Source organism: Fringilla coelebs (genome assembly GCF_963513975.1).
Source record: "Fringilla coelebs genome assembly, chromosome: Z".
Classification (NCBI taxonomy): Eukaryota; Metazoa; Chordata; class Aves; order Passeriformes; family Fringillidae; genus Fringilla; species Fringilla coelebs.
In genome coordinates, this window is record NC_140031.1 from 46304366 (window position 1) to 46376454 (window position 72089).

Genomic DNA, 72089 nt, shown 5'->3' on the forward strand with positions numbered 1-72089 from the left:
GCAAAAATACATCTTTTCAGGAAAAGAAGAAAAAAATTCGAGCATTAGCACCAGCACCTGGGAGGACAAAAAGTGATGATGGTCTGGTTACCTGAAAAAGCCAATAAAAACAATAAAAAATATTTTAAAAATTATCCAAAACCACAACAATTTCTTGCTTCCATATTTATCTGTGTATAAGGCTTTTGTCTTGCAAAATAGAAGTAAAGTTAGAATTATACAAGTTATCAATGTGGTAATGGTCTCCTGGACCTGATTCACTGCCCTCTCTCCCTAACCCTCCCTTACTTTTACATATTCTCCAAGGTAATAAGCCTGCCACCACTAATGTTATAAAGTAGTAATTGTGCCTAATTGGTAGGGAGGTGACAGACCATTCTGGTAATGTTGTGAAACTGTAAGAAAGGAGGAGTGAGAACATTCACAGACCCAGCAGTAATTATCCACTAATTTGGCCTGTTTGTGTGGGGACAGCTCATTATAGCCCTTAAGAAACCTCAGAATAAAGAGAGAAAGTAGGTAGGAGGTAAGGTTAAATAATTAGTGTTCAGCAGATTTTTCTTTCTCTTCTTTCTTCTTCTCTTTAATTCAAAGAAGAGGATTAGGGAGGGAGAAATGTGATGCGTGTAACAATTGGGAATGGTGTAACATCGTCTTTTAAGTGAATTTTACATATTTGAAAGCAAACGCAAATAGCTTACAGGGCATTGTGGGAAAAGTTATAAATTTCAGTAATCCTTAAGTAGTACAATACTTAATGATTTTATTTTTATGGCATTAATCTTAACCGCTTCAATTAATCTTACACACTTCACTATTTTATAAAACCTAATTTTAGATTGAAAATGATTTTTTAATTCTTGATTTCTAGTGGTTTTTTTAATTGACTATCCAAAAGCGTACTTCAATTTAAAGTGTAAATTTTAAAATTTCTGTAAAGAATATAATCCAGATTTTTCTAATCTCTATTATTTCTTCAATACAAACTAGCTAATGAACTGTGCTTGAGAGGCCTCTCTTTAAACCTTCAGGTTCCTTTTCCTCAATTCCTTCATGCTTGAATTCCTGATCTAGTTGACATTGAATAGATTTAGTTTTATTTACAAAAATTAATGAAATTAGATCTACAGAGGTAGAGTTTGCTTCATTTAGCAACTATTAAAATTTTTTTCTTCTTTAAACATTCTTATCATGGGTTAATTCCTTTAGTATTTAAATAGCACCATACATTTCAAGGGTAAGTATATTACATTTAATTCTAAAGTTTCTATTTAGTGTCTGAAATTCATACTAAGTATTCAGTTTCATGTAATGGGGCTTTTTCCTCCATCCCCTCTGCCTTGTCCATCCAACCCAGGGTTTCAAAAATCCTGTAGCCTGGATATCCTAGTTTTCATCTTCATGAAAGAGGTAAATTTGTACAATCAGTCCAAACCTTGGCTTTTTCTTTTAAAACACTAGTTAGTACAGCAGTTAGTGCTCTGTCTGAGTTTTTGTCATTTTCTTAAAACACAGGCACCTGCTATTCCAAACTGAGTTGCTACCTCCTTCTGTATAGGTGACCAAACAGCCAAGAGATGGTGATAATGTTCATTTTCTGTGCATAATATAACGTCCTTCAGGAAAGGGTCGAAGAGAAAGGGGGATCAGACAAGAATGTCCTTAACTATGGCCAAAATATTATTTCCACAAATGGTATGGTAGAGTTTAAATGCAGAACATATTGTGTTCCTCCTATTGCCAAAGAAATTGACTTCTTTGGGGACATTGAAGGGTCCTTTACAGTAGAACTTTACTTGTGTGGTGTTCTTTTCATCTTATATTTATAAATTATATATAAATTATATCTACCCAATGATCTATTCACTATCTTACGTGTGTTGCATAAGAATGTCTCAGATGTCATACACCTATAAAAGAGATTACATCTATTATAATGGAAATACATAACTGATGTTCTTATAGATATGAGTGAGCACTGATAGGGCATTCTCCTTATCCAGTTTAAGTATGGGAAAATCAGAAATTTGGGAATTAATAGCAATAAGAGACTGACAGGGAAGGAAATCTGAAATTTGAAATAGAAAAAATGTAAAATGCATTGCCATCGTTTATTTTAATACAGCTTTTGGCTTTTAATGCTTTACAACTGCCTTGAAAATTTTTCACTCTCTATAGGTATCTGTCGTAACAATTGAAACCTACTTAATCATAAAAAGTTTGTTGTAGAAACACATTGAAAGATATTTACAAATAAAGAAAGCTTGGGGGGATGAATTCATAGAAGAAAGATCATAATGCGCTTCCTAGTATCAGTCCACTATTCTGGCTTGGTGTGTCTTGGTGTACATGATGGATCTATTTTCTATCAAATGGGACAGAAAGGATGTAATGCTGCCATTACAGTTTCACAGATTTTCTTCGACAGTTTAGGGAAGAAAAAGAAAGAAGAATTCAAAATACTGCACTTAAAAATAAAGCTTTCTTAAGTAAAACTTAGGAAAATTCAGAATTAATAAAAATATGGACTTCATTTATTTTGTGAAAATTGGAAGAAGATTTTGTGTCTTTTGCAATTCTGACATCTTTGTTCTATTTTCATTGATTTGCTAAGTTTGAGTTTACTGATCATATTACAGGCATTGCTGAAGAATAAGCAATGTGTAACTGTTTAGGCCAGAAATCAGGGCTCTGAGTATTCCCTGAAGGATCATGAGTAAATAGCTGTCAGTAATTTACCTCTACCATAAATTAATGCCAACATGTCTACCCATACTGTTTGGACATCCCTTCCTAACTTTTATCACATTGTGAAATTCTCATCAAAGCTGTCTGTGTTGAGTTCCCTGATTGAAAAGAAGATTTATTTTTTCCTCCAAGTAGTTTGCAAGTCTCTTTTACTTTCTTTATGGCTTTTACTAAAAACAGCTTAGTGGAGAGGAATGCCCAGAAACAGAAGAGTCAAAAATCTGCAGCAGTAAACCATAGCGTTCTTTCTGGAGGTCCTCATTGTAAATGTCCTGAAAGTCTCAAATACGCAACAGAAAGAAAAGTGTTCATAAGTATTAATACAGTAATATTTTAGTCTTCTAGTCCTCCATATTCCCTTGCAAAAGAAGATTCTGTTGCACTAATAAATGTAGTCAATATCATGGAGGTTTCAGTTGCCAAAACCATGGATGCATGATAAATCTGCTTGCATTAAAGCTTGAGTAGTCATAGATGGTCAGAAATACTGAAAAAATGAGAAGATACCTGTACCTTTCTGGGAACCTGCTACTTTAACTCTTTGGTGTATGAAACTGATATTTTATCTGAATAACACTGCAAGACTTTTTCAGAAAGGCATAGCATTACATACATGTCATATTCTAATTTTTATCACTTTCATGTTTATTAAGGTTTTAAGAGATGAAGTTTTTTAGTTTGTCCAGTCGAATTTATTTGACTATCCTGTATAACCTTAATGTCTTATGAACCCATGGTCGGAATTCCCATGGTCTTGAATGTCTTATCAACCCATGGTCTTGAATTCTCCAAACTACATTGCACTAATGTAAACTGTAATATTAACAGGCTGGTTTATAAAGCTGAATGATTATGATCCATCGCAGCAAATGTATTTCACTTGGCAGATCAGAACATTGGCCTGAAAGAAGATATTAAACTCACACAAAAAAGTCAGCTCACTGATATTTCTGCATTTTGAATTTCTTCAATAACTGGGTGAGAAAAATTTAGCTTACAATAAAATATTTTTATTAAAAAATAGTTTCCAAAATGTATTGATAGATTTTTTTCTTTCAAAAACCCCAAACCTTACAAAACACAATAATCTTTTCTAAAAGAAATTCAAACAAAACAGAATTTATATATTTTGTTATTTTTCAGCAGAAACAACCTGATGAGTAAAGGTTTTTAAAAATCTATTATTGACACAAGCAATGCTACTTCATGTAAGCAACCACAGCGATAGGTTAATTACAAGATCCAGAAAATTTCTGAAGAAAATATGCACACCTGTAGTCTCCAGGGAAATTAACTTCATCCAAATAGGAGACACATTTGTTGGGAAGAGTCTTGCAAGGTAAAGGGAGAAAAATATTCCTTTAAGTCAGTTGAAGAATGTGCTTATGAAATGTGAGTTGTAAAGCATTTCGAAAGCACTGAGTTAGAAAACAGGGAGGTGCGACAGGCTGAAGGAGGTAATGAGCACAAGTACAGAATTTAGTGATAGCAAGTATTTATTAGGTTTTTAGTAGTTTAGGAAATAGCAAGCAAATACATAGCCCTTGTCTATACCAGATGAAACTGATACATTTACTTAAAAATTACAGAAATAACCAATAAATGTTTCTGGTTTATATTAGCAGGAAAACCTAAATACTGTATTCCTATCATATGGCAACTAATTTAATTTTCCTTTCAAGAATAATGGAGCATGAGAAAGCAGATACCAAACAATATATTTTAATAGAAAGACAATCTAACTTGAATTCAGTTTTATAAGTCTTAAAAAATCAGGAAAAAAGAAGAATATGGAAAGAAACCTAACATTGCACTAACATTTGAGGAAGGATAAACCTTTTGATTTAAACACCCCTAAACCTTTTGAGCTCATATTATTCCTAAAGAAAAAAAAATTGAACGCCTACCATGAGACAAGGACAAAATTAATGAGATATTGAAAGAGAGTAGTATGTCAACCAACATGGGTTTATGAAGAGTAGATCTTGTCAAACTAATATTCTTACAATGTTTCATATTTCTAGGGTTTAAAAAAAAAATATACTTAATAATCTTTGGGCCTGTTACAGAGTAATCCTCTGGACTACAGGAATAAAATATTATGAATCAAACACAGAATATAATTGCGGTTCACTGATCACAACTTGATTGATTTACTGCTGAATATAAAAAAGTAACTGTGAATACAACTTTTTTCCAAATACATTTCATTGGAGCTCAGATATTAGTAATTGGTCCAATGCTATTTAATATTGTATTGATGAAAATATGAAATCATTAATCACAGACTTTACTGATGACACAAAGCCTGGGAAACTGGTAAACAGTGAAGACAACAGATGACGGTGACAAAATAATTCTTTATGTATTGGTACACTACACAGAAGTAAATAATATTTTTCAATGCAGCCAAACACAGGGGCTGCAGCATTCATGGTCACAATTAAAGAAAGAGAGGTCATTCCTGGGAAGACGATTCAAAACATACAAAAGAAGGTGTGACCTGTCGACTGAACAAAGCCTGTGAAATCATAGAAGGGTTTCAAGAGCTGGTCTTCCAAATGCCTCTGTGGGGGCGGACATGCTAAGTAGTAATAATGAAGAGATCATTTTGTGATGTTGCTCATATAATCCTAAATTATTGACACCTAAATAATTTGCTTGCTCTATCCTGTGAGAGTTTAACAGCACCATCACTGATAGCTATAAATTATTAGCCTCTCAAAAGAAAAACAAAGTTTGCATCGCTCTAAGCCTCTCCAGGGTTTAATTCATATAGAGAAAATTGTTACAGGTGTTTGTCCACGCTGGACTTGCCTTAGGCCCAAGACATATATGTCTAATGAACTAGTTAATGGCAATATCTTCAGTCACTTATCCACTTATGAAATGGAAATAAGGGTTAAAGAGAGAAAAAAATAAAACAAACAAATAAAAAATCCCTTGTAATTAAAATTAAATTAAAATTAAAACCCACTTGCCAAAAGCAGTAGAAAAACTTATTTTTGCATGTGTTTTTTTTCTCTTCTTTCCAACAATTAAAAGTGTCTGAATCTTATTCATAAGTCATTTGGCAAAAAGAATTTACATTCAGGCTAAAAGTTTGGAAATACTCTTTCATATCAGAAATAGTAACTGTAAAATAAATATGAGAACAAAATTACAGCCAATAATGTAGAGCAGTACTTTTTTTTTTCCAGTTTTCAGAATTTCCAGGGTCAAATTAATGGACAATCATTCAAGGACTTAAAACCCTGTGTGGATTTTTGCATGTGGAATAAACAATTCATGTATTATTCACAGCTTGAAAGTACAAATTAAAACTGGATTAGTCAAATAAACATACTGGGTGTGTATAATGATGATAGGACTTGGCCTGAAATCTTTAAAAGAAGACTGCCACAAATTATTAAGAAAAACCAAAAGAAAATGTGTGATGTTTTCTCAGCTTGATTACAAGTATTCTTGTGAAAAAGAGAAAAAAATTGCTTATCTTAAAAGAATAACATCAGATATATTTTTTAAATTTTGGCAAATCTTTGAATGAGGTGCCACTATTTAAAATAAATACCCTTCCAATTTAAATTTTAAAAAACCCACAAAACAACAGACAAACAAAAACATAAAAACACCAAACAATCCTTAAAAACTCTTGAATATATATACTAAATATTATTTTACTATTTTCTTGGAATTTTCTCTTAAATGATACATGAATTAACTAGCCACATATGTTTGGTTCTTGCTAGCAGTACCACAGCTGAATCCTTTAGTTAGCATTTAACTACTTTCCTACCTACATTCTACCAAAAAGGTTTGAAAATGTCATCCCACACAGACAGATGCCTATTACATAAACATGTAGCAAGTGTATTACATTTACTAATCTGTAATAATCTCTATCTCACCACACCACCATTTGACATGTAAGAAGTGTGATTGTGGACAAGTACAGCTTTAAAGGGTGTGGCTGAGTTACGTTCTGCCTCATTTAATCATCTGTTGTCATAAGAATAAAAACTTAATATTCATGACCTGGGCCATTAAAAGCTTCAGTCCAAGCCCTGAGGCTGAGATATGCATGACTAAATATTCATATGAAAATTTCCCTGTACAAGACAATATTTTTTCTACTTTCTAACATTGAATTTCTAGTAGATAACATTTGGGAAAGGATTTTGTGAGGTTTATGTACAAATATTTTTCCACAAATTTATGACCACAAGATAAAATGCAGCAACCTTAAAAACTATGGTAGCACTATGCCAGAGAGCTTTGGAGAATTCTCTATAGAGAAATGGAAAATAATTTCAATTTGATAAAATATTTTGTGGAAAAAGCTCCTCTTTCGAGATACTAGGCAAAGAAAATGACAGGTCACGAACTGGCAAATTTAAATCATTAAAGGAAAATAGAAACAGTTGGGCAAACCCATATGCTGGGCAAACCCCAGAGAATTTTTTTCTATGATTCTATCTCAAAAACAATCATGTTCAGAGGTACCAAACGAACAGCCCTCTGAGCAGATCTCTGTGCTCCACTGAAATCAGTAGTAGTACAAGTACTGTTGACGTTCCAGGAGCCAATATAACATGGGACCTCCTTGTTATCTTAAGTTTATTATGTTGCTTCATACTGCTTTAATCCCAAATGTGCTCACTGGAGCACTCTCCACCTGAGAAATGGACATGTGGGCTCACAAATCAGGTTCTGCTTCACAGAAGAAAGAAACTTACCATGTTTGTTTTCAGAATCTGATCCCTTGGACCTGCCGGTTCAAGCACAATTTTCTAAAATCATAATTTTTATCTGTTTTTAAAGTAGTGCTGAAATGGTTTACAATGAAATATTTTACATGCTGGTGTTTCATTGATTTTTTTTTCCATTCAATTAAAATAACCAAACATGCAAGGAACAGTGGTTTAAGTAGAAATTGAGTTCCACTGAATTACATAGCAGATGACCAGAGAGTGCCAAGTTCTTTGCTAAAGAAGACAAGAAGACTGAAAAAAACTCGTTCCCCAAATATATAAACTATTGGATGTCAGACCTGCAACATTCAAAAAAAAAAAAAAACCAACAAAACCAACAATCTTCAGAGTCCAGAAAAGACTCACCCAATTTGTAGTACAGAAAAAGTTGCAGAAATGGATACACAACCAGTGTGTTTATGTTTGAAGCCAGAATTCCTCTCTATCAGGTAAATTAAAATGCCCCTGTCAAGAGCTGAAATAACAGGAGAGAGAACAGAGGAGAGAGAACAGATAACTAGAAAATGGTCAATTTCACTTGTTGATTATTTGCACAAAATGTTAATAAAATTGAGAACCGTATGTTAATCCATTCTAGTAATATCTCTAGTCAGTGCATATAAAAGATACATGGTTTATAATAAATTTAACATATTATTTCATATACATGCTTATATACGCCCCTAAAAAAAAAGAATCAGTCTACTCTTTTATCAATGTGGGAATAGGTACTGGAATCTTTTTCTGGGTTTTACATATCGTCTTATATTCAGTTTTGTAAACTGTTTATATGGGGCTTCTTTCATCTTTATTCTTGCTCTGATCAACAGATCACTTCTTGTATAGGAAAATACAGTTTTTCAGAAAAAATTCTATTTTTTCTGGATATTTTTTTTGGTATCTAATATTTCTGGGTATCTTCTGGGTCCCAAGCCACTAACTGCACCGGTATTATCACTTTCAGAAAAAGTTAAAGGGTAGAGATAAGGAAAAAAGACAGATCCTCAGGATTTCATGTGCAATCTTTTCACATAAGGGTCTTTTTCCTGTAAGTCTTTGCCAGTTTTTCGTAGTAAATTTCTGATTATAAGAACTGCTCTTCTTATAGATTAAAGTAGGTGCCCATCTCTGTGATGCCTTCAATTAGATATTTTAATTTTATATTCCATTACCGTCCACACTCATATTCGCAACACAGAGAATGTACATGTCTTGTTGGAGTGTCTCCTGGCTATGAAATATGAAATTGTGCTATTTGAAAGTATTTAAGAGTTTTTGAAGAGTTCTTCTAAAATTTGTTACAACAATATTTAGTCTTGTTAGAATATTCTTGCTACTTCAATATCTATTGCAAGAACTAAATTACAGAAGTGTTTTATACCAGTATAACTTTTTTTTAATTAAAGTGAAATTACAAGAGAATGGCCAGAAGAAAAGCTCTATTTAAGCAGAAATACAGAGAGAGACACTAAATAATCCTTCACATTTATTATTCATGTTGAATTTTAAATTATTCTATTATCAATTTGTGTTCAATTTATATTCTAAAAGGCCAATGATGGGAGTAAAAGAACAGTTACAGGAAGTAGATCCTACCATTTCCTGTGGTCTTTTCTTTACCCACAGGGCTAATTTAATTCTGAAGGAAAATCAAGTCAGTTATTATATTAAATCATAAATGAAATTATATTTTTTTTTTGTCCCAGATACAGACTTGTCTAATTCCAGTGAATCAATTAACAAAGATTTTGTCTGACTTAAATAAAGGCAGGAGGACATGCTGCTGAAAGGGTAAACTTGTTGGAGTCTGTTTATCCCATTTTACCTTTAGAAGACAGCCAAAATAAGATGTTGCAATTGGTAGGCTATAAAGCAGAACTGTAATAGACTTGTCTAGACCCAAACACTGAAGGCCCTTCTCTTTACATGGGAAGGCCACCTGTGTAATTTCAGATAGATGTTGGTCTCTAAGTCTGTCCCTAGGCTTGGATATGGCCCATGGCTTACGGATTTAAAATTAGGTTAGTGCATCAAAATACCTATCACATCCTCAAGAACTTATCTGAGGCAGGCTACATGTCAAAGGGTACTTCAAGGCCACATTGAAATAAACTTTCTGAAACTCTAAATTTCATAGAGGAACTGAATGCTGCATTGTAGAGATGACATTTCTCTCTTGCTGTCAAGATACTGCCATACAAGATACTGCTATAAATTCTGAGTCAGAGGCACATCTTCCAACCGGTAGCATGTGAAAAATCGAAGCGGAAATAATTACAATAAATCCATCTCCAAGTGGCACAAATATTTAAGTGCCTTGATTAATCAGATGTTGGTTTGCTGGTTTTCCTTTCTCAAGATGGAAAAACAGGACCCAACTAAAACTCTAATGATAATGTGAAATTTTTATCTTTACTTCACTGGAATTTGAACTGAGATTCAACACAATAGAACACTGATTATGAAATTTACCTTTTTGCAATCTTAATATAAGCACCTGGGATATATGTGATGTAGGATTTAGGAAGGATCAGCAAAAAAAGATAGACATATTTTTTCTGTATTTTCAATATGTATTGGTACTTGATAAAAGTCACCCAGCAAGGGGAATAAAACTACATTGTTCCAGTTCTATCTTTTAGTTTTTTGCTTAACTTTTAAACTTTAATAATAATGGCACACATTTAAATCAGGCATTAGCAGAGTACATAGCACTTCAGATCCATCTCAATTAATTCTAAATGTCTAACTAGGACACTGAAATTAAGTGGTAAGAGTCTTAAGTTGTTTCTACAACCCAAGGGCTGAAACATTCAATACTTAGGTGAATTTAATCTGGAAGTTTTCACTTTTATATGTTGACTATATAAGGGACTGAGGTCAATAAAACTCCGTTGTAGTCTTTTCACTTGTAACCTGAGGCTAGGTAGGATGAGTCTGGACTGATTTATTGTACTCTCTTGCTGGAGTGACATGCACAAGGGTAACAGGAAAGCTGTAAAATATTCACTTATAGGTATAATGCAAACACAATTTGAATTCTTGTGTTAAGAAAATGATGGCATGAAATACCCAGGATCTCTCAGCACTCTTTGTTGCCTTATCAATGCTTCTTACCTCATCCAGCTTTGCCTTGCTCTGCCCACCTCATCCCTAAGTCCCACAGAGCTACAGCTTAGTACCTTATTCTTCTGCCTGGAAGACTGTGCACAGTGGAAGTGTTCACAAATTAGTAGAAACACGACAAATTGATTTCTAAAAAACTTATAGACATGTATATTAGAGTCATTCAGACCACTGTTTCTGAGAAGATTTTCCCTCACCCTCCTTCACCCTCTCTAAGGATGCAAATCAAATATTCATCCGGCTTATTCTGTGGGGATCTTCAGGTGTCTCTGTATCAGTTAGAGACATCTGTTTTAAATAAATACATAGATATATGACTATAATTATAACAGAATTTGTAATCAAAATAATCATAATAATTATAACAATAAAACTCAAAGCCTTCCAATAGGACAGCAAAAGACAATGTTTTTAACACTGCTATTTAGGAAGCAACTTGAGAACACAAAAGCTTCAGCACAAAATTTCTCAAAGTTCAGGTACTTTACTAGATTACATGACAGTAGTTTAGGAACTCTCTTTGTGGCAGGCATTGCTTCACAGACCTGACAGAACGGATAGAGAATGGCCCTTGTGCCTGATCCATAACAGTCATTGCCTGTTACACACATTTCAAGATTCATTCGAGCTATGAAGATAATCGAGGCAGCCGACAGTTACCCTGCAGCTGCATGGATTTATGATGGCACTGTCAAGAAAATGAGCCAAAATGATACAGTAGCTGGCTTTAGCTGCAAATAACGTGATAGGCTGTACAGTAGTAGTGTAGCAGCTGCTGTCATTGCAGGTAATAGGCTATAAAGAAGGCTGATAGCAATACCTGTCATTTCTTAATGGCTGACTTCACTGAAGAGCTTTTGTGGCCTTTAACATGGAGATAATAGAAGATACAACAAATTTTACAGCTTTCACGTTGCATCCATAATTTATCTTAAGAGTACTGCCCCAACAAGGACAACAGTTGTCAGACAGAGAAAGTACAGAACTGGCTTTGACTAGTGGGAGACTGTGTATTATCAAGAACAGAATTCAAGTACAGAAAATGTTTCCATAGTGTTAAACTCGGAATTCCCTAGCAAACATTCTTCAGTTTGCTGCAGATCTGTTCCAGGATACATTGTGGACGGGGGCTTCTTATGTAGAGATTTGATTTTTCAATCAAAGGAAAAATGTAGAAAAGCAAACACCTTGACCCATTTTGCATTTCAGTACGAAATCTGGTCTTGTGCCAGACAAGGTATAAACCTACAAAAATGGCTTTGCATGTATCTAAATCTGTATTATAGCATAATGATAATTATGCTGTTATGACAAGAATCAGGCCCATTTTTTTAAATTAAAGCGGGAAGCATCTATTAACTACTTAAGTTATAAATTGGGTCAAAGATGAGACTGACCAGCAAAGTGAATAGGATGTATTTAAATATGTGATCAAACACTAGTCAAAGTCTCATAAATTATGTCTTTAGCTTTGTATTGCTTAGGTATTCAACTTTATCTCCTATTATTTTTAAAAACTTTTTTACTTCAAATTCTCTACATCATGACCCAGTAGGCCAGAAGTTGGCTTCTGTTATAGTTTGTTAACACTGCTAGACCTTGATACATCAATCTTCATAATTTTTCATGCAATTTTCCATTGAAATGCATTTAAGCCTCTAGTTAGCAGTGTAGTATTCAAAAATTATGAGCTTTTCTCACAGAGATACCTTCAATACTTGGAGACTCTAGCTAAATGGGGATGGCTGTTAACATCTCATTTCAAAAATAATTCAGACCTATTGTGGAAATACTAAATTTTAGACTCCCTTTTTCTATCTGTCCTTAATGATTTTTTTTAACTAATTGGTGAGGAGCAAGCCCTTGCATCAGTGCTGGAAGCTATAAAATTTGCATCAAGGTCCTAAGAGTCTCTAAGTTGTTCAGATTGGAAGGTCAGCCCAAAAGCTGGGACACATGTAGTCTTGGGTGTGAATAAATACCAAATAAAATCTTTGGCCTTGTTATAAAAGAAAATTAACTATAGATATCTTTGAATGTTTTTATTGCTAAAATTTTAATTATTTTATCCTTTAGGTTTATTACATTCTGTGTGAAGGTAAGAATTGCATGCATTTGCTTGGTGCCTTGAAGAAACCATTGAAAACATACTCACACCTAAATAGCAATTTTGTAGGTAGGGTATTTTTTTTCATGATTTCAGACCCCTTTCAATCATACATGGACTGAAGGATTTTCAGCAGGCCTATGAGTCTCTATATCTGTAGGCAGCATATTATTGTGTATCTGGTATATGTCTGACAAAGATATTAGATATGTTGCAATATATTAATAATTTTTCTTTCTGGACCTGTTGGTAAATATTTCTACAATTTCAGAAAAAGGATATAAATGCTCTCAAGTGCACAGGTACATATTAGAAATAACTTAAACTCAAACACACACCTACTGATATGTCAAGCATTTGGCTCATAAGAAAACATAACATTACCTGAAATCCACTTTCTTTCACTATCCTCTTCTGAGCTTGCACCAAACAAAGCTTGTTGGATCTCAGGATCTCAGCTGAACAATTTAATCTCACAATATTTAATACAGTAGTTGAGTATGCAATGCACTTTTTTAAATGCATGTGAATTTTTAGGAGCATTCTGTACATAAATTAAAATATTCTATGTTTTTTTGTCAGTAGATTTCAAAGTTCTAAAAATATCACATAAAATACTGCATATTCTCTGTCTTCATTAGCCACTTACACTGCCAAGACTTTTTAAAAATTGTAGGTCAAATAGATTTAGATTTACAAACAGAAATATAAAGATGAGAGTTTGAAGGGAGAAGCCCAAATTTGTATCTGTAAATATCAGTTTTGCAAAATCTGCTGTCCCATGCTCTCATGCATATTTTTTTAATAATTCAGGTAAGTGAAAGTAGAAAAAAAATGTTTGTAGACATGTAATAAAGAATTCTACTTTGGTTCTAGGAGATATAAAAGCATCCTCTTTCATAGATGTATTTGTTTTTTATCTTGTGCTGAAACGGTGAGGTGTCTCTTTCTGTGAATTTTTTTTGGTTGGTTGGTTGGTTGGTTGGTTGGTTGGGTTTTGTTCTTTTGGCTTTTGGGGGGTTTTAGTATAAACAAAGGATAGTTGTGTTTCAAAATAAATCCTTAAGGACTTTTTGGTTTTTAGTTAAGCATAGATATGATTCTGTTATAATGCAGAGGATTTCACATTTTGTCAGTGAAGAACTTCTCTGATCATTGAGAAAAGCAAGTTAGCTTGTGCCAAAAGGGTTTGTCCTGAACTGGTTTGTACAGTTTGTGCCACGTAGTAGTCAAAATGCTATTATGCCATTGTTTAACAGATAATTTCATCAGCTGGGCTGTCACCTGTCACCTTCAGATCAGCAACCAGACGAGGTTCTCTTGACCCATGCTTTGCTTCTGTGTTTTTTCTCCCTCCCGAACATCTAGCTGACAAGCACAAACACTTGTGCACAATTTAAAAAAAAAAAAAAAGTTACATATTTTTAAGCTGCAAATGCACAGCTGTGAAATTCAAGAAAAAGCTGTACAATTTTCACTTGCAAATTTATGGATTCATGAAGTAACATCACTATGGTTGGTGTATGATATGATTCCTGGCTCTTTTCCTACTCACCCTGCATTTTCCTACCTTTCCACCATCCTTGGGAACAAAGCCACTATCTTTGGTTTATTTATCACAACTTAGTCTTTAATGCTCATATAAAAATTACAGTGTAGAGGATAATATTTTTGATAAATTATTTTATTCTCCTCTTGCATCCAATATTACAATTAAAATATTTGCAACTTGTTTTTTAAAATATACTAACTCACATTTTGCTTTTGATAGGGTGACAGGCAAATCTATTTTCTTCCAAGATTTATTTTCTCTCTCAAGATGAATGTTATAGGATTTGAAAGTTATTGTGGTTCATCTTTGTATCTCCTCATTTGTTTTCTGTGACAGTAGTATATTTTATATGACATCTGAGATTTTTTTAATTTAACTTAAAAATTAATCATGCTATTACAAAAGGTCTTAGAGCAGTGCCAATTCTTGCTTATATCTAGTGTGTGAATGCTAAATGTTCTTTAAAATTTGACGATGCCTGGAACTGTCAGAACCAGCACTTCTGAGGCACTTCATTTGTGGCCAACTGTACTTAATTCAGTGCCACTGTCTCAATTTTGACTGGTTCAGACTCTCTCTCACAGTTAAGTCTACTTGCAAAAAGTCTAGTTGGAAAAGTTCAGAGAGGTCCTGAAAATGCCTGTAATTGGTAGAACCTCAGAGTCAGGGCAATACCGCTGTGAAAATCATGGGCAGTGACATTCAGCCCTTGACCTGAATAGTGTTTCTCTTATAGTTATCCCTTTACCCTTATAGCTTCCTGCAGCAGAAATAGATAAAATTCACAAATATTAAGGATGATGTGGTAATTGACATTCATGCTGTGACTTACCATATTCATCTTTTTTTCACTGTTGAACACTGTGGTGCTTTTTCTTAAGAACTGTGGACTATGTCGCCAGCGCAGGGAGGGCTTTGGGTGCCAGGGTGGAGCATTGACCAGAACACCATTCCTGCCACAAAATCTTTAGCATGACATTGGTATTTGGCATAAATCCTCATACCATGACAAACCATATGCAAAACAAAATATTTCTATTCAACAAAATAAGTCACCTAGACACTATTAAAACAGAGACTGTAAAAATAAGGTGTGTAAGCTTAACAGCAAACCCTGATATTTTTCCTTACAGGCAGAAGTAAAACACATTTTAGCAGGGCCAGTGTCAGAGAAAGGGTCTCTTTTAGTGAAGTACAGTTGAATATTTATTTTATATAGCTCTTTATCTAATCTGACCTGTGCATGCTAAAGGTCGCAGTTAATTTAGCAATTCTGGTTGTTTTCTATGGACAGTTACATAGCATAAAAGATATGCTACATAAAAAGATTACCTTAGGTTTCTTAACTACTGGATATAAATGTACGTTGTAATGCACTGAAGAGGCTAATTAGAAATTAAACATTCCTTTAAAATCATTTTAAACTCAAATTATGCTGACAACCAAATTTTTTTTATCTCTTTCTCTAATAGTTGTTAGACATTGAAGAGCTGTGCTCCAAGTCTTGACACATTGTTCTGACTTATGCTCAATTGCAAAGCATGGCTCTAGGGAATAGTTTTGAACCAAAGTACCTGCTTATGACAGGTGAACTCCAGTTCTCCTCTTTTTAACTACAAGACCAGTATTCTTTTCCAGAATTTTAGAACCCTTCTCCCACCCTTTCCCCTGTAAAATCTGCAGAACACCCGGTCCCCACACCCCCCCCAGGAGCTCTGAGTAGTAACACAAAAGGTGACAACCTAACATCTGGCTTTTTTTTGCACTTTGCTAGATGTGAATTAACTGACAAAATTATGAAAAGAAATTTGAGCAGTGGTGCTCAGTGAATGTCAGATGAAAAGCCAAAGTTAAAAACTGATTTCAGGACCATCTCCAGTAATCAGATATATAATATTTCAGATGAAGACTAAAAGCACGAGCTAAAGAGAAAGCATCTTCAGTATCAGTGAATTTAAAACATGTCAGCAGTGTTTTCTTCTGTGTATATTGTCTTATATGCAGTAAAGAATGAATTGAATTCATATCTGAAACAAGCCAAGATTTTTCTACCTGACTTCATTATGTGTTTCTCCAGAGTGCATCCCCTATTTTCTGCTTGAACTAAAATGTGTGGAGACAAGCAGATACATAGCAGCTCTGCACTGCTGTTACCAAATCATTTTAATAAGACAAAGGTATTTTTTGTTGTGCCATAGTCATATCTTAATTTTAAGAGTCATTAACACACACTAGATCCCTTTGTTAAAGCAATTCTTGTAAGCGGAGGCGTGAACTAATGAGGGGCTTTATGTGTCCCAGTGCAGCTGGCAGCAGAGATGAAGTAGCATTACAGTATATCAGAGAGATTTATACTGAGGATTCTCAATAGAAAGATTTTTGGGCACTTGGCTGTCATCTCCTTATAAATAATTAAAATTAACAAATTATCATTGTTATAATTCAGGGAGTTTTGCTTTCTGTCAGCATCCACAGAGTAGTCAAGATTATATTTCCTTTATTGTAATTTGCAGGATTTTCTATCGTGTCAAAATATTTGCCCTGTGAAGCTGCAGCCTCTGCAGAGGTCAAACTCCATTGTAGATGCTGCTCTTGAGGTGACAGAACTTTTAAAGACTTGAACCCATTCCAGCTTTCTATGATGGAATGTCATAGATTTAATTTTTTTTTTCAAATTCATGCTTTAGGGTAGCACAGAATAATACTTTCTGCTACTGCTACTTTGATACCAGATTAATGTTCCTTTACCTTTACTTCACAGAACATAAACAAAATGTTGAAAACTGTGCATGTCTTCATCTATCTTTATATATTAAAATTACATTTTAAACCTGTGTAATTTTGATTGCCTCAAATGTCCTAGACTGCTACAATTAACATCAGATAATAAAGGATTCATCAAATGGTAATTCTTCAGCTATCACAGTGCACTGCAACTTACTCACTTACTTATGAACTTTATTTTTTCTGACTAATTCATATTACCAAGTGCAATTAAAAATTGGTGAGAGACTTTTCAAAGCCACTTGGCTGATTTGTGAGACCCCACTGTTCTGAAAAATATAGACCATGAGCGGAATATGTTTTTCTCGTATGTGAGAAGATAGCATCAATAAGATACATTCTAATCTCATCCTACACCTAGCTGAGGTTTCAACTGGTGTAGTTAGCTCTGTTAAAAACCAACATTATCTATAATTAAATAGTTCTGCTTGAATCCAAGGCACCTTCAGTTGTCTTAGGAGTCTGGGTCTCAATGACTTACAGTGGATTTAGCTTCTCTGTTAATTTTTACAATTTTAAAACTGTAGTCATATTAAAAGGTAATTAGTGAATATTATATTACTGATAGTAATACCCAATGCCAAGCTACAGCAAGCAAATAAATTAACAAAGGAAAATATGGAAATAAATTTCAGAGGGAGGCAGAGAAGTTTCTCCCTGGCAAATGAGACTGTCAAGTAAAGACCTATATGTGGCCTTACTGGAAGATACTCAACAAAATATCAACAAGAATTTCTAGGCTTCAGATACGGGAGATAGGGAAGATCATTTTAATCTGAAAATTATCCAAATATTTAAGAATTTGGAAAAGGATAAAAATATGCTTTTTAAAATAAATAACAATTTTTCCATAACAATTGAGGGACAAATAGTCATAAACCAAACCATAACCATACTGGGTGTAGGAAGAGTGTATTTCAATCTTTGATTATGAGTTGAGAACAGACTATTTTGCAACTGTGAAGTTGTTCTTTAGAATAATATTTTATTGCTTTTCAGAATAATGTTATCTTTTCTCATAATGTTTCTTTTCCTTCTTACATTAGGCACAAGAGCAACAATTATCAGAAAACTGAGGAAAATAAATTTTCTTGCTTCTCCACATTTCTTCTTTAAAAATATAATATTATTGAGCAATTTTGCTGCTGCTTTCCTAAAAAGGCATGTTTTTGAGAAGAGGAACTTCACAATATAGTTTTGAATAAGTGTGAAAGCACCTAGGCTACCTAATGGAGCCATGTAAAAGGAAAGGGTCAGAAATCTCATTCTTGGCCATCAAGGTCCAGCTAACCTAGGTCCCATGTGCACAGTTGCTAGAGAGTTTACCATATTTATCATATTAACTTAGTTTTAAGTGCTGGAGAGGTATTAAAGCATTTATTATATGAACCAATAAAAGTGTATATTCAGTAATCAGAAATTCTCTTTGTTTTGGTATAATTTCCACTTAACAGGGTTAAAACATGCGAAAATATGCGAGATTCACTTTGCTGTTCTGAATTTGACAATTCTGAGGTAAAGATAAACTTGAATCATTTCTTGATCAGAGCATTTCCAAAGTCAAGGGTCTTTTACCTTTAGATAATATTAGGGGTTTATTTTCAGTGTTCAAAAAGAATCGCAAACCACTGTCTAACACTTTCTTCTATTGAAGACTGTTAGGATTAGGTTTTTAACTTCTGTTTTACAACTTCATCTCACACAAATGACTAAACTCCTGGCACATAAATCGTTTTTGAATTAGCATTCCTGTGTCTGATAAAAAAATGACAGAGAAGAGATTAATCAATATTGATAAGTAAGCAAATGTGATGTTTTCTTCCACACCTTCAGTTGCAGCTGAAGCACAAGGTGTTAAATCAGTGGTTTTTTTCATCCTGAATGCATAAAATAATCATTTTATGAAAGTAGTCATAGTAATCAGTTCAGTAATTCAGCAGTATGTAGAATCATCCCTAATGCTAAGGGTCTGTTCAGCACTTAAGCTCCTTTTTCTTTTTCTATCCACAGATTGTATAACCTCATAACTTAAAAATGCCCCTATGGAAAAAATCATGATGGAGAAAACAAAAAGAAAAAAACGGCTTTTCAAAGACAATTTTATTTTGCTTGCTCATATGATTGCTTATATCTCTCACCAGTACTTATCCTATCCTGTGTGCTACAGTCTCAGTAGGTGTAGGTAAGGTGAGACAGAGAAATATACCTATATTTAAAATATTCCTTCCTATTTTTTCCACTTAAATTATAGCTTTGATTTTCCTTGATTTTACAGCAGCATTTTTTTGTTAACCATGTGCTCATTTGGTACTCTATGAATAACCTTTTTCTCACTTTTATTAGGGGGAAGTAGGTTAAATCAGATAGATCAAGATGCATTGCTACTCTACTCAGAGGAGGTTAGTGCACAAAACAATAGTGCAAGGGGAGTGAATGCTTATCAAGAGAAAGTTTACTTTTGGCATTAAGAATTAATTTAGCTGAATTGGTGCAATGAAAGTGGTAAACACAATCCCCCTCACTATTGTTTGTCAGGGTGTATTATATCATCCTGGATTGCTTTGTCAATAATCTGCCTGGCCTGCAAGCTAGAAATCTAAGATTGCCAGGATGAGTGACAGGCTGAAGATAGCTGATAATTCTAAGGAATTGGAGGTGTAAAATCTTCAAGGACTATGTCTACAGTATAAATGCAAGGGTATCTCCACATCACTCTGTACTTACAAAGGCAACAGCATTGTTAATGGCAGCCTGTCTGTCCATCAAGTGTGCTTCAGAAGGATTTATCCCTCTTTCACTCCTTATCTTCCATGGCTGTGTTTATTTCTAAACCAGCTGCAGAATAAATTGTCTCTTGTCTTCACCTCCTACACTGAGTACAATGATATGTTCTGAAACTGTGGTGTTTTTCAGGCATTTCTTTTTCAGAACAGAAACTTCAAATTCTGTTTGTATATGGGTACACTCAGGTTTTTCCATTTTAGACATGGTAAACACAGTTTGTTTGCTTTTTTGTTCTTTTTTTTTATGGTACTTCTCTCAATGTTCATAAATCTGTGCTGTATTGCTAAGGTGTTTGAAATACAGAAGGGAAGACATACTGAAACTGGTTTAGGTGATTAATATGATGTGGATGTAATATGGCAAAAATTATTCTTTTGTACAACACAGAATATATTTTGAGAAAAGTGACAGTAAAAATATCCTGACATTTTATGTTTGTGAGTCTTTCTCACAGATAGGTCCTTTGTAAATAAAACTATTTTTTCCCAGCTGCGAGCTTTGAGAATAGAATCTGAAAGTCAAGTTACGTAGCTGGTGGCCATGTAAAAGTGCCAGATTTGGTTAATTAATCTATTGATGATGGCACAAAGGACAGTTAACATGTTATCTCTTCTTTCTGAGTGCTGGTAAGTGTTTTATAATCATAAGACTGTTGAGATCACAGGGGTTTTTTAAAGTAAGATGTCATTTGCAAAATCACTTTTATAATAGCAGCTAGTGTGCATACTGACTTAGAGTTCAGATAGCCTTAACACCTGTTTAGAATTTAAAAAAAAATAAAAGTAACTAATGGGGAATGCTTGGTTACATTACTTTTTTATTGCCAAATATACAAGGTTTTCTATTTACTGGTTCTAGGTCAGATCCAAATGTGAAATTGAACTATCAAAACATAGAGGAGGATATTGTAAAAAAATACTTAGTCTAATCAACAGTATAGACTATATAATGAAAATTTTTATTACCAGATATCACCAAAATTCAGCAACTTAGAGTTGTTGGCTTACTTTTTACTTAAAAGCTTTAAAAGGATTCTCAAAAAAAAAAAAACATTTAAGCTTTCAGTGTATTTTAGCATCAATATGAAATTATACCCATTTGTTAAATTTCTTTGATAAATTGTGTGCTAATCAATCATGATTGATATCTCTGTTTTATCTTTATACTCATACTTTTATGAACACCTGTATATGTATTCCTCTGTATTTTTTGTCAAATGAAAACCAGAATCTCTCAATAAGTTCCCTATTTACAGTTTCCAGAATGAGAATCAAAAAATTACTTGATAATTGCTGAATGTTGGTGCCAAAATCCTATTAGCCAGGCACCCACACAGACGTGAATCTTTTATTTCTACTAAACTCCATGGTCAGAATTTATTTCTGAAAAAAATAGTCATTTATTTACAAGATATAGAGGTTACAGTTAGGTGAAACCTTTGAGACAGTGTAAGCTGCCACCTACAAGCAGCCAGAAAAAGCAACACTGTCCTCCCATTGCTCCTGATTTCCATCTTCATAGCATGTTGGCTCTTTCAGAGATGTTTTGCAGTCTCATAGTGAACTGGATTGAGGAATTACGTGAATTGACATGGCAGTGGCACTTGATGCTCTTCAGTTTTTTAGTGTAATACTATAATATTGCATATAATTAGCAATAAAGATAATTATAATTGTAATAATGATGGTGAATATGATTGTAATAATAGTAATAGTAATAGTAATAGTAATAGTAATAGTAATAGTAATAGTAATAGTAATAATAATAACCTTTTAGAGAATTTTTACTCATTTTTTGTTTTGCTTTCACATAGAATAATTTACTGACCTAGTTCAGCAAGTGGTCATAAAAAACCATGTACCTGTCAAAAGGAATACAATATGAAAGGGTGATAGTTCAGCCAGAAACAGGACCAAAGGCAAAGTTGTTTCTTTTGATGTGGTCTTAGTTTGGTTTAAATTGCTTATTGAATTGTATTCTAAAATACTCTTCTCTTACCTATTTATTCTAATTATAGTATTTGATGTTACCAATAGCTAGAGTGGGAATAGTGATCTTTTATTCCTATATTTCATGGAAAACAGAAGGCATTTATCTCAGAGACTTGAAGTCCTGTATCAGAAACACATTGAACACCAGGGTTTGATTTCATACCAATCATTTAATCAGTGGCTATGGTATGATATATTGATGACATTGTCATTGATGACATCAGGAAAACCACAGCAATAACAAGTACCACTATTGAGTTAAACATTATTGAGAAGCCTTTTCAAAGGTAAGGTTCTGTATCTGTAAATTACACCTGAAGTGTAATAGATGCCAACTCAGAAAAAGGTTTATTTATCCCAGGTCAGTTACTCATATAGAATAGCAGCATAACCATTGCTTTGTAAGAGTACATCTCTTTCATAATTCATGATGGAATAAAACATAGCAGTAATCTCATTAAAAGAGGATGTATTTATAGATAGGATATATTTATACCTATTGTCTCAAAGTTGTATGCTTGTGAGATTATACAGGCCTATATACAAAATTAACACAATATCTGAGGCATTTAGCATCCTTCTATTTATAGTTGTATATAGAGTTGGGAAGGAAAAACCTTTTTCTCTAGATCTGATTTTTGTTTGGACTGTCTTTGAAGAGCCATTAGCCAATTTGTTGATACCCTCAATAATTTTATTCAGGAATTTTTCTTCCTTTATTTATTTTTGTGGAGGGGGGTGGTGTTGGGGAGAAGGGGGTTGGTTTTTTTTTTTTTTGGTAACAGATATTGGTCTTCTTTTTACACTGAGTTTCCCATTCCAGTGCAACTGTAGTGACTTCCTAGTGAGCTGAGCTTGGTCTCAGAAAGCCATTCAGCAGTGTTAGTTGCTTGCAATTCTTTATTATAACTTTTTATAGTTATTTCCTCTGCTCAGCTATTGCGTTTGACCTCCATCTGTCTCTCTGCAGAGGTTTGTGCATTGTTCAGCATCTGATACTCCTTTTCTTCTGAGGATTTTTTTGTTATCTCTGCTGTGTGCCAGGACCTCCTCTTGACACTGTGACAATGGCTGTAAGTCACATTCTCAAATGCAAAGATGTCTTGTCTTCAGAACACATCTCCTACCTCTTCCACTCATGATGCACTGTGTAAAGACAGTAGGTGAACTGTTCACAGCAGTCATTGCAGTTAAACATTAGAGCAAAACTTCATAAAGCCGTGATTCTAAATGTAGAATGCATAACCTACAAATAATACTGTTTAGGGTTTTATTGAAAACATTTCCTGATACCATAACAATTAAATAATACTGTTATTAGTTCAAAATGTTACTTGTATCTCATCTAATTTCTGATTAATATTATGACTATTCATTGTATTTTGTAAGATCTACCCTACAAAAGGATGTCTTGAAAGTTCTTGACGAGACTTTTAAGACCAGTCCCTCTCATAGGTGCTTAGGGTAATACTAGGGATACATGGTTTAATCCCATTAAAATGCTGGTGAAAAAGACCAGAGTCAAACAGGATTGAATGTGTGTATGTGTGCAGACATCATAAATTTCCCAACATCCAGAACTGACTTCAGATATACTGTGCTTCTAGGGCAAAGTATGGATTATTTTTCCCCTTTATGTCCAGAAATACAGTGTTCACACAGAGTTTTCACAGACCTTGAACTATGTGCACAAGTCTCCCAAGTCAGATGATGGCTCAGAGGACATATTATTCACATCATTTTCCCTGCAGATGTGGATCCATAGAAAATGCTTTTGACATATGTTTTCACTTCAGCCAAAATGTAACAAATGACAGTGTTCAAGAAAAACTGTAAAAATGGCAACTCTATGATTTATAGGAAGAAAAATCATAGTCATTGAGATTAAACATCGTTATAACTGTTTTTATGTGAAACAAATTCCAGCAGCCTAGGAAGTCTTTAGCGAGACATTTGACTCCAAAGCAGAACAAGCATCATCAGTCTAAGCAGGGGTTGCTCCAGATGGCAGTATTCATATGTATCTGAGATGCAGATACAAGATGGATTTGAAGTGACATGTCTTTGAGCAGGAAAGCTATTAAACAAGATTGTTCTTCATCAAGGACATCCTATAACCAGATCACCTATAAGAAGATAATCTCATGTGAGAGATAAACTCAACATTTGTTCCATGTGATGAAACAGTACAGAAACGTAATAAAATACTGAGGAAACACTGTGAACTGATCAGTTTGGGAGCACTTGATAAAAACAAATTCCAACCTCCTTTATACCTGAGCATTTGTGCTTTTCATTTCTTTCCATGCTCTTTGCTCAGAAATACCTTCAGAGGGTGGTAGCTTTGGAGAGGATCCTATTATTAAAGAGAAAATTGAGACAGAATTTTAGGTTTGCAAGATGCTAATGTTTGGAGAGTGTACCGAGAACCTTACTGGTCAAATATGTGCATTTGCTATAAATTTTGCATGTACTTCCAAACAATATATATTTTTTTTAATTTTCTTTTATCAAAACAATGGGTTTAGGATGTAACTAATTATGTATCAGATTCTGATACAGCATTAATTTTGAGAGCTAAATGTCTATTGTATTTTTATCACAAGAGTTCCTATAGTAGAAGTTATCTTGCAAATGGTGGGGGAACGTGGAATCTGAAAACTGCATTATAGATTAATATTCTGTGACTTTATATTAAAAAAAAGTTATTACAATGTCAAATGATGTTCAGCCTGTGATGTTTTAGCAAGAAATAAGGAAATAAAACCTCTGATATTGTTATGATACTGTGGATTTTTAAGTGTTTGGATTTCATTAGCAAAGCACTTTAAAAACATTAAGAGAATCGATCGTTTAAAGAGCCAAAAGAGGTAGTTAATACTTCTGACAGAGAGAGAACTCAAGTGCCCGGCCCACGGCTGTGGAAGGAGACAGTGTCAGAACCAGAGTTACAGGAATCATAATTTTCTATTTCTCAAGTTGGTTTGGTTTTTTTCCTATCAGAAACTTCCTATTCTCCTTCTCAGCAAGCAGTCAGTTTGTCACAGATATGAATTCTCTTTAAATTTTATTCTAATAACAATCTTCTTTCAAATAATCCTTTAGAAATCAGTATTTGCCACAATATTCTGTAGCAGAGTATGCCACAGATGAATGATGTCTTTATGTAAGACAATATGAGAGTAATGAGGAGCTATTTCTTCTTTATTTCAGGAAACATTACTTTATTTTACTGCAACTGCAACTACTACACAGCAATATTTTTCTCATCCTGGCAAACCCCACATTATTAGTTTAATCTGAGTTTTGGCTTTTTTTTTTTTTATTTTGCATCTTTTGCTATGACTAAAAACAACTAACATGGTTCTGGTCAATCATATGGCAGAAATCACCATTGTTAAAGCAGCAAGTATGTGTTGAGCAATATTCATTATGTGATTATTTCAGGAATAGCTGGACGCAGTAACTGAATTTTTTATACTATTGGCCTTGTGTTGGGTGCCAACATGCACATGCAAATTTAGGATTTATATATGGTGCTTGAGAAGGGTGACTTGTGAGGTGAGGAGGAGGGAGTATCCTTCCTTCAGCTCAGCACGTAGGAGTGGATGCTTCCTCACCGTCCCCTGTGCAGACCATGCCTCACAGCAGTGTGGGGGATGGGGACATATGGGGGCATGTGGGGGGGGGGGGGGGCAATCCCCAAAAAAATACAAGCATGATGATACCAACAAATGGAGACAAAAATTTTGTGGTGAAAAGATTACTGTGCTGCAAAATGCTGCATTGACAAAATTTAAGTGTTCTTTGGAAACATTCAGTTTTTCTCATATTTTCTGATAGAAACTCAGCAGAGTTGCTGCCATTCACCCACCTCCCCAACAGCTTGCTTGGCAGGCCTGAGGGACCCAGCTTATGTCAGGGCTCCCAGCACTTCCAGGCTCTCTGTTGCAGGTGTGAAAGGCTTGCAGGGACCCTGACTGTTGCTACTGCCAAGTACCAGGTTGAATGCTACAGAGGCTGGAAGCAGGTTATCAGGTCTCTGGAGCAGTATAGGGTGCTTCATTCTTTCTGCTGAAGTACAACATTGATGGGTTTGGCTTTGGTCTGGGCGCTTTTGTTTATTTTCTTGTTTGGTGATTTTTTTCCTGATCTGTCATCCACAGCTGAGATCCTTTTCAGTGCCAAAGTTTTTTACTCTTCTTTAGAGCATCAGACTTTCCTGCAGAGCTAGAAATCTAGGTTTTGATCCACCCTGAACCACCTCACTTGTCCATAGGAAAGCATTCAGTATTTTTCTCAGAAAAATCAAACTCCTACAAAAGTGAGAAATGGCTGCATCTCAACACGAATTACTGAAGAATATTGGAGGGGCAGAGCGACAGCGTTGCTAGCAGACAAAGATGCTTTTTGGGATTGCAGTACCTAAGGATGAGAAAGCTACATTGGTTTACCAAGAGTAAATATTTCTGCCATATTTTGGTTTTATATGGGTTTGGAGGTGGAAAGAAACAGCTCAACTGTTTTATTGCTGCCATATTCTCTATTTTATATTTAGCATTGTTTAAAACCTTGGCATTGAGTTCAGAAGCCATTATGGGTAGACTGCCAGCAGCAAGAGGTTCAGTATGTTGATCATTTCATGTTGCTTTTGTTCTTTGCTCTGCTGCTGCTGAGTTGGTCAGAAGGAGGATGGGTTACAAGCTGCTGGAATGAGTTACAAAATTTTTACCTGTAAAAGTCATGACTTCATTTTCAGTTGTAAACTCTGAATAAATGAGAGACAGGTGTTTCGTCTTTGATTTGGCTATGGCTCAGGGCTTTTTGCCTTTAATTTAGTGGTACAATAGCAAGGTTGACTTGGCCATGGAGTTTGTACCCATGGCCAAGTCTATATTGTGTTCCATACTGTCTTGTTCTATACCTCAATCATTAATAAATTCAAGAAATATGGGGAAATATATAAAGAGCTGCCAAGTATAAGGCAGAAAGAAAGAATTTCATTGAACACACTTACTCTAGTTTCAATGTCTTTCTTTCACATTGTTTCTCCTGTTTCATTATTTTTCCCCACGTTACCGGCCATCTGATTCTCCTACCCATAATATTTCATTGTAGCTGATTCAATGCTCTAATGATCCCAACTGAAGTGATTAAGTATTTATAATGGGACTATACTAGTCTCAGATGCCTGATGCTTGTCACCCAGCGGAGATTCCCAAAGCTGTGCAGGATTTTTACCAATGAGTTTCTGTCGCATATGAAACGAGATCTAGCGCCTCGCTGTAGATATGGAGATGAAGAAGACTAGACAATCTTAATAGTCCTCTATACTTTGTTCCCAGCTGAATCAGTCTTAGTAACCAGCATTCCATGCAGAAACAATTAGGTGCTACCAGAAACATGCAGGAGCTCGGCTGAAATGATCTTTTTCAGGCTATAGGTATGGTCTCTAGAGGTTTAGGAATTTTGGCTGTTATTAGAGAACTGTTCAAGCCTTGATTTATTCTTGTCATCTCCCAGTCTTTGAGGGAGGTCTGAGAAGGTAGCTGTCCTCGAGAGATGCACAGAGATTTATTGAGAAGCAAGAAGCTGCAGCTGCAGAATATTTTGGGAAGCAGAAAGACAGCCACTTACTTTTTTCCAGATATGTTCACTTTTCCTAGGTACATAGGGACTGGCACAGCCAGACCCTATGGTATGAGAGACCACTGATATGAGGAGACCCATGCTCAAACATCCTCCAGCATATTTGCCTGGCATGAAGCATGGTATTTGCATGTCAGTGAATTCCTTTTATTTTAATTTACGCATTTTGTGAGATGAGTCCAACTTTTCTCACATCTACAAAACAAAGAGCCTGTGCTTGGAAAATTATTAAGAGTGTTAAAGATTTAGTTGCTTTGGCACAGCCTTTGGAAAATCTTGCACAGTGCCTACCTAAGCTTTGTCTGGCTCTAGCTAATGTTATTAGTCTCCCACATACAAGAGCATTAAATTAATTTGTGAGTATTTAAAATTATTTGTCATCTACACAATTTGTCATTAATCAAATAATAGATCAGGAAGGAAAAGATAAAAGAGCAAGAGAATGTTGCCAGATTTTTTTTTTCCTGTTTTGTTCCACTGACAAATTTCAAAACTTGCTGAGTGTGTCCTCCTCAGGCACCCCTCAGCTTCTCTGTTAAACCATTTTTCCATGGTTTAATCCCAGCCAGCAATCAAGCTTGCCTACTTCCCCACCAGCAGGATGGATCAGGGAGAGAATTGGAAGATATTAGAAAATCTATGGGGCGAGATAAAAACAGGTTAATAAGGAAATCAAAAACCATGCACACATGCAAAGCAAAACCAGGAACTAATTCACTGCTTCCCATGGGAAGCCAGGTGTTCAGCCATCTCCAGGAGAGCAGGCCCAATTGCATATAATGGTTACTAGGGAAGACAAACACCATCACTCCAAATGTCCACCCCTTTCTTTCTTCTTCCCTCTCTTTACGTACTGCAACACTTAAACTTCCAGGCTTAGATGTATTGAGTCATTTCCTCGGAACCATGCAATGTGATTTGGCACTGTGCAAATTAGAGAAACTTTTAACTAAGACTATATGCTCATGTGTGACACCACATTTCAGATGTTCACCAAATACAGCAAGGTGCCACACTTCAGTGGCAAATCTTATATTCGTGGCCAAACAGAGTCACCAGACATAGTGCATCAGAAGCTGTTGGTGACTGTGTACAGAGTATGCACTGTTTTGTCTGCTTTGGGTTCCCTCTTCAACCTCTCTTTGGGCACCAATATTTTGTATTCACACTGTGAAAAGTACTTCTGGTTAGATATTTGAATTGGTTAGTTTGAAAGAGCCTTTCTCTGAAGTAAGGCGCCACTGAAGATCCTCTCCATTTATTGTCAGGAGGGTCTGTACATAGAATGCTTTCATTTTAATAACTCTTCAGCTTTTTTTGATTAATGTGTTTCTGTAGCAATCTGGAAATGAGGGGTGAAAGGGAAATTCTCACCTGTACACTTTGAATGGCTTCACAAATTAATATTTGTTTAGTTATGAAAAGGAGAAAGAATGGAAGTATGAAAGAATGAAAATATATTTTAACAAATTGGAACCATAAAACTGTTCACATATTAATATTTACACCATTAAAATATTGAGACAACAGCAACATATTCTTTCTACCAAGGCATACAAAACCATAACTTGGATTCAAAGAGATCTCTGTGGGTCAGCTGGTGCAACCTCCTTCTCAAATGAGAGCCAGCTTAGATCAGGTTGCTCAGGGACTGGTCGAATGAAGTTTTGATTAGTGCAAAGGATGGATATTCACTTTTATATCTGGACAGCCTTATGTCTAGATTAGCACTTCATTTGACGTTCAGTAGTGTGCTTTTGGAATGTTACACAGTTAATAATCACAAATCTCTTTGCTCAGGTTTGTTTCATGAAGTGGTGTGGGGACACAGATGGGATTCCTGTTCCCTGGAAATGAAATGGAAAACAGGCTCCAGAAGATCATCTAACCCACTCACATCATTAACATTGTCAATACACAAGTACAAGCTAGAGGTAGTCCAGATTGCTAGTCATAACTAGAGCCCTCAAAACACACCTCACGAGCACCTTGGATACCCAGGAGTTTGACATTATAGATTCTTCCCTGTGGCACCACTTTACTACTTCTAACAATATAGACTGTAGTAAATTTGGGAGGAAAAAATTGTTGTTGGTCAAGTCCCACTACCCAGTTTGGTTCTACAGTTGCTCCAAATCCTGGATTCATAGTTACACTGATAAATCTGTCTCTTTTTAAATCACATAATTATTATGCCATTGATTTTCTTAGCTAGAAATTAAGATACATGCAAAATTATGTAACAAGTCACATACAGTATAGGAATTTTATCATCCAGGTTCCTTTATCCCCACATTTATCCCTTCTGTGCAATGGATGCAAAACACATTTTTGTATTTGAGTTTTCTCATACACCTAAAGAAAAATAATGTCATGTACATGACTAGTATTTTTATATCTGTTGATATTTTCTGGTTCATTGAGGGTTTTTTTAAAATTTTCGTTCTGCTAATGAAATTTTGTTGTCTCCAAAGTCCCCGAAATCTCAACACTGGTTGCTCCATAATGTTTTCAACTTCCTGCATAGCAGATTAAAGTGTATGTGAACAGCCATTATTGAAGAAAGCAATGCCGTCATTGGTAGATTGAATCATGAAAGCTGTTTTTTCAGAGAGTCAGATCTTTTTGGATGGGGATGAGATATTTTCTGGCAGAAGGACAACTCACACTATGCTACTGAGAGCTAAGGGAGTCTCCTGTAAGGGAGTCTCCTGCCTAAGGGAGTCTTAAGCAGGAGAATCATAGAATGCTTTGAAATGGAAGGGGACCTTGAAGATCATCTCATTGCAACCCCCTGCCATGGGCAGAGACATCTTGAACTGGACCAGGTTGTTCAGAGCTCCATCAAACCTTGTCTTGAACACCTCCAAGGATGGGGTATGCACGACTTCTCTGGGCAACCAGTGCCAGTGCCTCACCACCCTCACAGGAAAGAATTTCTTCTAATACCCAAGAAAAATTCACTTCTTTCAATTTGAGCCCATTCCCCCTTGTCCTGTCTTGCCCATCCTTCCTTTAAGTTGCCTTCAGATACTGGAAGGCTGCAATTAGGCTAGCCTGAAACCTTCTCCCATCCAGGCTGAACAATCCCAATTCTCCCAGCGTTTCCTCAGAGCAGAAGTGCTCCATCCCTCTGATCAACTGAGTGGCCTCCTCTGGTCTTGCTCCAGCAGCTCCATGTCCTTCCTGTGCTGAGCACCCCAGAGCTGGAGGCAGCTCTGCAGGCAGGGTCTCACCAGAGCGGGGCAGAGGGGCAGAATCTCCTCCCTCCAAAGCTGCCCACAGGGCTTTGGATGCAGCCCAGGATGCATTTGGCTTTCTGGGCTGCAAGTGCCCCTGGCTGGCTCACGTCCAGCCCCTCACCAGCACCCCCTGACCTGCGGGGCAGGGCAGCTCTCGATCCGTTCATCCCGCAGCCCACACTGGGGGTTGCTTTGTCTCTGGTGACTCTGCTGCCAGGCTGAGCAGGATATCCACCTGGTCACATCTGATGCAGTGGCCATCGCTTAGACACTCCTTCCTTCTGGAAACCTGGGTGACCAAATTCTTTTTTGCATGTTTTTCATGGGGTTTTGGGAGCTCTATCTGGCTCACCTCACCTTTTTTTGTAAGTTTGGAAGACTTGGTCCCCTCTGGGTGGACACCTCTGGGTGACACTCCCAGCAGGTGTAATGACTTGTGCTGCAGCACCTCAGTGCCCTTCAAAATCTCCCTGTCTGTACAATCTGCCCCACAACTGCCACACCTGTCCTTTCATGCACCACATCCTGCCCTGTTCTCTCTGCTCCTGGTCGCTCATACTCCATGGAACCATTGAAATTTGCCACTCTGTTCCTGGCAATGCTCCCTCCATGCCTGATCCATTTGCAAGGGATTCTGGGTCCTGATGGAGCTCAGCGCTGAGTCCATGGAAAGACTGTACATGGTCCCACAGCCTGCAGGGTACTAGACAAAACTGTGTGTCATGAAAAATAAATTGAAAGAGAAAAAATACTCCATAAAATTATATGGCATGTCTCATTCCTGTATTGTGTTGCGTGAACACTTTTTTGAAACTGCATTTCAAAGGGCTGCTTGGATCAATGGGTGTATTTGCTTCAACACTTCTTAGATGCTGCCTTAGAAACACTGACAAAATCCCTCCTTTCAATAATCTCTGACTTTGGTAAAAATGTGATTGTGATAGATAATAGCAAAGAGCAAAGCTACATCAGTGTTAGCCTGAAAGTCTAAGTTCTGTACAAGAGAGAAAGATCAAGTGACTCACCTTCAGTAGAGCTGCATGTTTTCAAGAATGCTACTGTGCCAAAAAGTATTGAATCAGTAAACTGAAGGGAGCATAAGGCAGCAGGAAAGATAAAACAGAAAGGAAGAAACAAAGTAAACTAAAAATAAAATGGTGGTGGCACTAGTGATAATTAATCTGAACAGACAAAGTGGATAAGAGGACAATGACAGTTAAAATAGAAGTCAAAAAATAAACAGACAAGTTTTCTTTTCAACAAAAAACTTTAAGTGCTTTTAATGTTAAAGGAAGATACACAATGAGAGAAAATACTTCTTTGTAAAGCAGGGCAATTTCAGTATTAATATAATCTCTAAAACTGTTAGTAAAAGGGAAGTAGGAAACCCTATATATATGAAGAGTGGCCCTGTAAAAGAGCCAAATCCTTGATAATGGTGGAAAATTATAACTAGGATTTTAAGGGGTTGGGGGCAGGTATTATGGACTGAAGAGGCAAGTTCTGAGAGGTTCCCTTTTCCAAATAGCATTAATTTTCCTGGGTTTAGCTTTAGCCAGCTGCTTTTCATCCAGGTGCTGATTTTGGCTGGAGTATTGGGAGGATAAACGCTATATCCTGTAAGCATGGAGCACAATATTTGCATACCCTTTTATATTTCCCAGAGAATTCAAAATATATGGTGGAAAATAATGACAGTGTCATGCCAATCAACACACTAAGTGTCAGAAAATCTGCAGCATCACTGACTTTCTTTGTCAAGAGAAGAACTCTTAACATTATGATCCAGTGGGTTCTTTGTTTGTCTGAATTATTTAGAAATGTCGTTTTGTATCTAAATACCAACAGTAATGAACCTCACTATACTTCCTGATCATCAGATATAGATTGTGGTCTTCCCAAAGAGCCTATCAAAAATCAAATATTACCTGAGGATTATCATCTGACACCCCAGAAAAAGGGTCAGTCATTAAAAAAATTTCAGGAGAAATGCATTGCTGCAGTTTATAGTTCAGCCAGTTCTCTGTTCCTCACTTCTGCATTCTTTATTGAATTATATTATTTTCTAAAATACATACAAAATCTCTTATCAAGAGTTAATTATCTGGTTCTCACTGAATCCATATTTGAGCTTAAGACTGTCACTGCTACCATGAGACAATGTGTTTTCCCATAGGAAAAGTTGCTGACATAATTGTTTACAAGACTTTTTCCTGGGGAATGCATCAATGCTACAAAGAAAAAATAACAGACTCTGAATCTTTTATTGAATAGCCATTTTTGCTGTAACAGATCCATTTTAAGAACCATAAGTCTACCAAGAGACAGAGTAGCATGCAAAACACACAGAGGGTAAGTAAACTGGTACATTTCTATAGAGAATTGAGACAGTGGTAGATCAGTCTGGACATGCACTTATCCTCTAATGCTACAGATTTAGCTAAGAAAAATAAAATTTTACATGAGAGGTATCATCAGGATTTTTTTTTTTTTTAAGATTTCTGTATTTTCTAGGAGTCTGTCTTTAACCTCCTAAGGGCAGGTTCTATGAGGGTTCTATGACTGTATTTCCACACTTTTCTTTAATATTTCCACTTTATAACGAACATTTTCTTAGAATTAAAAAGTTCCCGAAAAATAAAACAGTACTTGCAAAAAAATTTCTTCTCATAATCCACAGGTTTGAAGGTAATGATGGTAAAGGAATAAAATTTCTGTAAATCTTCTAGTGAAGTTGTGTGTCTTCTATACACTTAATAAAATATCTTGTCAATCTTTGTTACAAACTCCAATGTTCAAGACCAGTTTTATTCTGAACTGTAGAGGGATTATCCATTTGAAATTGAAAAGTCAGTCTGCAGACTCTAAATTAAATAATTTTCCATGCTAAGAACAGGGAAATTGGATGAGCAAGTAATTGAGTAGCCATGATGGAATAAGAACTCCAAAGAAGGGGAGTTTCTGCTGACTTGATGTCAGCAGAAAGATTCTCTACTTAAAATCCAATGTTATAGAAGCAATATTTTGAAGATATATAGCATGGTCACATATGCTTATTATCCCAATAGCCTTTATATGGTAATCTCCAGACACTGCTGCTCCATGAAAAAGAAATCATGAATAAAATGCTCTGGACTTCCCTATTTGAAAATCTAAGTCAGTAATATTCTTGAAAGATATTCATTATTAGCTAGGGGCAACATAGAGTACTAGATTCCTACTGACAAGCAGATATTATAATTTTGGGCACAAAATTCAGTACAAGCTTCCGACTGCAGTACAGTTGAAATCAGTAACAGCAACATTACCACTAATAGTCATAAATTCAGCCATAGAATTTTATAAAATTATTTTTTTTAGCAAATGCAAGAAAGATTCTGCAAGTTTATCCATTCACTCATAAAATTATCTTGCATAAAATTTCTCACATGTTCCCTACAGTGAATCCAGCTGACACATTTGTTCATTTTTAGCAGTAATCTATTTACATGTCTATATAGACTCATCTTCCAGCAGCCATTCTTTAACAATATCTACACAGTTTCTGCTGTGGAGAAGTCAAATAAATCAAATAAATAAGAGTATAAAATATACAGGAAAAGAGCACAAAACCCTCATGAGTACTGAATAATATTTCTAAAGCTAAGAAAGTAGAAGGTGAGGGGCTTAACCTAGAAAAGTGAAATAAATGTCTGGCTAATGAGTCAAAATCAAACATACTAAATAGAAATTGTGGTATAAAGACTACCAAAGGATTTAACATAGATTGTGCAAATAATTATAATAAATCTCTTTGTCTATGGTTGAACAATGAGTTGGTAAAAGCAGTTCTGAGAGGTGTCACCAACAGAGGATTCAGGACAGATCCGTAACAGCTATAGGTTTTAGCATCTTTCTACCTTACCTTAAAGAGGCTGCTTTAGGGGACAACTGAATTGATTTCTTGCTTTAAGAATATTGTGACAAGTTTGTGAAAGGCTTATCATGAGAAACATGTTCTTCTCAGTGAAGATAAAATGCTGAGAAGATAACATGGAGCGGGGAGAGAAATGAAGGCATTTCTTTAGGTGAGAAAAGCAGTGGCATCCAGTTTTTTACAATAGAGGTGGATAAAGAAGACCCAGGATAACACACTGGAAATTTTGTGGTAAATGTTGGGAATTCAGGGAGAATTTTTTCATGTCGGAGTTGCAATATATGAAGTGAGTTGCCAAATTGTATCATGACAGCAAGTATTATAAATAAATGCAAGAGGTATCTTGACATTTTTATGAAAAGAGAGGACACTGAAGGGTGCAGTGACAATGCAGCAAACAGGCTTTTTGAGAAAAGCAGTTTCTTCCTGTCCAGCAAATCTGTGTGTCTTTTAGCATTCATTTTAAGTACATTTCAGAGGCATTACTACCTTCACTTTTCACCGTCTGTTAAAGCTAGATGAATTTACTTCATTGTATTACCTACATACAGTGTCTCTGAGTGTAATTCTTAATATTTACATAAAAGCACTATCAACCACTTCTGAGGGCCAAAATCATAGTTCCTCTCAAAGAAAATGTCTTAAATTATGCCCCTGGAAGACTCTTCTATACTCTTGTAAAAAAGCCCTTGATAAACTGTCACATTTAAAAATATGCATATTTTTATTTATTAGTGTCTTAATTTTGTTTTGTTTGTTTGTACAAAATAAACATGTTGACAGGTTTTCAGTAGATGCTGCTGACCTTCCATTGGGTCAGAAACTTCTGGTGACAAATCCTGCTCCTGCAGACTCCTCCTTTTTTATAGAAAAGGGGGAGATCATAGTAGGTTTTACAAATGCTGATTTCTATGTGGTTTGGGGATATTCGTAAATCCTTTAAGACCTCACAACTTTCGATGTCAACATGCAATGTTCTCAGATAAAGGGAAATATTTTTTCTCTCTCTGCAGATCATGACAGAAGTGTTTCAAAATGCATTCAGTATTTAAAATCTGAAAATCTGGAATTTTAACAACCAGCCTTACTACAAGTACCATCAAAAGGGCTTCTGATAGGCCAGGTAGTTTTAAGGTTGTTTGCAAATTTAATTTGTCACCTCTGCTTTTACCAGGCTGTGCTTGTCAAAAATACATAAAAACAGTCACCAAATTCCTACTTTCAATGATTTCCAGTATAATTTAGGCACTTGGAAATAAATAGTTCCTTTTAAGTAATGTATATAACTAACTGGATTATGTAAAGCTTCCTGCTTTTGTGAAAGGTTTCATCTATTAACATCTAACTATGGCAGGTTAAAGAACTCAATGGCTAATCACTTCTAGAAGCTATTTTCTTTTTTCCTTTGTCAGATCACTACTTACATCCATTGATATAATTTTTGAGTAATAGACTAGGATGTGGTTGGTGATATCAGTAAAGGAAGATTTCTGATAGACTCCAGCGATGGTATTATAAGGACACCAATGCATCTAACACAGTCTAATGAAAAACGTCTCCTTTCTCCTATTTCTGTGAGCAAGTACAATTAAAACTACTATTCATGTCATATTACCAACTTTGTGTTCTTCTTATTAGGACCTTGTGTAAATCATGAGGAAAGATGACAGATTTCACACATTAGTCATGGCAAAATGGCAAATTTCACAATTAGTCATAGGCTATTAGAAAATGATCTAGAAATCTAGTTGAAGTCATTTTTATCATTAAGAAGTTATTTAATATTGTCTTCATAGCAAACTTGAATGTTAGCATGGCATTTCACATTATAACTAACTGTTAGGTTTCTAGTTTCAATATCAAACACAAAGTACATATTTTTCTAACACCTCAGATTCATATTTCTGAAAACAAATTTTTTTGCTATATACATGCCAGTTTGCAACAGTGAGAGAAGTCAAATATCTGTATTTAAATCTAGGCACTTCCCTCTTGTAACAAAATATATAATATTAAATTTAGATACTTTCTGCAATTTTGTTTCTTAACTTTAAAAACTCCTGAATTTTGCACTTATAACTACTTTTGAAGTGTTCCCAGAAAATTTTATTTATTAATGGGTATACAGAAACAGTGTTTTCCTACAGTTTGGGTTATGGGATCATTTATTATCTAACCTGTAATTTAGAAGGATGAAGATCTGCTGACCTTCAGCGTCTTCTCCTAATGCATTGACTATGTAAAAATGGCATACACTGAAAGTTGTAACAAGATCTTCAGCCTCCTTCTTTACCTTGGATCATGATGCTAAGTTTTCCAGCTCATCTTTCATGACAGTTTGGGTCAATGCCATCCATTTATGACAACTTTGGTTAGTATCATTATGGGTATTTACATATAATTTTAAGAAACACAATGCAATTTTGGTTGGCTTATTTTTCAGACATTGAGGACCTACAGGGACCCAAAGAGTAAACAGACTTTTTCATTTCAGCTGCACAGAGTTTCAGAGGTTGATATAAAGAGGAGAGTAAAGCAAGTGTATGTTACTTAGATTACCCTACTGTGAAAAACTAAAACTACCCATCATCAAGTAATTTTTTCTAGCATACTTCTAAATATTTACAGCAGCCACACACTGTCATGTGCTGTTGTATTTCCCAAGGGCTCTTTTTCTTTTTGAAATTATCCTTAGTTTAGTTTGAAAGTATGATATCTAAACAATATTGGAACTGGCTGGATAGAAAGTTTCCAACATAGTTTTGAGTATTAGAAAGCAGATATTCTTTATTACAGTGCACATGTCACCCAGAGGATCCTTCTTCTAATTGTATGCCCCAAGCATTGGGTAGAGTTTTTATCATACACACTGATTACCTATTCATCGGCTATCCCTGGTTACAAATTTATATTTGTTACTTTACTTGACATACCACACACTTTCTCAAAATCCTTATATGGTCCTCCTCAGGTCTTCTTTGGTGTTCTTCAATGTCCAGTGCCCTTTGTAAGTGGCTTTTCCTCAACCCCAGCTTTTAAGTTAGCACAAGATTGTTGTTTTGTATAACTTCTGCTTTGTCAGCCTTGCAGAGCTGCTTGCATTTTGCACAACTTCTGTTTGCCTAAGTTACATCCTTTTCTCCAATGTTGTGCTGTTCTGTTTGACTGTACTTATGAGAGTAAAATTCTGTTCTGTTTCACTGTTCTTATCAAGTCTCCCCTTCTCTTGAGATTAAATTCCTTAAGGGAGCTGGTCTAATATCTGCATTTCATTTTATGGTGTAAGACATTGCAACAGCTGGATCACAATGCAAACTAAAACACACAGAGCAATTATTATGGTGACAATTACAAACATGTTTTAAAGTCCAGCTGGGTAACCAAGAAGTAAGTTTGATCCATGTTTCTTCAGATCCCCAAGAGGTGTTATCTTGAGCTGTGCATTGTCAAATCTGTGTTTGTTTCCAGATTTCCTGGACATCTGTAGACACTCTACCCCCTTGATACAAAAAACAAGACTTAAGCATCTTGGGCTTTTCTCAGACAGCTGTTTGATTACTCAAGTGGCTTCAGACCTTGTCTTGGTTTGGAAAGACAGGTGCCTGCTAAAGGAGACAGGAGCCTCCCCTGAAATGGAGAATGCAAACCCTCCCCACCCCTCTGAATTGCTGTGAATTTTAAATAAGTGGCTCTCAGGCAAAAATATGGGAGCAGGAAATAATAATTCTTTAATAGGGAAGGGAAAAAATAAAAGGATAAAATAAACCAATGCAATACCCTAGAACAACACTGACGGAGTCAGAACACAACCTGACACCCTGTGGGTCAGGGTGTTGGTAGCAGTCCAGTTGGAAAAGGGGCTGCAGTCCCCCTGGAGTGTCAGGGGTGGTTCTGTTGGAGCAAGGGAGTCCTGTAGGAAAGGGGTGTATTCTTCCTCCGTAGATCTGTGGAAGTAGCAGCAGCTGTTTCTCTGGGGAGTCCAGTGGAGAAAAAGCTGTGCTGGTGTGTCAGAATCTTCCAGGTTATAGCTGGGTAGGAATGCTTGTCTCCTCCCTCTGGGCGGAGCATCTCACAATGGGATGCTATAGTTCGTATCAGTCATGGGGTGACATTCAATAGCTTCTTATCAGCAGATGTTCCTTGCTGAGGGACCTTGATTATGATCAGTCAGGGAGAGAGATAAGGAGAATTGCCCACTTGACACCAGACAACTGCCAAAGAGATGGCAATAGAATATATCTTGCCTTGCAATCTGGAACAGACCTTTTAATTCTGGGATAATGTATCCATGGTTTTACTCCATTCAGTTTCAATGCAGTAAAAGTTGTCAATAGTACTTGGTACAGTACAAATACACTTTGGCTGAAGCAAAGCAGTTTCCCAGGCTTTCAAGTAGACCCAATCTCCTGGTAAGAACTCGTGCACTGACACGTCCAGTCCCCTAAGACTGCTCGCAAAGCACCACTGCACAGAAAATTCTGTAAAATTGTGCTAAGAGAAATGAGGCAATTATTCAAATTTACTCCTTCTTTTATATGTCTGTTTCCTGGAATGTGAGGTGCTTGGTAGGACTGACCATACAGCAGTTCACAGTTTTCCTGGTTCCTGGCAGCTGAACTGGAATTCAAAGTAGAGCAACAGGCACAGCTTGTACCCATGTTAAGGAGGCTTCCTGTATTTTTCACAATGCAATTCCATTATGTAATTCATCTCTCTAATCTGCCACTAGTTTAGGGCCTATGAGTATGAAGATCCCAAGCTATTTCCAATGCTTTCCTAGTGCCACTTCTACAATAAATGGGAATCTCTGTCTGAGAGACGCCCTTTTTAGGACAATTCAGTAATCAATTTGCCTCTATTCATTTGAACATTTCCAGATTTTATGGCTCCTAGAACTACTTTGCTAGCTATGTTAGGGTTGTTCCTTTCACAAACTACCAATTTTTGGATTCTTCATTTTATAATCTGAGTACTTTTAGATCCACTTTTAGATAGATTTTGCACATGTTTCAAAAGTTTTTCAGTACTCTTATAAGTGGCTTTGAGTTCACAATCTACTATTTCATGAACAATCTGTTCAGGGACTACTATTTGACCAGTTAAGGCAACTGCCCAGCATTGTGGATCAAATTTTGCTCCTAAGGCTTAAATTAATTTACAGTCTTTAGCACCCTACTTTGGTTTTTCTATTGGGAAGTATCTCTGGCAAGGGCATTAAAGAAAAACCTTTGTTTTCTAATGTGCCTTTTTCTGCAGCCTCTTTGGCAGCCTTATCAGCTAAATGATTCCTCAATTCTGGTTTCTTCTTACTGCTTCAACTGCTTTGTAATGCATGACAGTTACATCTGCTGGTTTCTAGATACCTTCAAGTAAATCCAAGGACTATTTTTCATTTTTGATCAATGTGCCTTGAGATGTCAAAAGGACTCTTTCTTTCTAGATGGCTCGATGTGTATGTACCATTCCAAAAGAGTACTTTGAATCAGTCCAAATGTTACCATGTTTTCCTTTATTCAATTCCAAAACTAGAATGAGCGCAATTAGTTCTACTTTCTGAGCCAAAACACCAGAGGGGCATGTGCCCAAAAAGAATATCTCATGGGTTGTAGTCACTTCATATCCAGGTAGCTGTTTTCCATCTTGTCCAAAGCTCCCATCAGTGAACAATTCCCAATCAGGTCTTCCAAGGGGCTGTCTCCTAAGTTAGGTCTGCAGGAATTCACTTCTTTTATAATCTGTAAGCAATCATTCTCTGTGGTTCCTTCTACTTGTTGGGCAGAAAAGAACAGGGAAGGCTTAAAGGTCGAAGTTGTTTTGAGTGCCACATCATCTTGCTCCAGCAAGACTACCTGGTATTTTAGCATCAGTCTAGCATCAGTCAGTAATACCCTTTTTGCTTGAGTAACAACTGCCCCATACATTGTACATAAATAAGCACTAGAAAGTATTACAAAAATTTTCACAGATCCTGAAAAGTGGCAATATTGGAAGCCCATCTCAGTTTCAACTGATACGTATTTTGAAGCATATACATTTATAACTGCAAATAAAAGTAGTGTCTCATATAAATGGGTTAGGAAAGAGCATAGAAATAGTTAGAGAATTATTGATGGAGTAAATGCCATTACTGATGCTTCCCATTCAAGGTGTGAATCTCACTGGTAAAAATTTTTACAGAGATCTGAATATTCCACTGTTATTTGGGTAGCACACTTGTGCCTTATGAACTGTTGTCACTTCAATACTTCCAGGAAACATTGTATATGTTTACAAAGACAAGGTTTTCACTACAGTGTACCGTGATTACACTTTATTGTGATTATATGTACAGTGCTTGTAGCATCAAAATTCAGTGCTGCCTAGACAAAAGCAGACTGGCTGTGCCAGTACTGAACAGTTCACCTGATCACATACTGCCAAAATGACTCTCATGTGTCTGACAGCCCATAACTGCAAGGAAGATATCACGTATCTGGAAGTCCACAATACATACAGCTTTCCCAAATGGAAAATTTCGCACTAAAAAATGGGTTTTCTTCATGAAGGCATGGTGTTAGTTACAGCTACACGGATAAAAGAAAATCTGGGTTGACTCAGTTTGTGACACTTTCTGATTTAAGAATCTAAATTGCGACATAAAATATCTTCTTTCACCTGTTAGTGCATTCAGTGATAAAATTTTCAATGATAACAGCATATTTTCCATAGGACCTCCATTTCTATCTTCAAACTGTTATTTTCTAGAGTAAAAGTTTGTCCACAGGAGGGGAGGAGCCCAACAAAGTAAGTATAACTTGCATATAGCAATCCATACAAACATTGAAGAAATGCTTTACAGATATTGATTTTACTTTTTCTTTTTTTTTTTTTTTTGCATTGGTCTATGTTAGAGGGAGAGAAACAGGACGCTTAGTTTCTAGTAGTCAATACTATTATTGACTATTAGTAGTCGATACCACTATACTATATTACGATCATGTTTTAGGAATGGTAGTCCTCAATCCAGTGCCCCCACTGAGACCCTCTAAACCATACACCACTCTCTCTCTCTCACCCCCTTCTTCTCCCCTTCTTTTCCCTGAAGTGGGCTACAGAGAATTGGAGGCACAAAAGGTAAATATCATGGGTTGAGATAAAAGCAACTTACTGCAAAGAGCAATGTGATAAGAAAATGAACAATAACAACAATACTAAAGACAGAGGGTAGAAGAAAATAAATGATTCACACAGAAAATCCCCAGCCGTGGCAGATGGCTGCCTCCACCACATTTTCTTGGTACACCACATTTTCTTGACCAGAAGAAGCCCCTTCTCCCAAGAAGATAATCCCTTCCCCCTGCTCCCAGCAATGATGGAGGTGGTATAAAAGAACCTCTGGGTCCCAGCCATGGCACCTTCTGGAAGAACCCTGTCCTGACCAGAACAGGACAATTCCATACCCTTCTATAAACCTAGATTAAATGTTAAAAACAAATGCACGTTTTCATCAGGGTTCAAAGTAATAGTTCACTGGAGCTGTTCACCTTCCTGTTATTGAACATGTAAACAAACAAGAAAGTATTTTGCATTATGTTTACAGTACAGCTTTTCTCTTTTATCTAGAGCCTCACAAGTTTCTCACTTGTACTGCAATTGATGTTGCAATAAGAACTTCTGGTATAAAGTGAGTTAGGATCATGTGAGAATGATACCGCAGGTTTAAATTGTTTTTAAAGTTGCATAAGGATCTGAATAAAATAACATTTTCTACAGTGCTGAGGAAAAAAAAAAAAAGAAAATTAATTGAATGTAAATGGGTGTAATATAATTTGAGACACTGTAATTCCTGGACACCACTTTTCCCATATAATAGAATTTAATTTGCTACATCTGTATTGCCAGTGCAGTGGCATTCTCTGATCAATTGCAGATGATAAATCTGCAATTTGAAGAAACAAAAACACCCCGAACAACCAAAGATTTCTTTGCGCTTTAAGAATGAAGTTATCATGACTATGTCTGAGAGAGATGTACAGTACAGTAGTCTTTGTATCTGTAAAAGCTTTTCTTTTATAATCAAGGGTCATTACTATACAGTACTTTTTAATATATATCTCATGTCTAGTACAACCTTTCAAGATTCTGTTTTTTCTTCATGTGATATAAATACACTTAGCAATTTAAAACATGCATTTTATGCTGTTGCTTGTTCAAGAGCTTCTTGTGTATTAAGCTTTCAAAGCAGAAAAAATCCTAAAGTTTTCAATTTGGGAATTGAATTTAACATTTTGTGTAGCAATTCCATTTCCCATCCAAACATTTTTTTTACTTTTCCCAGGACATCTACTTTTCCTTGCTCTTTACCAGCATTTTATTAGTAAACACTTGATGAGGGAAGCAGAGAAAAATAGTTTATGAAACATTTATTTTGCCTTGGAGAGAGAACTGTTTTATTTTAACTGGAGGAACCAAGCCCAGCACGGGGTAAAGTAACAGAATTGTTTAAAAAAATAAAATAAACAAAGCAAAAAATGCAATCAATTAAAACATCCTTAGATGATGGAACTTGATCCTAACACAAAACAACTTGCTCCTCACCTGCCCCTAAAGATCAGGGTAGAGGTGGGAGTAAGTTTTCATTTCTGCTCTCTAGGCTCTGCCTGGTCTCTGGATAAATATTCTTTCCAGAGCTGTCAATCAGGAATTTTTCATGCATTTTGAATTCACTCAAAAACAGCCTAGCAGTTCTGAAGCACACAGGAGAAAAGATGCTTTGCTCAGGTGCACTACATTCAAATGCATTGCCTAAGATGATGAAAACATCAGGTATAGTGGATTATTAGACCAGATTCATTCAGATGTTCCATTTTCTCTGTAGATTATTACACAGAGTGTGTTTTTATAGTGGTTTTTTTTCTCTTTTTTTGCAACAAAAATGGCCTCAGTGTTCACCATGTAAATGGCAAACAGGGTAAAAAATTGACCTGGTATTTTCCATCTCGGGCTTTCTACTTGCAAGAGTCACAATGTGCTATAGTAGCCCACTGACCGAACTTCCCCTGTTTTTCACTTCTTTTTTTTTGCACACTAATGGGAAGAGAAACATCCCAGTGGTTGTTTGAACAACTTGAGCTTTGTTGACCTGGGATCTATTTTTGGTTATCCAAACATTACCTTGGGGTTTTAACATTTCTGAAGTTTCAGAATCAACAGCCATTATATATTTCCAAGGCCTTGTTTTCATCAGTTAGACCAGACCCTTGGCTGTTGAAAGTGTTTTTGAGTTTTTTTCTGATTACAGTAAAAATAAAAATGGGAAGAAAGAATTAATGTTAGTGAATTGTACTCCACAATGGCATCTGGAAATACAAGCTACACATTCTACCCACAATGTCTAGTAATGTTTCTACTACAAATGTTATGCCAAATAGAGACAATTTTTTTCATTGGTATTTGGGGTTATTGGTATTGGTTGTTTGTTGAGTTGTTTTGTTCCTTTGTATTAAATTTGATATCCTCAGAGTAGCAAATATTCCTGTTTTGTCATCAATTTATACAAAGCAAGGTTTGTGAAAAAGGAAAATTAGTGGCAGGACTAACAAATACTGCTAAAGTATTGATTATCGCATGGTGACACGGCTAATAAATTAGCATGAATTCAGAGTTTCTACATACAGTGTAATTCAAATCACCTGCTCCTTGCCAAGTACCTGCCAAGACCAACAACTCAAACAAAACCTTTATGAATAGATATCAGTTGGTCACTGGGAATCTGGTAAAATTTTAAGCTGCATGCTATCTAAAATATTAAATTTAGAAACCAGGTTTACATCCTCTTGGTAGTTCAAAAATGTTCTTTTACTTTTTTTCATTTCTTCCTTTTTTTTTTTTTTTTGAGATGTGAGTCTCTTGCTCAGCCAAGACTACCTTGTTTTCCCTTCGTTGATTCCTACAGGGTTGATTCAACAGAGACTGGAAGGTGCTATAATCAGAACCAGGACTAGAAACTTCTGTTTTACAGCTTATTTTTAATTCTTATTTGATTTGTGTGCAACAAAGTTCAAGGAGTTGTAGATGTCTTTTTCCTAAATGCAAATGGAAGAAGACCAGTCAGCTTTTCTGCCTTTACCTGACAAAAATCTGATGTCATTAAGGAGCAATAAAAGCAGAAAATTACTCTTTGGGATCAGACATAGCAGCAAAGCTACGAGACAGAAAACTCTTTAGAGGAATGATTAGCAAATATATAATTTTTGTGGCCTTCTGTGGCAAATCTGGTGTATGATCTTGTCACTCCATTGCCATTCATATATATTCCTCTGCCATAGGGAATGACATGGATGGCCTCGTATTAGAAATCACATCATTTAAATGAGCCAGGTAAAACAAAATAAATATTTTTGGAGGGATAATTTGGGGTCATTTAATCACTGTGATTTACTGAGAGGTCTCACACCACTGTATCAGGATGGTCCAGGAGCCAAGGCATGAAAGAGAACCAAAGCTTGGCCTGGAAGCAGCTGGGTTTGTGTTCGCTGCTGAAATTCTCATGTTTTCTGGCCAAGTATTTCCTTTCAAAGGGAAAGCTACCTGAGCATGGTCATGACAGGCTCAGTTAATCCAACTGCACACTGAAGGAGTTCAAGGAAAACAGGAGTTTATGCAAGGATGAAAGCAAGGCTTGGAAATCTGAGTTCTGCTCACAATTCTGCTGTGGTTTTTGCACATGAGCTTTAGAAAATCAGTTGTAATTAAGCTTCTACTGTGTAAAATGGCACAGTAGGGGAAAAGAATGAGGCAGATGCTTTCTTTGTTCAATATGGCTAGTTAAACGGGAGTAGAGCTTCATGCTGACTGTGAGTGGCGTGTAAAAAAAAGAAAAGCAAGGAAAGATTTAAAATGGGTCAAAGTTGTCATCATTTTTCATAAGAAAGGTTCAAGGGCTTGCCACACTAACAGCAAATTAGTCTGACCAATATGCACCTGCACCTTAACTTTTGCATATCAAGAGTTTTTGCCTCAGAAATTTAGTGGCTTTTCCATTACTAAATGAGATTAGAACAATTTTTCCTTTTATTATTTTGTTGGATTGTGACAAAGCTTGAGAGAGGTTGGAGGACAAGGGAGCTCAGTTTAATAATGAACAAATATAGATTATTTTTGATGCCATATCCAAACCTACACATTCTCTCTTTGATGTATTTTTTAATAAACATAATGTTGATAAAGAATTATCAACGTGGGGTCTGAATGTCTCTTAAGACTAAAAACAAGACATAAAATGAAAAGGAAAAAACCTACATATGCTATAAAATGCAGAGTGGGTGAACAAAGAAACAGTTTAAGCTTGTGGCAAAAGCAATCAGGCAGAAAGGAGAGATAAACACTCCAATGAAAATGTAGATAGTATACATATGTATGCCACCTAGTTGTGCCAGTTTAGATTTGGTGGGTGTGTTGTTTCTTCTGGTCTTAACAGATATTATGGACTTCCTTTACACTAGAAAAATCTGGGTTTAATTAAACCTGCCTCAGGCAACAAATAACTAAAATAGTTTTAATTAGGATAAAAAAGGGCAAAAAACAGGCAAGGCCAAAAAACAGTGGAGAAGTTCTAAAGCCTACAATCTCTGTAGCATGGTAGAAGGAGAATACAGTTTAAATGTATGTACTAATTTATTATGATTTACAATTAATGATTTTTTAAATTTTCCTATTAACAAGAGGAGAATCAGGGTACTGAGACTGTAGACATTATTGTATATTATAACTTGTACTTATACAACAATCATACCTTAAAATGCTCCACGTTTCTATGTTTTGTGTCACATATTATGCCTTTGTGTCACACATCATGCCTTTGTATGCCTTTGGGTCACATATTATGTTTAAGTTCTACTTTCAGAACCGGTATTTGTTTACACTGATTTTTTCCATTGCAGGAATATACTTTGTCCTCCTGCCTGAATACCAATAACTCAGTATTAGTTTGCTAGCTTCTTTGTATTATCAGCATTTGTAAAGATGTGATTTTCCTGATTCCTGATTCCTGATTTTCCTCCACTTTCCTGAATTCTTGTTATTAGAGGAGCAGTACAGCTTTAATGTTTTTTAAAAACAAGTCCCTAAGCCAATCTTGCAGCTTCAAAGTGTTAAAATTGTGTTATGTCTTTCATAAGCATTGTGGGAATTTTGGTGGGTTTTTTGGTTTTATTTTTATTTTAGATCTGAAATATCAGAGTGAGTATTCTGGAGTACTCTAAAGTGTTTAACCAAAGGGCAATGGCACTGTCATATAACAACCTCTAAATTAATTCTGGCTCTGACCATATTCGAAAAATCCACAGCTTTAAAATCTTCTAAAAACCAGTTAATTACATGTGATAACTGGCAATTTACCTTGACTTATTTGAGTCATGCCTAATTATGCAAGTAGCATTATGAGGATAGATATTTAAATAGAGTACCATTGATCTCAGCAGATTACTGCTACACCAAAGATTGGTTTTTTAATTTATTTATTGACTTTTGGAATTCCAGGTTTTTTTCCTTAGTTCTCCCCACTTCTATTTAATTTGTGTTTGAGCCTAAGAACTCTTATTTATACCAATTTGCCATAAATAATTATTATCTTTCACAAGACAGGCTTAATGCATTTAAGGCAGAATCAGATAAGATTAAATCTGCACTGAATCTTCATGAACCTCAGATCTCAAAGTATGTCAAATTTGATCACAGAACTCATTATCAGTAGAATAATATATCATTGGTAAATTGGTTTTATGTTGGTTTTCTGAGTAGTGTAAGTTTCCAAGAGTTCACATATTTCAAGGTTAACCTATGTTCATACTGTTTCTTTTAGGGAAAAGCTTTAGTATAGCCCAATCTGTTAGAAGAAAGATTGCCACTCCTGTATTTTTCTCCTTTTTTTTTTTTTTTTTTTTTTTTTATCAACACAATTGTTTCTGCTCACTGGTGTCTCCCTCCCACTCTTTCAGCAGCTGCTTTACTGTGACATCTTACCTCCAGCAAAGTGGGAAGCTGAGCAGCTGCTTGCAGAACCAAAGCCAATCTTCTGCCTGGGATCAGTTGGCAAGGATTTCTGTGAAAGAAGCAAGGATGCAGTAAATTATATGTACTGAATTAATTGTACCTGCTTCCAGCCTGTCTCCAAAACTTGCTGGAAAATGTATCCATCCATTTGTGCAACAGAAGCAACAAAAATTACTCCCTAATCATCTTTGAAGGTTAAAGAGACTTAACAAATCAGATCTGTTTATTCGTGGGAACCATAGCAGCGCTGATGAGTTTTTTAAAAATTCAAATTGCATTTATTTCTTTTCAAATTACTCTCAATCATGTTTTTCACTAAGGCTGTCTGAATGAATGCAATCCCTTAGTGTGAGGGAAGGGCTTTATTTATTTACTGTTATAATGGTGTTTTGGAGATTGAGTCATCCGATGATTCACTCTGTTCAGCTGCATAAGTAATATTGCAAGTACTGAGAGAGAACTCAGCTGACATCCTGTAATATTTGTTGCTTTGGACTTCCAGGTACAATGAGGCTGTTGCAAATATTTTATTTTCTATAGCACAAGATGGTTAGTGCTGCTTCCACTCAGGAGGTGAGAATAAAAAGATTCCTTTCCTGATGCTATGTTGTTTGGTCCAAACTTAAATACTTCATGTCTATCAAAACCAAAAATGCTCCTATGGGGGCTGCAATATACGCACAGTGTCGATAAGAAGGATCAGGGCTTTAGATGGGTCTTAGCTAAATAAATAAGGAAGAAACAAAATTTTTAATCAGAATAATTTTGAAATTCCTAGAATAGCATTCCAGAAGAATACAGCGGAAGCACAATGATCTAGGGAAAGGTAATAAAATGGAGAGGTATAAGAGAAATTTACTATAAGTTGTTGAAAAACCCATTACTTTATGACCAGTGGTCTACCAATCAGTGGTGTCTACCATTAGATAGACATTATTTTATTGGTATTCTTGCCCTTTCTAACTCAGGAGTTTGGCATTTGTTCACCACATTAAAATGCTACATGCTGAACGTTCCTGAGGTGGAAGGTGGATACGGTGGCTCAGGAGATCCTTCTTGGTTGTGTTTGCCCCTCCTACATTTCCAGCCAAAGAGATGAGGAAGACCAGTAGAAGAACATGGTATCTCCAAAGTAAGGAGAGATCTCTAGTGTGCGGACATTCATCACTGTGATAACATACTGGGAAACCACTGATTCTCTGCCCAGACTGTGAAGAAATATCTATTTGATATCTTCAAGCTAATTTTTTAATTTAATTCTCTCCCAGCCTAAGCCTTGAAGGCATCCCTGTCTTACTACTACAGGGTTTGGTTTCTTTTTTTTGATTCCTAGTGCTGCATGATAGTTCAATATTTTATTTTCCTATAATCTTAATGTGCAAAAGCAGCGTGGTTGAATGGTTAAACTGCCCTCATGGCCACCTTGTGAATGGATGGCAAGCTAGTAATCTATCCTTAAAGATCTGGGGACAGATTGAGAGCTATCAGATCATCTCTTCTTACACAAAATCCTGGCCTAGATCCAGAGCAATGAGGTTTGAGGGTTTTTGTTATTTTTTTGTTCAAGCTGTATAGTATTGTGAGGAAATCATGCTGTGTTTCACAGCTGCATGATCCAGTTACATCATTGACACAATGGGGTTGTCTTTTGGCTCCTCAGAAGCTCAGGAGGTGGGCTGGAAGAAACTTGTACCCCTCTGACTTGTGCTTGGAAACAGGAGGCAGTGGTCTACAGGCCAGGTAGAGCAGCTGCTATTACAGAAGTTGGCAGCAGTCACGGTGTATGATTTACATGTTCAACCATGCAAAATCAGCCGAAAATTATGTAGCTGAATTCAGATAGCCAAATAATGAGAGTGTTTGTGTTGCTCAGCATTTTCTTTTCATTCCTGTCCTTACTGCCTAGCTGCAAAATATCCTGTGGGTTAGGGGATGGCACAGAGAAGACTAGGTTTCAGAAACAGCAACAAAATAGGATGTCGTTAAAATAGTGGGCTAGAACTAACGTGTCACAAATGGGATTTGAAATTAATTTTCAAAGAAGCTTGTATTTGAGCCACAAAAGTACCTCCAATGATCCTGGCAGTCCTATATGGACAAAGCTATTTCAAGAAAAAAATATTTTGCAATTTCTGAAATTTGGGGGGAAAAAAAGATTTGGAAATTTGCAATTAATTTTGTAACATTGTCAGTTCACTACAATAATTTATTTTTTTTTTTACTGCCAACCATAATGTTTTTTTGTATTTGCATAAAATATAATCCTTTCCAAAAAATGCAGTAAAGCGGTGCCATGCCATTTTTAATTCTCCATGCCTATGTTGGCCTTGAGAGTGGATAAACATGCCACTTCCATTATGTGACCACTATTTTTGACAGTGAAGTATCATCGAATGTTAATGCCTCTCATGTTCTCTTCATTATACACGCTCATTTTCATGACAAAGAGCGTAAAGGGAACAGAAAATGGTACAAAATTAATATGTTCTCCTGACAATCTGGAGACAGCATTGCATGATCTTACACAGAAGGCACAGCTGGGGACTTTGACAACTGCAAGCACACAGCTGCTTCTTCTACTAAGTTCAAAATATTTTCCATGTTCATAAACCCATGGATACATGTGTATTCATGGGTTTATGTTTGTGTCTGTATGGACACCCTCCATAAGGTAACCAGGATAACATTTTTTGTCTAAACTACACTTGATTTTTAAGCCGCAACTACATTGATTTCTCTTCTCAAGGTTTTGGCTTGTAAAATTTTCTAAACCTTAGTGAGCATGCCTGAGAGAAGTAGAATAAAAAAGCACATAGTTAGATTGATTGTTATGGTTTGGGAATGGTATTCTCCAATTTAATATTCCTACTGAAGCCACTTTCAATTATGCCATGCTCACTTACTCTCCCATGCCCCCGCAGTGGGATAGAGAGGAGAATTGGAGGCACAAAAGATAAAGATCACAGTCTGAGAAAAGAATTACTGGGAACATCAATGAGATAAGAAAACATATGGTAAAACCAACAAAAGTAATAAGAGTGTACAAGAAGCAAATGATTCATATGCAAGCTCTCATTCCCAACAATACCTGACCCAACAATACCTGCAATGCTACCTGATCCAAAAGGGTTCCTTGTCCATGGAAAATTACATGAGTTGGTACAGAATAACATCTAGGTCCTAGCGATGCCCCCTCCTGACTACTGAAAAAATTAACCATGTCCTGACCAGAACCAGGAAAATATCCACCTCTATTTTCTACAACATCTATGTCATGGCTAGATCCTATACCTTCCAATTATATGCATAAATGTATATGCATACATACACACACACACACACACACACACACACACACAGAGAAACACACATTTATATACTTAAGCATGTATATATGTATATACACCCATACAAGCATAGGTATCATTTCCACAGTCAGAGTCTGTCCCTCCAAGATGTCTGTGGAGTTCATTTAGTCCATGATTTCTCTCTGTCCTAGATGACTTCCAGGACTGGAGGGCTGGTGTGCTGTCAGCTGGTTCCAAACCACATCAAGGCCTCAAAACTGATGTATCTGGCACAGTCCATACTCATTGTCCATGGCAGTTATGACGCACAGTTGCAGGGTCATTCATCAAGCAATACTATACAATGGAACATTGCAGTCTGCTATTACTCAAGAGTCAAATCCCCTTGAGGTGCACAGGGTTTCCCTGTCCCTCTGCATTACCCACCAAGTGCACCCACATCCTAGTCTAAGGATGTAGATGCAGGACTAATCCACTTTCTTCCCTAAGTATTCCTTGTATGCGCCATGAGGACTTTATCCCCTTGTGTGGTACATAGAGGTTTTGATTCAACACAGCCAGTTCTATTGGTAGAGCCTCTAGTGTTAACTAACCAGGTGGCCTTCACCAAATGTAGTTCCAGTGTTTGAAGGTACTCCCAGGCATTGCTTTCAAAGTGGTATTAACAGTCCATTGTACTGTTAAACTTTTCCAGAGACTGGTGCATGACAGGGAGTATGATACCCACTCAATACAGGGGCTGTGCCTGCGTGGTGTGCTTGATCACAGTGCATGTTTCACGGTTATGGATCACCTGGGAAATAGTGTCCATCGTTAAATCCACCCCATAGTTAAGCCATGAGCCCATCTGTGTCATTACGTTTCTTCCCTGCTGGCCTGAGCCATCATGGGCCTACCAAGCAGAAAGAATTCACCCTCATGCTGCCAGTCCAGATCCACCTGAGACAGTTTAATCTTGGCATCCCAATCCACCTGTCCATTCTTCAAAAGCTCTTCAGTAGCCCCACTCCTGGGTACAAGCGCATCTACACAACATACTTTTACAGACAGCTTCTCTACCTGGGCAACAATGTCTTGCCAAAATTCAGTAGCCCAGTTGGGCTGGGCAATGATGCCGTAATGGGGGGAATGAAGCCTTAGGATTCAGCTTTTGTATTTTTAAGATCCTGCCCTGTTTTAGTATATAACTCCATAGCCTGTCATCTACTGTTCTCCCATTTTATTCAGACAAAACAATCCCTCTCTAGGACTGGGACTCAAGGACATATATTGTCTCAGGCCCCAAAAAGTATAGCCAAAACTGGGTTGGGGGGAGCAAACTGGGGATATATGACTTCATTACCCAAAGCTGTAATTGGAGGATTAACCCCTGATATGAAAATAGCCCAAAATTATAATTGTCTAAAAAACTTGTGGCCATCACCCACCTAGGTGTAGCCTCTCAGAGGCTTGTGACTGCCTAAGGTACCTATTGAAGGCTTTTATTTGTTAAAGGTCTTCAATAGGTATACCTTGGGCAGTCACAAGCCTGTGTTATTCTCTTAATCTTGTCTAGCCTCGGTTTCAGGCAGACACTCCAAGGCATCAGGTTTACTTCTGTTCTGCCAATTGGTCTTTTTTCCATCAGTCTATCTGAAAGCTAGATGGCTTCTAGCTCTGCTGAAATCTGACTTGATCCACCCTGTCCCTCAACATCTTCTGTGACTTGCCACATAAGACTCCATACAGCAGCTTTTAATTTTCAGTGTAGCCCTACAATATTGCAGGAATCATTAGTGAGGACAGTGTACCATTTTTCCTTTTCTGGTAGTTTTGCCTTCAGGCTGATTCATGATGACTTCCAAGATCCCTGGGCAATTGGGGGTTCCTGTACAAGCTTGCTGTGTGATCAGCACAATCCAGTTACTCCAAATAGCACCCCTGGAATAATTTCCCTGTGAACCTCCAGTCCAGCATTGGCAGACAGCATCCTAGGAAGAGCTGTACTTCAATGCCCATCACTTCTGAAACACCTGGAGTTTCTTCATAGATTCACAGGATCTCTTTTTCAGCAGTCCTCAAATCTTTTGTATTCCTGACTGCAGAACCCTAGGGGTTGTCCTTGTGTATCCCTGGGTACTTTTTGCCAGAGACCCTAGGAAGGATCACTCTCCTCAGCTGCAGTGTAGAGCACATTTTTTGCATTCTGCCCTGTCCTAACTGGCTCCAAGGCTACTGCCTTGGAACAATCTCCTGTTTGATTTGCTCAAATCTTTGCGGCTGTTCAGGACTCCACTTGAAATCATTCTTCTGGGTCACACGATAGAGAGGGTTTGCAATACAATTGTCATCTGGAATATTCATCCTTCAAAAACCCACAGTGAATTAGGGAAGTCTGTGTTTCCTTTTTGCTGGTTGGTGGGGGCAAGGCTGCAATTTTGTTGAACACATCCATTGGGAACTGACAGTGTCCATCTTGCCATTTGATTCCTGAAAACTCAGTTTCCTTACTTACTTGACCTTACATTGTTTTATGGCACAACTGGCCGTTAGGAGGCTTTGGATTATCTCCTTCCCTTTCTCAAAATCTCTGTCTGCTGTTCCCCCATATGATGGTGTCATTGTTGTACTGTAAGTCTTCTGGAGCCTCATCCTTTTCCAGTGCAGTCCATTGCAAATACTGGGGCTGTTTCCACCCTTGGGGCAGTCAGTTCCAGGGGTTCTGCATGCCCCTCCAGGTGACCACTCTGGCCTGCACTCTGCTGCTGGAAACTTGGAGAAGAGCACATTTGCAATGTCAGTGGTGGCACCACTTTGCTGTCCTGGACTCCAGCTCAAACTGAAGTTCCAGCATGTCTGGCACAGCAGTGCTCAGCGGTGGTGTGACTTCTTTCAGGCCACAATAGCCCCCTGCCAGTCTCCACTGTCCACTGGACTTACACACTGCTGTATGGGACTCTTAAACAGTGAGTGAGTTTTGCTGAACACCCGTGACTCGCCACAAATCATCTCATGGATGAGTCACCAAGTCCTCTTGGTGTGCAGTATTGTCAGCAGTGCACTGTTGTAGCAGCAATCAATATCTTTTGTTTTTTGACCATCAGCAGTTCCACAGCAGAGGGGTTGTCTGAGAGACCAGGCAAGGTGTTCAGCTCTTTTATTTCCTGTTTCTACACAGCAGCTCTCCCAAAAGCCCAACTATGGCCTTTCTGGGTCCTTGAAAAACCCAATACTGACATCATGCATGCCAAGGAAGCACATGGTCTCTGGGCCAGTCACAATGGGGGGTGCTTGCCATTCCTTCGCAGACAGGGTCACTTGGATTTCCAGAACAGTCAGCTGTCTAGGTACTCTCGTCATCTCAGAAACAGAGATACTTTCTACCCCTACATATCTTGGTGGTGTCAGGTACTTTGTGCTCTGAGATCAGCTGAAGCTTTACACTCTCATGGATCTGATGTTCCAGGCCACTGGATCCACATAGTCAGATAAATGTGATTGCCCCTTTCCTCTACTTGGATGGAGGCTGGGCCTCTCTGGTCATGGTTGCTCACTTCTTGTAAATATGAGCTGGAGGTCCCTTCAATGGGACTGGAAGTAACATCAGCCTTACTGTTCTGACGACTTGAAACTGGAGTGGCATTTGTCCTTGACTTTCCAGTGGCGGTTGTTTCTCCTGTCAACTCACATACCCATGCATGAAGTGGGTTTTCAGTGTCACTTCCCCACGTTCTCTCTGTGGTCACACAGCAAAAAACACAAGTTACCTTGTAGTTTGTACCCTCTCTCTTGAGCAGGAGGGTACTTGCTCCCAATAGCAGAGACTCTGGTCCATAGTGGAGGAGCTTATTTCCGCTGTAACTTGCTCGAGCCTTTCATGTCTCTGCTGTTATGAACACAGACAAGGTTCTGGTTTGTAAGTAGAAAAAAAGATGATCATCATATTGCTGGAGTCAAGTAATTAGCTGAAGCACTGTTTCTCCATGGTGTTCCACATTCTTGGAACACCACTACCAGATCATCTTTGAGAGAATACCATTCAGAGTCACCTTCAAAGGTTGTTATTATCTTCATCATTGTCCATGGGGAGCTGATATTGGTACTGCCAAGGTATTTTTTAATCTAAATTTTAAATTAAAAAAAAAAAGTCTTGATTGGGTGGCTGGCATGTTATGATTTCCCATCAGTTTTCCATCCTCAAATTTTGCCTGCAAAAAAACTTATGTGGGAGAAAGCCAGAAACAAAATAAATTGTAGAGTGTTGTTCTTACCCTTTGGAAATTAGGACCCTGCTTTGCAAATGTATTTCTGATTCATATGTTTTCCTGTTCAAAACCCACATCTGTGTTTCTGGATTAAGAGCAATATAAAGTACACAGTAGACTTATTGCAAGAAAACTTCCTTCATAATTGCCATTTAAGAAATTTCCTGGTCCATGTATACCTGCAGGAAAAATCAAACCCAAAACTAATTAAAACCCCCTAATAAACCTGTTGGATTGGGCAGATATTTAAGGAATGCTTTTGAAAAGAAAGATTGGAGAAACAACAATCCTTCATATTTTCAGAACCTTACATCTCTGGTGCAGATCTAAAAACTAGCTAATCCAGAATGAATGGATGTAGGAAGTCAGCTGAGCTTGCGATTTCCCCAGAAGAACTTAATATATGCTTTTCTCAAGGTAGTATTACCATCAAATTTATAGAAAATTGCATCCCCAAAGTAATTACTGTAAAATAAAATCTATATTCTTCATTTTAAGGATGTTTAGATTAGGTTTCTTTTAACAGACAATCAGCCACCTTCAAAGATTTTTGATATAGTCTGATTTTTCAAAAGAAACTGAATGATTCTGAGTTCTAGAATGTAAACTGCTTTTTATGATTGTGGTAATTTTTCAAGAGTATGCTTTAAATAAATTGTGTATAAATTCAAATAAAAAAGTGTATAAATTCAGCTAGGAATGTGATAAACAGTAAAAACAGTAGTCCAGACTGTAGTTTATCTAGAGTACCTCCACAGTCTTTAACAGAAGTGAATGGACAACAACTCAGTAGTGAAATCTATTTTTACCTTCAATGAAGTTATTCTGCAGCTGTAAAGGACTGTGCTTTAGCTTCTCTGTGTTACCGAGCGTTGCAATGTTTTATGAAGACCTTAAAGAACTGAGAAGACATCACATTCAGAATGTCAGAGGGAACAAGTGGATGGTGTTCCAAAATAGTTGTTTCTACTCTCCAAACACTGGGAATCTTTCCTTTAAAGTAAAAAATAATATGAGTCACAAAGAGCATCTGTGAGTATAGAGTACAGTACCAGAGGAAAAAAAAGGTGTACATTGAGTAAGATTAGGACTTGTCAAAAATGCTTCAGGGCAGAGTTAAAATGAAGAAATAAACAAATTTCTAGGTTGGGTAATATCCAAGTGTCAGGAAAAAATTTTGGGCTACTGGGAAAAATCTTAGTCATATTCTCCTTTCTTTCATTTCTGACACCAAACACCTCTTAAAAAGATATTAATGTGTTGATAAATCACGGTGTGTTTGGGCGTCCAAATTTATAACTCTCTCCAGCAAAAGGTGAAATTTTTAAATACTAATGAAGCCCGAGACACAAGATTTAAATTGCCTCAGAGCCAAATCAAGACAAAAACTATTCTTTTTGAGATCTAAAAGGACAAGCATTAGATCAAAGAGGGCTTTTGCATAGAATTGAAGGGAAAGGGGAAAGCTGGCTTAGAGCTTGTGATCAGTAAACCAGGAATATGATGGCTCATAATGCCACACCAGACTTCAGATATGAAGTGACACCCATAGAAAATGAAAACCAAAGTGAAAAAATGGCAAGCAAAAATAAAGAACCATGACAGCTCTGAAAAGACAAGTGTTGCACCATGGCCTTACACAACAAGGAGAATGAAATATGAAGATGCATTATAGTAACATAAAGCATTGCAAAATACATCGTCAGTCTATTTATAAATCAGAAAAACACAGATAAATTGTCTTAAGAATCTAACAAAAATATATACTTTGATTTTACGAATCTTGCAAATTTGTTTTCCAAAAGCTTTTGGGTTTATGACTGGTTGGGTGAGACACAGGCGTGTGAGTGGGGGTTCATTGCTTTGTGTTAAATACTCTGATCATGGCTTTGGTCTTCCTGGATGAAGTGTATTACCACAGAAATGTACAATGTGTGTTCTGTATAATTTCACAAATTATGTGTATAGGTTGTGGCTGTTGCCTGAGTTTCCATGATTATTTAGTGAGGAAGTGTTGTGTTATTCCTGACAGCGTGGTAGTTTATCTAGTTACTTTAAAGAAAGCTCATATTTCAAAATGTTTCTTCTAAGACCATTACAAAAATAAAAAACAATTGGCAAGGATAACAGTTCTTGTTACCAGTTGCCCAGCAAATGTAAAAACACTAAAAATTGCCACAGGAAGCAATAATTTCAATGACAAATTTTAAAGCTGTTTATTTGGCGTGTTAAGTAATATATTTTTGATCAAAGATAAACAGTTCTAAAGTTCCATTTGTTTTGTTGCAGAGGAAAAAGGAAATTGCTATTCCCTGGAGGATGACGTACCTTGTAAAGCAATCTGTCTTCAAACACGGCATGAAAGAGCCAAAAAAATAAAAAAGTATCTGAATTATGTGATGAGTCCCTTGAGATGCTGCTAGTTGTTCTCCACTGTTGAGGACCACAGATGTCTCATATTGTGGGTCATATCAAGAATTTTCTGGGGTTCTCTGAGGGTTTTTTTAAGTATTATGAAAAAAAAATTGTTGTCAGATGGTTACAATTCAATACTGCTCACTCCCTGCAGCTCCATTTCAGTAAAAAGGTATTTCTTAAAAATCTTCATCTGGTCCCAAGCATGTGTCCAGGTTCCTTAATGCATTTTACTGAACTTGCACTTCTAAGACAAATCTGGCTCCATGGAAATCCTTGGAATCAGAATTGCTAGGAAATTTGAGCTGCTGAATCTAAGTCTAAGGAAAAAAGCCAGCAGCAGCCTTTCACTGGAGACAGCAAGATAATTATTTTGAATTTTCAGGGAAGTTTCTCTGCGGTTGTTTGGACACATAGCATGGAACCTGCAGAACAGGGAGAGGGGAGGCAAAGGTGTCTTTCCATACCTTTGATCCTTCTTTGCGTTAGATTTCTTCTCTCTCAGGGCTGCTTAAAATAAAACCCATAGCTCAACATGTTTGTGCCCTGGAATTTGAGGATCCTTTCGTAATACCCTCCGCTTGTCCCATTCTAGCTATCAGCCCATCCAGCAGAAATAAATACTGAAAGAGATGTTAGAGTATTTTTACAGTTGGCTTTTACAAGTGCTGAGAAATGGTGCCATGTCTCCTGGGAAAGAATTTTAGAGCATTGTTACAAATTTTTCTCTCCTTTTAAAGCATAACATTTAAATTACTTTCATAATTCTAATTCTCAAACTACAAGTGGGGTCAATAAAAAAATAATTGCACATAAGAACTGCTGAAGAATAGAAGGAGCTTGAGGTTTTTGAAAGCACATAGATAGACTTTTAAGATCTCTACAGCCATAGTGAACACACTGACCAAAACAAATTAGAACCTTTTCCAAAACCAAATTAATCCTCATTAATTAAACACTGCTTGCTTCAACTGTACTGGGAAATGCAGAATTTGAGGCTTAGACTGAGGTCATACATTACAGCAGCAAAGAAGTATTCTGTTTTCTTAATTTTGAAAAATATGTCATTTTGCCTTGGGAAGTATTACAATATTTTAGTAATCAGCTGCAATGCTCATTAGTCTGCCTATATATCTGAAGCACTTGTATTTGTTGATGTAGCAGCAGCAGAGATAAAAGAAATTTGAAAGTGAAATCATTACAAATTTGAGTCAGTGCCTTTTTCAAACTGGAGGCTTGCAATATTACTCTTAATGAGATGATGCCCCAAACTGCAAAAATGGATTTTTGTTTTCTAACCTCTTTCAAACTTGTTAGAAATTACTTTATGATCTGAATTTATGAAGAGACAGTATCTTCTGTTTACTGACCTCTTTCTTCTCAAAAAAGGGGGGGGGATGAAGGGGAAGCTTGCTAACTAGTTCACAAACCGAACTTCATTTCTCAAAGTAAAATACAAATCACTTGATAGAGTAGAAAATAAACTAAGGTAGATTTACACTGCTACAAACACTACCATAGTTTTATGGCCAAACAAATTTAAATTAATGTCTGTTGGTTAAAGCTATATGCATTCTCAGAGTGTTACACTTTAAAATTAACTAAGAATTTGATTATTTAAAAATAGCAACTGGAAGGGAAAAGGTGGAGGCTTGCATATCTTATCAACTAATCCTGGGAGGAGTGCACATGGAAGACTGCTTAAGGCAAAGCAGTTCATCTGCATATGGCAGATTTCAAGAACTGGACCTGGATTACTCAAGGCCAAACGTGGCAGGAACTTTATTACAAATTTTTTATATTTACAGAGCTTCAAATTTGCTTTCAAATAAATTGAGCAAATTATTCTAAAAAGGAGATTGCTATTAGTTTAAATATGAACTAATGGGTTTCTTTTTAATTACAAATCAATTGATTCCCTGTGTGCATATAATGAACAGAAATCCACAGCAGGCAACATTTGCATTTTAGAACCAGAGTAGAAAGAAAGCATCATTATTAATTAAGCAGTTTAAAGGTGATATGTAGCGCTGTAGGAAAGTATCAGATATGAAAACATTTATTTGTTGTTTGAAAAGTTTTCTTCTGGTAATCTTAACTATGCTTGCTTGTCTTTGATGAAGTATAACAAGTACTGTCATGTTAAATGATCAACATTTTCAGTATTTGAAGAATAAAATTTTTCAGCAGTAATCTTGGATATGTTCAAAAAATAACCTTGTTCATACAAGTCTTTTGGGTTTTCTGTTAAGTGTCATATGATCTTTCTGGACCAAAGGGTAGGATAAAATAAGGAGAATTTCAACAAAATAAATATGCAACTTGTTCTAAACACATATTTCCATATACAGTAATACTTCAGAATGTTTTATCACATTTTATACATTTTTATCACCATGTTATTTATTTTTGATAGAATTTACTTAATCCTTGCAGCAGACTGGTGTTTTATCCTGGACAGAAACCTGTAGAAGAGTCTACGGCAGGCTAAAGAGTACAATGTTGTAGAAGATTGTCTATCCACAGATTGAACATCCACAGATGTTCAGCTGAAAATATGCACTAATAGAAATTCTTTTTGAAGAAAAAAGAAAAAAATTATTTTTTCTTTCTTTATGCACAAAGAAAATTCTCACTATTCTTTACAAGCATAGAAGTAATCTCCATCTTTAAAAGATAAAAAAAAAGGCAAAACACCAACCAGGAGAAAAAAACCAGACCAAAACCAGATTAGTCCAAAACAATTTATGTTTTTGGAAATGAGCAAGATATGGAAGGTCTGTATTGGCATGTGAATTTGGAAAGAACTGTGAGACTGTGCAGCTGGGCTTCCTCATAGTGAAGTTGACCAAAAAGTTAAGCATTTGATCTCAGACGATGATCTCAGTTCTTCATTCAAAAATATAGAAAAACTAGCCCTCAAAGACAGTACTGCTCCTGCATGTCCAGAGGATTATATTTCTCTTTGTGAAGCTGAAATTAACACCTCAGATTAAACATAGGGAAAATCAGTTCTATTGCAGGTCAGAGTATTTTGCTGGAATTGTAGGTTCCATTTTAACTTTGGTACTACTTGCATTTACATCTATATTTAGAGATTATGGCAAACTTTCACAGAACAGATTTTGCTTTTGTTAATAGATTAAGTGAGCTTTATCATCAAGTCTGGCAGATTGCGATAAAAGCTTTATTTTGACATGAATGACCACTTCAACTGATTCCAATCTCGTCACAAAAATTCTTGTCACCTCTCTATATTTGAAAAAATCCCACTGGCCTACCATGTCTTACAGTTTTGGAAGAGAGACCTTCCTGCTAAAAGGAAGGTCATTTCTTCAGGTACAGTTTCTTTTCTGTGAAATCTTCTTCCTTTTCTTTCAGCAAATCAGAAATGAAGCTTCAAAGCCTAATGAAGTATCTCTTCTGGCAATTTTTAATAAATGCTCTTTTCTTAACAACATTTATCATATAATAGATATTGTTTTTACTAACAAAAATTATTTGATCTTCTTTTCCATGTAATTGAAGTATTGGCTTGATTAAATATATGTACATATTATTTCTCTTGGAAATTCCTGATATGTTTCAGGACACGTCTTTGACCAATGATGTAGTTCTAACACAAGTGTTTTTCTGGTTGATTTAATTTACATTATTTTGCTTTTATTAAGCTTACTTCTTGTGAAGGAATCCACAATTACAGATGTTTTTCAGTTGCTGCACTCAATTTTCTCACTGCTCTCTTTGCCTTGTTTTTTTCTCCAAAGTATAGTACCTGCCAGGGAGATCATGTGAGAGGAAAGATTATTTTTTTTCATTTTTAAATATTCCCCTAAATAAGAATCAAATATAAAATGATTCATCATTTCCTCTTATTTGAAGGTTTGTATACAAATATTTTTTAAAAAGGCAAATTTACTATCACAGGGTTAGGGTTTCTTTTTCCTAACATCTTGTATCAAGAAATGTAGCCAGATATGAATAGGATTTTTCAACCAATAACTGGTGTTGGTAATAAGGACTGAGCTGACAACCAGCTGTGCTTCTGCCCTCAGTCCTGCAGTGAGAAAGGGGAAAGGAGTCTGCAAATGATTACTAACTTCAAGTATTTCTTGCAGTCAAGGTTTTATTAAAAAAAAATTAATAAAATATCTTTATACTTCTAAAATTTTAACCATATTTGGGAAAAAAAAGGTCTGTATGAAGACATTAGAAGAGAACCGCTGTGAACTGCACAAATCAAGGGTATTGCCCAGTTGGGCTGCCAGCCTACATTGTAGACTTGTCTTTAGTAAAAACTCTTCTCCTCCCAATTAAAGAATAAAGGTTGAGGAGCCTGCAGGCCTTTTCAGTAAGTTTGGCGTGACTTTTAACCCCTCATTTTACCCTCTTCATATGGCTGTCCTTTATACCATACTCTCTGATATGTCAGGGACACCCAGTAGTGTTGCTGTGGGTCAGACTGGGTTGGCACTTTTGTTACAGACTTTACTTCCTGGTGATTTGTAAATTATCTATTGGAATTAATCATAAATTAGAGTTTTACATGTGCACAGACTTTTTTTTTTCCCATTTGCCTTCCTGCAATATGCAATCCAAAAAATTAAAGCATTAGAGGTCTAGAAAAAGACAAGCAAGATGGGATTGAAGAAACCATGCCCAGAAAGAGCCTTCAGTACGCCCTCAAATCCTGGTTCTGTCAGCAATGGGTTTTGCTTGTATTTTTTGCCTATTACATCTTCCAGGTAATTAAGTATGGCACAACTGCTACATTCCAGCTAAGCCATCATAGGACTGTGGATCTTCCAATTTCTTTCTGATGTATAAGCCAGAGTCAGGGAGGTCTAATCATGTAGTCATTAGACTGAAGTGACTTGTTTTTCTATTGCTGTTTTTATCAAGAAATCAAACTTTCTGTCTGTGCTGGTTTCAGTTGGAGTAGGGTTAATTTTCTTCACAGTGGCTGGCTGGTATGGGCTATGTTTTGAATTCATGCTGAACACAGTTGATAATACAGTGATGTTATAGTTATTGCTGCAGAGGGCTTACACAAAGCCAAGGCTTTGCTGTTTCTGCTGTTTCTGTTGTCTGCACACCTGTGAGGAAGTTGGGTGTGTATGGGAGGAAACAAGCTGTGACAGGGGACCCAAACTGACCAGGTGGTATTCAGACCATATGACATCATGCTTAGTTTATTAAGTAGAGGGAAGAAAGAGGAAATGGCAACATTTGATGGTGTCTCTTCAGAATTAACCATATGCATTATGGGACACTGCCATTTGGAGATGGCCCTCCCGTAAGTAGCAGTGAATAAAATCCTTGTTTTGCTTTGTGTGTGCAGCTTTTGCTTTCCCTATTGAACTGTCTTTACCTTGAATCCCAAGTTTTCAGACCTTTGACTAAAAATAGTTTGACATATAGTTTTTTTTTTATTAGTAACTGTTTCTGTTAAGCTATTCCTGCAGTTATGGGGGGGGGAAATGGATTTTTTTCCCTGATTTTTCATTACAGAATGAAAGAAGTTATGCCATGTTAGAAAAATAGATTATGTTTTACATCTGTCTATTTAATCTGCTATTTATTGTTAAGCAGGAGACCTTATGTAAAATTCTTCTCAGAAAATCCCCCAGTTTCCCTTGTGGTTATGGAGGAATACTAGACTCTAAAAAGTGTGCAATTTAATAACAGAACAAAGAACTGAAAGTGGTGCTACTGTCCTTTATGTCGTATCTCTGACTGAGAGGGAGAAAGAAACAAGACATGCACAGGTCACAGCTAAAATGAAATGTGAAATGCAGCTCCAATACACAACACAGACAGAGCTGTACACAAGAAGCTGGAGAGGGGGTTCTTTTGATTCATTGGTTCTTGAAGTTCTCTTGATTCATTTGGATTGGAACAGTAAGAAAACCTTTTTTTCTGAAGTGAGAACGTATATAAAAGAACTGGGGAGTAGAGGATAATAAAATAGAGATACAGAAGACTTTTGGTAGAGAAACAGAAAACTAATTCTGCTACTTAGCTTAAAAACTTAGTAAAAATAAGATTGGGAAAACAATGAAAACTGAAAATTTATAAGAGCAGTCCATTAACATTATTTATAGCATGTCCTTTGTTAATTTCTCTGAGCCACATCTTCAACCTAAAAGAGCACTGAAGAGAAAAGCTGCACCTGATAAAAGAATTATTGAAACATTATTTTAAGGGTTGTTTATATAAATTTTGATTTTACTGGAAACAGAGGTAATGAAAAACATAAATAGCAAAAAAACCATATCTCTTACAATATTTAAAACTAGAAATTTTTATTGAGTGTTTTTAAGACAAAAATTAATTTGTCTTCAAAAATTTAAAAACACAACCTTAGAAATCCTTATTTTTAATGCTGAGTTTTTTCAAGATGTATGGACTGAATATAACTTGGTACAGAAAAACTGGAAAGGGCAGGCTACAAAAGCTCTCTGGATCTGTAAATGCAGAAAGTTTTTTTTTTTAATTTGCGCACACCAATGGCTAGCAGAATGAGGGTAGAAAAATAGTGCTACATACCAGTTTTGTAGGATTTTTTGTCTTGAGATGTGCTTAATATTTGAAAATAATTTCCATGGCAATTAACAAATTAACAGTTTATCTGGATTTAAAAAAAAAAAGAAAACTCAAAATCCCCAAACTTCAAGTTACTGTGTTACAAAGTGAATTGTTCTACAGCTGCAAAATCAAGTGCCTTAGCTGAGTTAATGATTTTCATTTCTTTTGCATGTGTCAGCATTAATGGAGGCATGCTTCTATAAAGCCTTGCATGTGAACATGGTGCTGAGCAGACTATATTCAGTTCTGTTGAATGCTTTTTGCATTTTTTTTAATAACGCACAAAGGGAGACTTCAAATCAGGCTGAACTTCAAGTAAAAAGTTAATGCTATTCTCTTATGGGTTCAACCACCCACTTTGCTTAAGGTCACTAGTTGAGGCTAATGCTGCACAGAGGGGCTGCAGCAAACTTGGCATCTCCTTGATTAGGCTCCCTGCTGATCTAACACACATACCAACTCACTTGCCAAGTCAAATAACACATTTAGTGAATTGGAAATAAGATTTAAGTGAGCCAGCACAATGCGGCTTGTCCTCTCATCTTTTTACCGAATCTTTTTCTTTGTCTGCTACACTGTGAAAACTGCTCTTGTTAAAGGACTTAATCTTCATTTTTTTCCTGTAGATTATTTGGAAACAGGGTCAATTGAATGTTGGGCCTTCTAACTCCGCTCACCAAAGAAAGACATGACTTGTGGCATACTGATTGCATCATTTAATTGAAAGGCTGTTATTATTAAAAAGAAAATATTGTAGTATACAGTTATCTTAGAGTGAAAAAAATCTAGGATTAAATGCAATCCCTTTTTAAATAATGTGTTTACTCCTTTGTCTTCAAATCACTTATATCAAGAGTACTTCACATTAATTGCTGGTGAGTAGTAATTGATTGGGTTGATCACAGTACATATATTCATCTCTTGTGGCTGTATCACAGTAGTTAAATTCTTAAATACAGTAAGATACAATAGAGTGACATTTCTATAATGTCTTTCATAAAAGCAAAATAAATCACTTCACATAGTGCTTGACTTTGAATTATTCCATATTTCAATGAAAAAAAAATCAGGACTGAAGGTAAAGCCTTCAAAGTTTGTTCAGTTTTTTTTTAATTTTAGGAGGACAGAAGTTACAGCATATAGTACAATTTGAGATTAAGCCCAGATTTGTGTCGTACTTTCATGCCATTTATGCTGTAATAAACTGCAGCTGTCTCATACCTCCATTTATGGCGTTCAGAGTTGTGATGTGTATTGACTTTTTAATTATCTTCTTTTCTCTTGTGGTTAAAGATATCTAAGAGCATCTCTTCCTGAAATAAGAATTTGCTTCCTGAGGTACTCTTGTTCTTTTCTTTCCTTTCTTCCCAATTTTTTTAAAACAAATTCAGGGGTACGATAATACAAAGAGGAAAGTTGAAAAAACCCTGACATTTACAACATCTCATCAAAGACAGGAGCTTTTAAGTACTACATTAAAAAGGAAAAATTTATCTGTGTGACCTACAGCTGCAAGATAAAATGACTTTTTCTTCCAGAGTAATGGTCAGTGCGCTTGACTTCTAATGAATTCACTTACCACATTTTAATCCCCAGTAAGGGATTCCGGGGTATCAGCAAAACATCTTGGAACCTTTTTTGTTACCATCTGTGTACTTTCAGTCTAGCTTTTAAAACCAAGCATTTGCTGATGTTGTAGCAGACCTTTGGTAGGAGCTCAGACAAATGGGATAACATAGAGTACATGTGTATTGCTAACTCATTCAACCAAAGCAGTGAGGAGGAAACTTCTGCTCTCAGATCCTCCTGTGATTCTGCAAAGGACAAGTAGAACACATGCCTTCCTTCACCATTCCACCAAAAAGGAGAAAATGCTAATACTCTTATAAGATCCATGTACTGGGGCAGGAACTGGGTCTGTATTTCTCAGGGAATCATTAACAGCCTTCAGGTCAAGTGGAAAAAAGTGCATGATTACAGAAAAGAGATATTTTTGTTGTTTTTCTGAATCATTCACAAGTCAAAGCAATATTTATCATTCTAAGACCTGATTTTCAATTGCATAGTAGCTTTTCCAACCTAAACCATCAAAGTGGAAAATCGCATGCTTCAGGCCTCATGCTAAATACTTTCAAAGTTTCAGTTAAAGTATTTAGCATTTTCTAAGACCAAACATGAAAAAATGTAGTGGTCTGTCAGTAGCACAAACATTTAATTAAGAAGATGCAGTCTTCATTGTTTGAAGAAATAACTTGAAGCATGTTTAAGAACAATCCTGAGATCAGAGAGACAAATCGTGTTTCTATTAAGAAAATCCTCCACCAGCAGATCAAGGAGTTTTGCATCTGAAAGTATAAGGTAGCAGATGCTCAGGTGACAGTTGGTAGAAGTATAGCTAAATGCTTGGAAAACTGCATCTGTAACAGAGGTGCTTACGAAGGAAAAACAAGATTTCCTTATTTGTTTCTTCCAAGATTGTCTCAGTGGCCCAGTGTCACAGCAGAGTGGAAAATTCAGACAAAGTTTGTTAAAGAAGGCCGACTGCTGAGTCACAATGTGCAGAAAGGACACCCATGCTTTCTGAATTCTTTCTTGGAGAGGAGTGAAGGTACGGTTGGATCCAAACTTAGCCCAAGGCTTTGTCAATAGTGTGAGGAGCCAATTTATTTGTGTCTCAACCCTGGTTGTCAGAAGCACGTGGGGGAGGAGTTGCACATGTGCCACTTGCAGGGGGCAACTAGGAGAAGATGGGAGAAAGCCTTGTCTCTGGGGTCAATTTGCCTGGCGACTATTTCAATAGATCACATGGGACAGGCAGGCAGCAGGCCACCAGGGACACTGCACGCTCCAGAAGGGCTCTCCAATAGATGGAAAAGGGCTTTACCCATGGACTGCAGCACCAATGGACTCCTGTCAACAGGCAGCAGACCTTGGGAGCAGACAGGAGGCATAAAAATAACTGAGTCACAAGCTCTGGGGCTCTTTTGGCTGGTGCTTTTTGGGGTTTGTCTTTCTGGGCTTTTGGTCAGCTTCATGTCCTTGCTCCAGCCTGCTTTTGCCCTCACTCATCCTCCCTCTTGCAGGGTTCTTGGCTGGACACAGGCTGACTCCAAGTCTCCCACTGCCTGTCCTGCCTCCCGGTGTTCCTGACCGGTGCCCTGCCTGCTTCATTCCTGCGTTCCTGCCTGCCTCTAACCCTGCTTTGCCTGTCCAGCATGCCACCTGATCCCCGCCACAATCCTGTCCAGCGTTCCGGACCTCTCGCCCGAGAGTCCTGTCCCTCACTCACCTTGTGTCCGGCTCTCTCTCTCTCTGCCTTCCCCCATCTTTTTTATTTTCCTTCCTTTTCTGTCTTTTCTAATCTTCTTTAGTAGGGCAATTCCCTCTTTGTTACCAAAAATGGTTCTCAGATAAAATACTGCCTTGTTTGACTTAATTTCATCCTTCTTTTAAAAGAACTCCTCGCAGCTCGCCACAGTGGACTGTGACAGACAAATGGCTTATGTGTAAAGGATTATAGAGGTTTAATTGAACCTTTAGACAACCTTCTCCCACATGATGAAGGACAGCAAACTAGATATATTTCTAGAAATTATTTATTATGATAATGATTAGACAAATAGATTCAATCAGAATTATTTACCACACAGTATAGGACTATAACTACTACAATAGTACAATGCACTATATAAGCAACATCGAAGCAAGTATTTTAAAGCAATTGTACTAAATCCAGTAAACCCAATTATTAAATAGAGATTGAAGTTACTCACCTATACCAACAACCATGGGCGAGTGTCTTTTGCTCAGCCCCCAGAAGTAACCTAGAGCATCATCCCCACCCAAAGGAAGAATCTCCACATACACTCCAAGCAGTCATATGTTAGAAGACTCTTCCATTAAAAAATAAAGCTAGGCCGTTATAGCTTTAAATGATTCGCTGCCAGTCATATGCCTCCAGGCCAGCTGTGTCAGCTCAGCAGCTTTAGATAAGTTATTAGTAGTGCCACCTGTTTGTTCCTTTATCAGGGTACTTTATCTGGTCTACCACACCTTCACCTCAGTCTCGAATTGTTTAACTTTCAGACTGATACGTCAGACTGGTTTCAGCATTATTCAACACCAAAGGAGAATGATACCTCTCTCCATTCACTACTGGTAGTTTTGTTAATATGTTATTGTTAGAGTTGGTTTATCTCATTCTAGGCAGGGCATCCTGCTACACCCCCAAATCTGTGGGACCTGATGGGTACATCCAAGAATCCTCAGAGCTAGTTGATGTCATTGCAAAACCTCCCTCTATTTTTGAGGTCTTGGGTATCTGGAGACATCCCAGCTGATTGGAAGCCGGCTAACTTTGTCCCACTTTTCAATAATGGCAAGTAGGAGGACCCTGGAAACTAGAGGCCTGTCAGTCTCACTTCAGTGCCTGGTAAAAGTTACCAGGAGAAGATTATTCAGGGAGGTATTGAAAAACCCCTGAAGGACAATGCAGTCACTGGTCACAGCCAGCAGAGCTTCATGAGAGGAAAGTCCTGCTTATCCTACCTGATTTTCTTTTATGACAACATAACCCACCTAGCTGATTTAGGAAAGCCAGTAAATATAATTGTTCTGAACTTCAGCAAAACTTTTGATATTGTCTCTCCTATTATCCTTCTGGACAAAATGCCTGGCATATATCTCAATAATCATGTTACGTAATGGGTGGGCAACTGGCTCAGGAGTTGACACAAAGGGTGATAGTGAATGGGGTGACATCAGACATCAGACTGGTGACCTGTCACCAGTGGAGCTCCACAGGGCTCCATTCTCAGCCCAGCTCTCTTCAACATAGTCAGTAAAAATTTGGACAAAGGACTGGAAGGAATACTCCTCCGTAAGTTTGCTGATAACCATAAACTGGCAGGAGCTGTTGGCTCCTTCAAAGGCAGGGAGGCCTTGCAGAGAGACCTCAGCAAATCACAGGAATGGGCAATCACCAACCACATAAAGTTCCTTCAACAAGGGAAAGTCCCAGATTCTGCTCCTGGGGTAGGGCAGCCCTGGATGGATGGACAGACAGACTGGGGAATGAGATGCTGGAGAGCAGCACCATGGAAAGGGATCTGGGGGTCCTGGTCAGTGGCAAGTTGAACATGAGCCAGCAGTGCCCTGGCAGCCAGGAGGGCCAAGCATGTCCTGGGGGGCATCAGGCACAGCATTGCCAACCAGGCAAGGGAGGGGATTGTCCTGCTCTGCTCTGCACTGGGACAGCCTCACCTTGAATATTGTGAGTGGTTTTGGGCACCACAATATAAGAGAAATTATGCTATTACAGAGAATCTAAAGGAGTCCTACAAAGATGGTGAACACTGTGGAGGAGAAGTCAGCTGAGGTCATTTGGTCTGCTCCTCCCAGAGAAGAGCAGACTGAGGGGAGAGCTTATTGTGGTCTTCAACATGATCATGAGGGGAAACAGAGAGCAGGTACTGATCTCTGCTGATCTCTGAGATCAGTGGCAAAACTCACTTGTGACCAGTGACAGGACCCAAAGAAATTGTCTGAAGCTCAGTCATGGGAGGTTTAGGTTTGATATCACCCATCCAGAGGGTGGCTGAGCATTGGAACATGATCACCACGGAAGTGGGGAGTCACAGTACCAGCCCTGTCTGAATTCAAGAAATGTTTGGACAACGCTTTCAGGCCCAGGCTGTAATTCTTGAGGTGTCCTATGCAGGACAAGGAGTCAGACTCAATGATCATGACAGATCCAATTCTGCTTATTCTATACTTCTATGAAATTGTAAGGTATACTAGTTGGTTTGCAGTCCAGCTTTTGGTTCATTTCTGAGGCGAAATGCAGATCCCTAGATTTTGAACACAAAATCCAAATTTCCATTTCTTCTGTGACACTGGAGCATTCAAAACTAAAAGCCCCTTGGAAGCAGTGGTTTAAGTGACTTGCTCAGCGTCACATGAAAAGTATTTTGTAGCATCAGACTCAACTCTGGATTTTGGGATACATCTTTCTTCTTTCCTGTCCACTTTCCAACCTGTACACGAACTACCAGAGACCCTAAGTGAAGAGCACTCATTTGTGAAGTGAGATTCTTCTCATACCTGGTAACATCATCTCTTCTTCCTCCTTCTGAGCCTGAGTAAGAGCCAGCAGTGTGCCCAGGTGGCCAAGAAGGCCGATGGCATCCTGGCCCGTATCAAGAATAGTGTGGCCAGCAGGACCAGGGGACTCAATCTTCCCCTGTTCTCGGCTCTGGTGTGACCGCACCTTGAGTGCTGTGCCCATTTCGGCGCCCCTCGGTTTAGGAAGGATGCTGAGGTGCTGGAACGTGTCCTGGGAAGGGCAGCAGAGCTGGTGAAGGGTCTGGAGCTCAGTTTCTATGAGGAGCAGCTGAGGGAGCTGGGATTCTTTAGCTCGAAGAAAAGGAGGCTCAGGTTGTACCACCAGTTGTCACTCCCAACTACTGCCTGAAAGGAGGGTCTACCAGGTGGGGGTCAGTCTCTTCTCCTGGGCAACCACTGACTGGACAAGAGGACACAGCCTTAAGCTGCAGCAGAGGAGTTTAAGGCTGGACATTAGGAAGAATTTCTTCACAGAAGGAGTGATGGGTCATTGGAATGGGCTGCCAAGGGAGGTGGAGTCCCTGGATTCCTCCTGTAGTCACCATCCTTGGAGGTGTTAAAGAAAAGACTGGGTGTTGGACTTAATGCCATGGTCTAATTGACAGGATGGTGCTAGGTCATAGGGTGGACTTGATGATGGTCAAGATCTTTTCCAATCTAAATTATTGTGATTTCATAGGGAAGTAAAATCTTTATTTACTATTAAATAACTACAGTAAACATGGATCACAGTTCCCCTTGTTTAAGAAGTTATGGCATGTTCTTAACTTTTTGGTATTTAAGCTTATAAAGTTTACCAGGTTTTGAAAAAATTTTCTATGTTCTGTAGAATGTATTTATGTATTTAAAATGTCTTCCTCATTCAGACAGATAAAATACTTCATATTATCTTTATGTGAATAAATTAAAGGAAAGAAAATATTACAGTTACATTTACATTTTCCTTGACTCTGCCCTGGCACACTTTCAACTCATAAGCTTAATCCTTCAGTACTTTTGAGAATCTGTGTATATATATATACATGTTTGCATCTTTTTTCTTTAGATAAATGTTAATCCATTTTTGTGCTCCTCTGTGTGGATATATTATTTTTACTTAATCACATATTTATGAAGCCCAGAGGCATTAACATCTAACCCTTCATGGAAAAAGCAAGTTGAAGGGTTTGCAAGGTACATGGGAGTGACTGGCCAAAATGTTCAAGTTTTGCATAAATTTCTATCTTGTTTGTTCTGTAATGCCATGCCACACCACTTCTAACCCAGCCATAAGATGTTAGAGCAGTGAGGTAATTTCACTGTGCTGTTCTCTGACAGCAGAGCAATGTATTAATTCTTCTCCAGTTGGTGCAATTTCTCCACCTTGATGAATTTCCTCGTCTTGCAACTCTATGTAATGACTCCTACCACATTAAGATTCTAAGATTCTAAAACAGACAAGTTTTAATATGGATGATTCTAAAAAGACAGCATGTGAGCTGGGAGATGCTAATGTCCAAGAAGATGCTGATGAGACTCAGATGTGAAATAAGAAGATATCGGTACTGGTAGATCATGACTTTATATTTTTCAGATTTGGTTAATTTAATTCCATCTGCCAAAATACCCACATTACTTTTTATCAGACTGCTGGTACTTCTTTTTTCCACTATGCATCTCCTTGCTGTACATACAGCTGCTGTAGATACTGACTTTAATGATTTACAGGGCATTTCTGGTATGGTGGTAA